Source organism: Vanellus vanellus (genome assembly GCF_965231255.1).
Source record: "Vanellus vanellus genome assembly, chromosome: 19".
In the NCBI taxonomy this organism is placed as follows: Eukaryota; Metazoa; Chordata; class Aves; order Charadriiformes; family Charadriidae; genus Vanellus; species Vanellus vanellus.
In genome coordinates, this window is record NC_138924.1 from 6,173,282 (window position 1) to 6,243,530 (window position 70,249).

General features: G+C 57.8%; 1 protein-coding gene across 1 annotated transcript; it reads right to left on the reverse strand.

The window, feature by feature from the left end:
- Positions 1-21,943: 21,943 nt before the first annotated feature.
- TMEM132E (transmembrane protein 132E) lies at positions 21,944-49,062 on the reverse strand (the record flags this gene model as incomplete). The annotated part of the gene is made up of 9 exons (XM_082493040.1): positions 21,944-22,972; positions 23,520-23,711; positions 23,793-24,072; positions 24,683-24,888; positions 28,708-28,851; positions 29,092-29,284; positions 32,971-33,111; positions 33,993-34,890; positions 48,990-49,062. 9 exons carry the CDS (start codon positions 49,060-49,062, stop codon positions 21,944-21,946), a joined length of 3,156 nt encoding a protein of 1,051 aa, XP_082349166.1.
- Positions 49,063-70,249: the final 21,187 nt, after the last annotated feature.

The window sequence follows — 70,249 nt, forward strand, 5'->3', positions numbered from 1 at the left end:
GGAGAGAACACAGGGATCCGGCGGTGGATGAGGGCTGAGAGCGGGGAGGCAGCGCAGGAGCCCGGGGGGCAGCTGAGCCCCCAGGACAGGGTGATCTTGGTCAGGCTGTGCCAGGGGATGAGAGCACGAGCATCCCACAAGGTACCGGGGCACCATCATGGGAAGGTGGAGGATGGGGAGCGATACGTGCTTACCAATCCAGGAGGGCACCTTGTACGGGCTGCTCGGCCCCTGCAGAGGGACTGACAAAGCAACAGCAAGGAAAATGCTCTCCCGGAGTGCTTGGAGGCTTCTCTTTTCTCAGCCCATCCTCGCTGTCCGGGTTGCAAGGCTGAAGTTGAGCGAATGGAGAAGGGAGATGGTGAGGGTGAAGGTGCTGAGCTCTCCTCTGCTGCCGCTGCCTGAGGATTGGACCCTGACCCCAGTGTACAGCCAACCTAAAGCCTAGAAACCATTTTGGGGGGGGGGGGGGGAAACAGAAGTCTCTCTTCCTTTTGGAGTGCTTCCCAGCTTGCAGAAGTTGTTTGTGCTGCTTCCCCCGGGCACGGAAAGGTGTGCATGCAAACAGGAGCCCTCCCGCACGCCCTCGGGTGTAAGGTACCCTCCCCCTCCCAGGGAGGGGAAGCAATGCCATGAAATCATCATCATCCTCCATAAAACACCAGAACACCAAACCCAGCCAAGATCCAGCTTGAAAATAGACCACTGGGGCGTTACGCGGTGTGATGCTGCAGTGTGCGTTGGTTGTGTGTTGGGGAAGGCACGGCGCAGTAGTTTTGTGCGCACGAGTATTTGGATGCGCTCTTGGTAACTGTGGGTGAGTGTTGGGCTCACCATAAACCCACAGTAAGAGACCAAACGTGCCAAGAGGTTGAAAATCCAGAAATGCTGGAAATTGGGCTGCCGAGGTCCTGCTCGTGCAGCTGCTCTGTGTGGAAGCCTGGCAGACCGAGCTCAGTGCCTCTGAGCAGATGTTGCTCATCCCACTACACCAGCACTGCCCTGCTTCACAGCTGTCCCTGCTTAATGAGCGGCTACTTCGTATTCCCCCCTCCCCCCCCGCATGTGCTGTGGGTCATCCCAGGTCTGAGTGATTGAAAAATATTCCTGGACCGTATAGCCCGGCACAAGTGAAAGATTTTTGCTGTGGCATTGGGAAGCTCTGGTCCAGTGATTGACCGGGAGGTGGATTTTGGGAGGCTTTTCAAGTTCCTTTGAAACCTGGGATGAAGCAATGGGATCAGTGCATGGTATATCCCTTCCTTTTCCTCCAGCAAACTCTGTCTCATGGCTCCGGATGCTGCAGCCATGAGGTTTGCCCACCATGGCAGAGGATCTGCACAGGAGGTGGCCTGAGAGCCCCCAAACTCGTTGCACGCAGGATGCTTCGGTGCCAACAGCTGGCCTTTTTCAGATGAGGGACTTTGGAATCAAACGAGCATCCTACCTCTGACATCTCCACTGAGCCGTATTATTAGTTTTGGCGATTAAATAGAAACCCGTTTGCAGGTGACAAAGCTGTAAAAATAAGTAGGTACCAGAGCCGACATCGTGAAAATAAGGCAGGAGAACAGAGCTCAGGCAGCATACATAATCCGTGGGGAAATAAGTGTGTGAATAATGAATGTGCACTGGAAAAATAAAATACATTATTGTGGTAAAGATAAGTCTATTAAAGTCTTGCTGCAGAGCCTGCGCTGGGATGTCTGATAGATTAACGAGTTCTCTGCCTCCGGGTGCAGCGCTCTCCTCCGCTTGGCCGTGTGCCCCCACCGGAGCATCCCCCGACTCACCTGGGATGGACACCTTGGACCTTCTCAGCCCCTTTTCCTGCTCCCTGTAAGTGTCCCGCAGTGGCTTTTGGTTGAGTTAAGGGAATTGCCTGCTGGGGAGGGAGTTGGGTACAACTGGGGGTGCTGGAGCTCATGGCTGCGGGAGGATTGTCACTGCAGGGCTCAGTCCCTGAGCGTCAGTGGGATTTCTATGTAACCCCCCCACAGGCTCTACCCGCGCTCCGCCTCTCGGTGTGGGGACGGTGTCGCACCAGGTTCACTTTCAAAGGGGAAAAGCTTTCTGCTTGCCAAATCCAGAGTTACGGTGCTCGGCTGCCAGAGGCCACGGGACTGCCAAAGCTCAAACATCACCCCAGCATCTCCCTGAGCTAACACCCGCTCTTTTTTTTTTTTTTTTTTTTTTTTTCCCCTCTCCTTACACCACCCATTGCACCTTCATCCAGGGCTGAACCTGCCCCAAGTTCTTGCTGGGCTCGGGGTCCCTCGGGCTCCATCCCTCCGTCACCCTCCTCTGTGTGTGCAGAGTCCCCGGGGCTGGCGCCCATGTCCCCTGGGACGCCCACAGCCATCTCGCATGCTGCCCCGCGCTGAGTCCTTGCCGAGAGAGACCCTGGTGTTGCAAATTCTTTTCCTGCCCCAGCAGCACCGTAGGCGCCGGCAAGGGGGAGGACACGTCTGTCCATCCGCCCCTGTCTGAACACGAGTGTCGAACACGAGCGTCGCCCCTGTCCGAACACAAGTGTCGCTGCTGCTCTGCAGGATGAAGGCAACCCCTCGCTCTCTGGGCTCTCCTCGAGCTCCAAAACCACCCCCGCTGAGCAGGTGGGGTGACCGGGGTAGAAAATGCCATTTCTTTGCTCCGTCAACCCCAAAGCAGCGGCAGCTGAGGGCACGGTGTGCCCGGACCTCGCTGAGGGCACGTGCAGGCCGGGGGGGGATTCACACCTCCGGGCAGGCGGCCGGCGCGGCCCAGGCCCCACGCTCGGCCCCACGGCGAGCTGAGCCCGGCTTTGCGGCCCAGACGGGCTGCCCTAATTCAAACCACCCAAATTAATTGACGCGGTGCTTTTCCAGAAGAGCCTGTGTTGTTCTGCACTGACCTGAAACGATTTGTCGGCGGTCGGTTCAGCCGTGGTGGGGGACGGTGTCTGCTCCCATTACAGCTTTCCCTTCTGATCTGAGCTTGGTTTCCCTGTTGGTTTTTTTTTTTTTTTCCCGAAGAAAAGGGGTTTTGTTCGTGCTTCTCCTTCAGCGGGAGGAAATTTCCAAAGGAGCAGTCACTTTGAATCAAAATCTTCCCCTTCCGAACAAGTCAGTGTGGTTTGGGGAGATTTTTCCCGTTTCTTTTCGAACTTCTCCCAGATGCAACTTGGGCAAAGCGGGGTGAAACAGGGTGTGGGGCCACCCCGGGTGCCCTCCCACTGCGGCCGGTGGGACTGCGGGGCAGCCAGTGGCTCTGGGCTTTGAGGAAGATGTATTTCTCAGTTTGATATTCCAAGAGCAAGAATTGTGGTGGTTTGCTTGTGTGTTTATTTTTTTTTTTTAATGCAGACTCCTCCTCCAGCCAGTGGAGACCTGAGGTACCATCATCTCACCTTCTCCAAACCCGGGCAAGATGCCAGTGCTGAAACCAGTACAAGCGACACCCAGACCTGGAGCTTCGTGGTCACTTCAGTCTTGGAAAACCATTTCAGATGTTGGTTCTTGCTGGTGAGCTCAGTCCCCACGTTACCCCCCAGCTCCATCGCCCGCCAGGAGGAGGGTGGTCGCGGCTTCAGGAGGGATGAGGCGGCTGCACTGACCACTAAAGCTCCCCAGGTTAATTTTTTGCCGCGTGCATGAACTGGTGATGAGCGTGTGCTGGCTGGCAATGGAAGCTCTGCTTTTACAGGCATTGCCTGAAAATGAGGAAAAAAAAATACAACCCAGGGTGGTGGAGGAATAAGTATGAATTATACTCGGAGAACTTCACAGGAAAGACACAAAGTGTAAGGATTTACTGGGGGGAGTGGAAAGGTGCCCTTGATGCCTTCAGCTTTGAAGGTGAGATTGGAGACTTGAAGGTCTGTAGATGGGTTCAGTTTGCTCTGGCTTGGTTTCTCTTATCGATAGGTGGTTTCAGTAGGATGTTTTTTGCCTGCTTCTGCTTTTTCCAAGAAGGTGGCAGCTGGGAGCATTTTATTTTTTCTTTAAACCCTTTTGAAGGAAAAGGACGGGAAGGCGGTGCCTGGGGCTGGGGCAGCTCTGGCACGACGGGTGCCAGCTTGGAAGGGCGAGCGTTTCTGAACTTCCGAAAGAGCCTGTTGGTGAAAATCTGGGTAACTTCAAAGCCAGCTGCAGGAAGGGGCGAGGAGGATTTCCAAGCAGAAAAACCCACCCAGCCGCCCCCTCCTGTAGAGCCACGAATCGCCACTTTCATTTCCTCCTCCCCAGGCTCTGCGTTAAGCAAATGTCTATAAATCTGAATGCTTAAAACCCGGAGGCTTTTTGGAAAAAAAAAAAAAAAAAATCCCAGTTAGCTCTCCCTCCGGAGCCAGCCAGCTCGCTGCGGCCGGTGCAAATCAGCGTCATGCCGGGAGAGCCCAGCTGGGGGTCAGGGTTGTCCCCGTGCGTTTGTCCCCTCCAGCCTTTCTCCCCAGCGCTGAACTTGCTCCCTACAAGAAATGTGGAGAGTTTTACCCCAGTACGTCTCGCTCCTGCCGGGAATAGGTGTGAGCCCTCCTGGCGTCACCCCCCCTTCAGCTCTGCTCTGCGGGAGAGCAGGGGCAGATGTGGGAGGGCAAACTGCTGCTTGGAGGCGATAGCCCGTTAGCTAAACTCCTGCCCTGGGACAGATCAAGGGAAGTGGCTTTGGGGTCTTTGTCCCCACGCTTTAGTCTGGAGCCAGGAGAGCTTGGGCTACGGCTGAGCGTTTATCAGCGCAAAGATGGCAGTTGGGAGGCTCTTCGTGTTCTCAGCTGAGGCTCAGACCTGGGCTTCGATGGGGAGACCGGGAGGACCACGGCACCGATTCTCCAGCGGGGCCGCAGCTAAGCGGGGTTGCCGCAATCCGTATCTGCATGCAGGTGTGCGTCGAGGAGCAGCTGAAAGCAGCTCAGGGAGATCCTGCCCCCGTTCGCCGCCTCAGCCGCACGCTGCTGCGCAGGGGGGCGCTCAGCTGGGAGACGCGTCTGCTTTGATGATGAAAGGTAGGAGCGGAGAAGTCTGTGCCATCACAGGAAAGGGAGATCTTTCAAGTTGGGCTGTTTAACTAGCTGCCCTGCCCCAGAAAAGCGCCGGGTACCCCTTCCCAGATATGCCTCCTGGCCCTCCTCCAGGGAAACGTCCGTCCCTCTGTCCATCAGCCCCTCTCACTGGGAACACAGGGCTGGTGAAGAGGGCACAGACTGACACCGAGCAGGGGTGGGATGTCCCCCTCAACGGCCTCGGCCCCATCCTGGGACTGTCACTGTCCTGCAGCACTGCTCAGTGGGAAACTACACCAACATGATTATTACGCTGTTAAAAGACAGAAAAAGAGAGACATCTGCTTTGGGGTGGTCCCGTAACCTTCAGCAAAGGGCAAGATAGCCCCTACTGGGCACGTGAGCACTGCTGAGCCGCGTTTCCTTGCTCAGAGCTGCACCAAAGGAGCTCAGGGATGTTGTTCTGAAGCAGTCCGGGGCATCGCACCCGTTCACAGCACTGGAGCTGGTGCTGTGCCCAGAGGGAAGCCCAGGTTTGCTCCATCCCAGGGTGATGCTCATGGTGTCCATGGCAGAGCCGCAGCTTGCCCTTCTCCTCCAAGAGCTGCCGTCCTCTGGGGAAGGAGCCGGGCAGGTTCCCGCAGCAGAGAAGCAGCGTCAGCCCCAGGCTGGCGGTTGAAGAACGAGTCTGATGCACATTGGGTGATCTGGGGAATTGCAGGGGGGAGAGGGTGGCGGAGGAAATGGCAGCTAGGAATATCGGGGGTAAAATAACATCAATAACGAAAAGGGAGCGAGAAGGAAATCAGCCAGGGCTGCTCGTCCGCTTGCTGATTTAAGATTCACTTTGAAAACCTACTCCCCTTCAGGGGAAACACGTGCCTGCCCTGCCGGCAGCCGACCCCGGCACGCTGCTCGGCGAGAGGCAGCGGCGCGCTCCCCGGAGGAGGCGTTTGGGCAGAGAAGTAAGTGATTTCAAGAGCTGTTGGTGTGTTTACAGCAAAGCGGAGTTTTGCAGTGCCAAATCACTCCGGGAGAAGAGCGGCGCCGGCAATTCCCACTCCCGCAGCCCCATCGCACCTTGACAAACGGAGTGCGGGGCTGCGGGTCCCTCGGGGCTTCGTGCTGGGAGCGTGGCCAGGGCTTTGGCTCGGAGTGGTCACGGGGAAGGTGCCGCAGTGAGTCCCGGGGTGAGGACCAGCCTCGGTGTGGGAATCCAGGCACATCTCCCCGGGAAGAGCTTCAAAGGCTCTCCCTCCTTAAATACCTTTGCTCCTTATAGCCTCTGCTTTGCATTTCCATTTTTCAAGCACCTCATAATCACACTAATTAATACATTCTGGGGTAATTCTTCCTGGCTTACATCAAATTTAAATCAGCATTTATTAGCATATTGCCATGTCCGTGTTGTGTGTTAAAGTCCGGCATAACCTTGTGCTCCAGTCTGAACCCAGGAACTATTTCAGACATGAGCTGCAGCAATGGAGAGCGGTGAGCTGCCGTCGGGACGTCTGTCTTTATTTTCCTCCTGGATCATTAGAGCCCTTCTGGGTACCGTGGTAGTATCTTGCTAGCACCGCGCCTGTGGTGAAATTCAGCTGCAGCCAGCCAATTTGTAGTCCATATTTGCCCCTCAGGCATTTCAGCGGAGCCGAAATCACGGCGGTGAGGCCGGCAAGGTCCCCTGTATCTGGTTGACCCCACCAGCTCTCCCTGGGGATGCTTCGCATCGTCTCCCTAGCAGGAGTGGGTCACGGCTTTATCCTGCTCCAGTGCTGGGTCCAGGCTCCTCTTCCCCAGCCGCTTCCTTCTCCCTGGAGGGTGACACTGTGAGATAAGGAAAGACTGGCTAGTGCTGCTTCAAAACCGCCTTTGCTGCCAAAAGAGGTAATTTTGCCCTTTGCCTCTGCTCTCTTCTTTACCTTCCCTTCCCTCGTGCCGGCGGCAGTGATGGAGCGAGCTGGGGATGGGACAGAACGGGATGGGATGCACACTTGGGTGGCTTTTATTCTCCAAGCTCGTCTATCGAAGCGGGGCACAAAGCAGCTCCGACACCCTCTGTCCTTGTGAAGGTCTGGGGAGAAGGAGGGTCTCAGGAGGGGGTTCGGCATGGGAGTCCACCGAACATGGGATGCGAGGCTGCGTCCCGCTCCCTCCCGCCTGCCGCGTCGCAGCGGGTGTCTAATCCCTTTGACAGCCAGGTTTCTGTGGCCGAGGGAGCAAAAAGGGTTGGAAGCTTTACAACACAAATCACTCAAGATTTTGGCCTTTCGGTTGGGGGTCAAAAGCCCCCCGCACCCCCTCCCCTTCCCCCCCCCCTTCCTCAGCAAGCGCAGAGGAGGTGCAACGGGGGTAATTGAAGAGGCTTAAGGATCTTTTTTGGCACACTTACTCGTGCCCCCCAGGGAAATTCCCACTGCAGAGCAAAACCAGCCCTCCCTCCCCTCCCCGCGCTCTCTCTTTCCTGCTCCCGGCAATAGCAATAGCCGCGGCCGCCGTGATCGATTCTCGGTGTCAGCGCCGGCCCCCGCGCGCCGGGGCAGGTCAGGCGTCCGCGCCCCCGGCGCTGGCCCGGGCGCAGAGTGAAAGTCAGCCAGATAACTGTCACAGCCATTAATCATAATTAGAGGTGCCAGGGCGGGTCGGAGCAAATACACCCCATCTCCTCTCGGCTGTCGAATCGAGGTCCCGCGGGGCTGAGCCCCTCCGTGCCCCGGGTCAGGCTGCTGCGCTGGGGCTGGGGGGACATGATGTAGGACCCTGGGAAGGGGCAGAGGGGAGACAGGGAGGCTGGAATTTAATGGGGAGGAGGTGTGCAGGAGCCTTTTTTTTTTTTTTTTTTAAAAAAAAAAAAAAAAAAGCGTATTTGAGTCGTGGCCTTGCTGGGGCAGCCACCGTCTTCTTCTCCCTTTCTGTCCCAACAACAGCATCTCCAGGACCACCATCACCTTTCACAACCTGCTGCAGAAGTCCCCAAACGGGCCAGAAAACAGCACGGGGCACAGCATCGCCCCGAGATTAATGCTCTCCCTATTATTTTCCAAGTAATAGTTGTTTGCACGGAAAAATCTCAGAGACTTTTGCCTCTGGCTAACCCATTCCCCCCATCGCTGCATTTCTCCTCCTGAAAATGTTCCCAAAATATTTGCGGGGCTTTTTTCTAACTGGCCAGGTAGAAGGGCAAAAAAATGATCAAACTCCGCCGGCTGCGTGGTGCCCGAGCGCTCTGCTGCTGCTTTAGCTGTATCAGCTTGGAAAATGTATCCTTCGATGGGTTTAAGCCCCTAGGCTTGATGTAATTTTACCGCTGCCTTCTCCCTAAGGTATTTTTACGGCTGCTATCTCTAAGTGTTTATACACGGGGAGAGCAGCAAAGTGAGAAGAGACATTGCTCAGTTTGTCCCCGACGTGGGCAGCAGCTCGAGGGTTGGCAGACGGGGCTTTTCCCCTCGTGATTCGGAGGGACCCGCAGTGGGACAGGAGCCCGTTTCGACACCAGGAGAACCTCCAGCCTCGCCGGGAACCATTTGCTGGAGGCATTTGCTGGTCCTTAAATCTTCCCACCCCAGATCTTCCCTTGGGTGGGAATTGAATTTGCTGTGGGTGCATCCTCACAAAGATGCTCTCTGATCTCCCCTACCCCTTCTTGTCCCTCCAGTCCCCTCTTTAAGGTCAGCATCAGGTTTCGGGGGGGGGGGGGGGGACCCCACCCTGGAGATTAGGGAAATGGTGAGGTGCTGCAAGAAGAGGCACGTGCATGTCCGCGCTGAGATCCCCGCGTGCTGCTGCCCCGTGAAAACCGCAGAGCTGATGGCTTTCTAATGTCAGTTCATAACTGAGTTAGATTTTTGCCTCTGTCTCTGTTCATAAAAATTATTCTTGGACAGGTCTCTGAAGCTTAAACTGTCAGCAGTGCTATGTTACATTTTTAAATAAATCAGTCAATAAATCAAGCGCAGAATAAGGAACAGAGTTAGGCATATGCTTAATCTGGAGCCAGTGAGACAAAAGGACCTGCTTAAAGTTAAGCACGCGCTTAACTGCTCTTCGGGGCGGGCCAAGTTTGCTAAATCCAGCCCTGCAGAGAGCTTTTTAAATATAGCTAATTGCACATTGTGTGTAATGGGCAAGTCCTCGCCTCCTAAATAACCAACAATTAATTATTAGGAACGTTCTTCCGCAGGCGCATAATAGACGCGGCTGGGGTGCCGCGGCGGTGCCCGTTCCAGCTGTATTTGCAAGGTCGATGGCATTTTGCTCGCTGTATATAATAAGTGCTCTATTAAACCAGAATGGGGGCTGTGTGTCAGATACCTCGTTTCGAGCGGGGCTGAGCCATCTCCCACTGGGGTGTGTCAGAGCGGGACCCCTCCGGCAGCCAGAAACCCCCAGGGGACAGGAGCGGGGAGGGTAGAAGTGACGGAGCCCCTCGCCACGAGCATCGCTGGCCTGCAGCTCTCCCCCTTTATCCTGCACACTGCAAACGAGGTGATTCCTGCACCGTTTCTGCTCACCTGCTCCGTCTCCCTAAGTGCAGGGGGGGGTCCCTGCTGTCCCCACTCTGCACGCGCCCCGACAGAAGCACCGTGATCCCGCTCCTCCATCGCTTCTCATGCGCTCCTGAGCTACTCGGGTTGGTCACTCCCACAGCGTCCCGTGTCTGAGGGCAGCGTTGTAGCCTTGTCCGGAGATGTTCAGGCAGGAGGGATGTAGCAGAGCCAAAGTGTCCCACCTGGGGGCTGCAACGTCAGCCTCAGCCTTGACCCTTAGGGACGTTCATCCCCACTCGCTTTTAATCTGAACCCCACGATCCAGCTCATCCCAGAGCTGAGGGCCTTGGACTCCACCCAGCTCCTCTTTCCTCGGGTGAAACCCGTCCCAAACCCACGCTGCGCCCGTGCAAGACTCTCTGACTCTCTAAATGCTTTTTTATAACCTAATTTTAGTCTCCCCCTGCAGCTAATTGAAGTTAGTTTACCCACGCAGCCCCAGAACTGCCATGACCTTCTCCAGAGCTTGCTCTTAGGTTTTTGACACGTCACACCCAACTCTTCCTCTTCCAGTCATTTTACAACACTCTGGATTTGGGTGGCAGAGATGGGCAATGAATGGCAGAGGGCAACAGAAAACTTGTCCTGTCGTTTTGTAGGTCTCTTTTCATCCCATCCCTGAAAGGCACGAGGGATTCCCACCAAACTGATGTGCTTTCCTCCAGGTGGGAAATTATTAGAAGTACTGTGCATACAAAAAGCCTATCCGTCCATCCCCCCGTCCATCCCTCCATCCATCCCTCCGTCCATCCCTCCATCCATTGCATCGCTGTCTATTTGGCCTGCCCTGAGGCACAGCCACTTCTTGCCTTGACCATGCAGATGAAGGTACAGTTGTTAATGCAGTAAATGAAATTCATTCATCAAGTAGGGGAGAAGAACCTGAAGGGAAGAGCGTTCATTCATCCGCTTACCGGCATGTCTAATGGTGCTTTTGTCTGCCTGCATCTTCATTTTTATCTTGCCTCGCAGACACGCTCGCAGAAATTGCAGGACCGAGCCGAGTTGGAAATTCCAGCAGTAGAAAGACAAAAATTCCCCATCACCATTTCCCTTCGCACCTTCCAAACTGGGGAGGTTGCTAAGTGACGGCATTTCTGCTCCACTAACACACGACGAGAACCCCAGCGCTTAAAAGCAAGAAAATGGCTATTTAAGGACACAATAACTCATGTTCTTTGGTAGCGACCAACAAGCTGTTTGTTCTGAGAGGACCGGGGATATTTTCACTCGGAAATTAAATTTGGAGGGGATGAGTAACGGCTTCGGTGGGAACTCGGCCGTGTCTACGCCTTGTCTGCAAACGTGTGCTGGGATGTGGACTGTGCGCAGGGACTCACACGCACACGTCGGGGGATTTTAGCCCAATTTGTGGCCACGGAGCCTGATGGACAGAGCTCATGGGGGGGGGGGGGGGGGGGGGGGGGTGTCCATGCACTCCTGCCTCAGTTTCCCTGCCCTGTGCAAGGAAGGTCGGGACCTTGCTGTAGGGACAGTTGCGTGCTGAGTCTGGGAGCCCAGCGCCGTGGATCCTGTCCCAGGCATGATGCTGAAGAGCTGATCCCAATTTTACTTGCAAGGCCCCAGACAGAGGAGCAAGGGGGGTCCGCTTGGCCCTTTGATAGCTCACCCCTCGCTTGGCTTTACCCAGGGAGGTTTCCAAGCGGGTCGGCCGGACCCTGTCTCCTGTATCCCACACTGGCGGCTCCCGTGCCCATCACCGGCAGCAGAGCCTGAATGCAATCAGCCCGCTCGCTTCGCCTCTCCTCACTGCCGACCAGCTCCATTTATTTTTTTTTTATTTCACTGTTGTTGGGATTGCTGTTCTGTGATCCCATTTAAAATCATTGATTTACCACCGAGTCCTCAATAAGCAATTTGGAGCAATTGAAGCTGTTATCTTGCTATAGATCACATGGTGCTGGGAGTTGGGGAGGGGGGAGGAAAGGGGGAAGGAGAGGAAAAATAAGAAAGAAAAATGGCTGGAGCTCCCCACAGCCAGCCTGGATCCATCCCGCATTGCGTTACACGCCTCTGAGCCCTGTGGAGGTCGGGCGGTTGTTTGTGTGTTATCGTCCAGGAGGGGGAAGAGGGTCTTTGTTCCTTTTATTAGGATTTAACCCAGATTTACTGGCGCAGAGAGCATGAGCTCGGGCTGGCGCCCGGGGGCTTTGCAGGGTGGGCATCACGGCATCCGCAGAGCCTGCGGGACGGGGGACGCCCGAGGAGGGTCCCCAGGGTCAGCAAAGGGGGAAGGAGCTGGATTTTCTCCACCATCGATCAGCAACAACCACGCTCGCGGACACGGGCACCTGTGGAAAGCACAGCACAGCCCCATGCCCCCGCAGCGCCATTTCTTTTTCAACTTGGGTTCAGAGGTTTCTCCTCTCCCCGCTGGGGAGGAAGGTTTGTAGCCCAGGGTGCCACCTCCTGCCTTCGCCTCCTGTGTCTTCTGCTGCACGCTTCGGAAAAACATCGCTTTCTTTTTTTGAAGCACTGAGTTATGGGGGGGAAGGGGGGGAAGAAATCACAACCGTCGAGGAGGAGGAGGATTGCGCATCCCAGCACCGCAGGCTGGGGGCTGCTGTTTTTAACAGTAGGTGTCTGGTAACTTCATAATTCCCCCCAGAAGGGAGCTCAGGTCTTCAAAGTTAGAGATGCCCCAGTCCCAACAGCACAAGGAGGGCAGGATTTAAGACACCTTCATCTTCTCGACCGCAGCCGTTAGCTGGGAATCAAATCGTAAGAGCCCCGGGAAGCTGCCCCAGAGAGACTTTGCTTCCAATGCTAATGGATGGAGAGCTCTCTCCTGCTCATAACCCGCAATGCAAAGCCCAAATACGAAATCAGGTAATAAAGAGAGGACCTGGCAAATGTGTGCACTGCAGTGATTTGAAACATATTGTGAACGTTTTGAGTGCGGAGAGAAAATAAACAGGTTATAAAACAGCTACCTGAGAGCCACCGTAAAGATGCCTTTAAAAACACACTAATGAAATGATTCAACTGCTTTCCAGAGGGTTTGGGAGCTGCTGGATGGTGGCAGACACATGCAGGAGGGTGCTTGTGCCCTGATTGCATTCGCAGCGTGCAGACCCTTCATCTAGGCAAGGCAATGCCGTCAGCTGTGGTGGGACCAGAAATGATGTTTCTTGCTGAAATAGCACTGAACTTGTTGCTGTCGCTCCTGGAGAAGCCCTGGCTTGTCTCTCTCACACCTCCAAAGCTTTCCAAGCCCATAACTTCTGCTTAGCCTAGCTGAAATGGAGATGACCTACGATGCTTCTCGCGTGGGCTCATGCTCACCCAAGGAAACGCTGCCCGGTCAGCGTGGTTACCCCCCGCAGGGTCCCATGCCATCCCACAGAGCTGGGGGCCGGGCAAAACCCAGCAAAGTACCCAAAGGAAATATCTTAGGAAAAAAAAATAAGTTTGCAAGTTATAGATATCCCAAAGGCCCCGTTTTTCTTGGGCGGCGGGGGGAGGAAGAACTCAATGACAATGTTATTACGGGATGAGCCGGGGCAGACGGTTTTCCCCATGCTGCAGGACCTGCTGCCTCTCCATCCCTCCAAACCAGGCTGAGAGACCGAATCCTTGGAATCTCCCCCAGACGGGATCATTTCCATGCTGGAGGGCTTCATACAGGCTTCAGGGGTGTTCCTCTATCCTCTCTCTGCCGAGCACGCTGGGGCCCTGCTCCTGCACCCCCCCAGCTCCCCTCCACCTTTCATCGGAGGCATTTTGGCATCTCTAGCTCTTGGTAGAGCTGATCCAAGGCCAACTTCCCCCCAGAGACCTCCACACACTCAATATCTCCTTCTCAGCTGTGCCAACAACAGATTTATTTGGGGTTTTTCTTCTTCCCAGTTCTGGAGCGGTTCAGAAAAAGAAATCACTTTCCAGAGACATCATCTGTGCTCCTGTTCTGTTCCAGTCAAAATCAAAAGGCTCGGGTTGATTTCCAGCTTTTTAAGGCAAAAAAATAAATAAATGCAACCAAAGAATGTGTCAGGGGGAAAGAAACTTCAGATCAAAAGATCGAAGCAGCTTATTGCAAGCCAAGAAAACATGTCAAAAGGAAATATTTTTATTTTTGAATGTGTTTTTTCTGTCCTTTTTCTCCTGGAGTGTCTCGGTGTTGCAGCCACGAGCGATGAGGTGAAGCAGGGACAAATCCGAGGGACTCGAAGCAAATTCCTGGGATGCAACACGCCTGTCGCTCCCGAAACAGCGAAGGCGATGCTTTCGCCAGCCCCCAGCAGCATCGCTGCCACCGCCTGGTCCTACCCGCTCCTCTGACGCTACGTGTCCTGCGAAGCTCAAATCACACAGCAGACCGGGAGCACTATGGAAAAGCCTCACTGGAGCAGGTGATTTGGCCAGGGCAGGCTCAGCCTCAAGCTCCTGTGCTCCGCTTGGGACACCCGGGGTGACACCACCGTGGTCCCTGATGGACCCTGGCCCCTCTCCCGCTCCAGAGAGCTTTCACTTGGGCACCTTTTGGCTCCTCACCCCTCCAGACCTGTTTTGCGCATCACTGTTCGGAAGCAGTCACCCTTTGGGGTTTGAACGTCACCAAGGCGAGCAGTATCCAGCGATCAATCCGGAGTGGCGAGGAGCCCTTCCCAAGCAGCCGGGACCAAGGACTCTGCTGGGGCAGGCGTCTCTCCCACCATCACCTCTGCCTGCACTTGCATTTTGGGGGAGTTTATTGTTGTGGGGTTTTTTCCCCCTCCTGCTTATTTTTCTGGCAGCGTTGGCTGAGCCTAATCCTGAGACGCAGCAGTGTTCAGCAGGTCCCTGTAGGCATCTGGGGTGGGGAGAGGTAGTTGAGGTAAATGCACCGATTCCCCATGGAGCTGCCTCTGCTTTTAGATGTTTCTGACCCTCCTGGTCAGTGCCCAGAGCCGCTGGGAGGAATTAGTATCAGCAACGGGGGGAGGGAATGCGTGGGCAAATGGAGAAGAGGCGCAACCCTTAGTAGCCACTAGAGAATCTACAGTGGGACTCAAACCAGCTCATGGACCTTGCGGAGGTGACGATGGGTGCGGGTGAGCTGGGGCCAGCTCTTGCTGGGTGCTTCTCCGTGTCTCCCAGCTCATGTCCCCTCTCTTGAACTCCCCAGAGGACTCCAGCTCCGTGAACCGGTGGTTGGATTATTCCCATCTACAAAGAGCATTTTTTTCCCCTCCGCTACAGATACAACACAGAGAACCCTCCTCGTTCGCGAAGTAATCCCAAGACCGTTTGAGAGCAGCCGCCAGCACGACGTGAGCGGCAATTATTCCTCATTTTGTTTAACTGTCTGCGCGGGAGAGCCAGGAAAGGCAGCACCTCTACGTACGCCCACCAGACCTAAACCGGGACGATGTTTATTAATCTGCTCAGCGGGGTCCTGCCAGGCGAAATGTATTTCGCTGTTGAAACGGGAAGAAATGGGCTCCCAAGAACAAGCAATATTATTTACATGGCATTGATCGGTGCAGAGCTTTTGCTGGCTCAGCAGTTTGAACCCCTGGTTTTCATCAGCAGAGTGCTTAACCCTTGGCTAATTGGATTTGCCATCGTTAGTGTGATCTATGCTGCCTCCAATTACTCTTTGCACAGCTCCAGCTGGGCACCCATCGCTTTCAACGGGGACGGGGAGCCAAAAGACCTGAACCCCTGCAAGGTCAGGGCGGGCAAAAGCATCCTGTCACATTGGGCCATCAGCTCCCTGGTAAACAACGCTGACAAAGCTGGAGCTGGAGCCAGGTGGAAGTTTGGGTGGAGGAAGGGTTTTCTTTGCTCTAAGGTGGGCTGTATTTTTAACTGGCCCGAGTGGCATCTTGCAAAGGACAGAATTAGACCCTGTAAGTCCAGGGAGGGGGACAGGGAGGGTGTGAAAACCAGCTGTGATTAATTACTTAGCAGTGAATTATTATTTCATTAATTAGGCTGCATCTGAGATGCAGCCCTGAGCCTACATAGTCACAGGCTTCCCAGCAGGGTAAGGACTTATTAGTCTCAAGGTAAACTGAGGCACAGATGAAGGAAGCCATTGCCCAGGGGCGCTTTGAGGGATCCCTGTCCTGTGGGATCGTGACAGAGATGCTGTTTCCATCCCCAGTCTGGTCTTCCCAGTTGCATCCCAGTTTAAGCCCTTTTTCCCTCAAGGCTGAGCTGGTTTCTCCCACCATGGAGGTCACCATCCTGCAGAGCAGTTCCTTCTTTGGATTCCCAATGAAGAAACAGAGTTCCAAACACACAAAAAAAACCCGCCATAAACCAGCTAATTTGCAAGGAACTAGGATCCGTGATTTTTTCCTACGTGGGCAAAAGGCTTCGCTTTCCCTGGACTGGCATCAAAAACCACTCGCTGTTTTGGCCCCAGAAGCGCGGGGGCCCCAGGTGCTCGGCTGTCCCTCAAAAGGCGAATATCTGGGAGGTGCTTTCTCCCACGGCGGCAGCGGCCCCGGGGAAACCGAAGGGACTCAGCCACGCGCGGGCCCTCGCGACTGCGTTTTCAGCCGTGGCCGAGAGAAACCCTTTAATCGGCCATAATGCAGAGCCTCAGCAGACGGGTAATTGGGTGCCATTCGCTGAGCCGTGTCACGGGAGGAGGGGGGGTCAGACGAGATGCTCTTTCGTGACCTTTAAATCCATGAACTAATAAAATCAGAGCCTTTCTTTGGCCACGCTGTCGGGACCACCAGCAGCATCTGCTGCCTGCCCTGCCTGGCTCTGTCGTTAGCCAACCCTTCCATGGGCACCAAGCCCCCTCCGTGGGCACCCAGACCCTTCCATCGCTCTTCATCTGCCCCAGCACAATATCAGCCCCGCTCCGCCGGGCTGGAGGGGGGGGACGCTCACCCACCCCATCAACGCTGCCTGTGCCGGGCACGATCCCACCACTGGGGTGGGAGTGAATGGTGGGAAATTATTCACACACACACACATACACACACCGGTGCTGAGTTGGTGAAATGAAAATGAGCGTTTTCCCTTACGGGAAGCAGCAGCTTATTTAAAATGCAACGGTGGTTAAAAGGGATCTGCCTCTCCTAATGCCGTCTTGGTAATATCTTTACGGAGGCACTTGAATGAAAGCCCAGAGCGGGTTTGGGGGGAGCTATCGCCACCACTTTCTGTGCCGACTATGGGGCCCGGCGGTGTAGGACCCGGCTGTGAGGGAGCACCCCACCATTGCCCGTGCGGCTCCATCCGTGCGCTCCATCCTCCCGTCACCCAAGGGTGCTTCGATTTTATGTATGGGGAATTTCTGGACGTGCAGCGATGGCGTGATGTCAGCCGAGGCAGAGCATCCCCCGGCGGCTCACCGACAGCCTCCGAGAGGCGGCCGGTGCTTTGGGGCCGCGGACCGCTGGGGAAACTGAGGCACTCCTGGAAAAATCGAACCCTCTTTCCTTCTTTCTTGTGGCCCAGGTGCTGCGGTGTTTTGAAGCTCTACGGACCCAGCTATTAACTCGCTGAAGCTTTTACCCGAGGTGTGCAGCCAAGGGTTTGGAAACCAGCTCTGGATCTGAGAATTTATGAGAAGCTACAGGAAATTCCTGGAAAGGGCAGGAAAACCCCAGAAAGGCCCTGGAGTTCTCCGCAAGCCTCTTTTTCCCCAGGGAGATGTCTTTGCTGAGCCAGGAAAAAAAAAAAAAAAGTCACCGAGAACCCCCAGAAATAACGGTGCAATTGCCAAAGTAATGATCCCGGCTGCCGTGCAAATCCTGCCCAGTTAATGCCAACAGCGGGGGGGGCGCAGCACACAGGTCCTACCTTAATTATACTCCCCCTGGCTGGTGGCTGCAGAAAAAGGTCTTGTTATCGGCTGTATTCCTGGAAAATAAATCTCTCCCAGTGTCAGGAATATCCCTCCATCCCCTGTGATGGGGGGCAGCTCCGTGCGCAGGACCGCAGAGGATGGCATCACGGGGTGAGAGCGAGGATGGAAAAGCTGTCGAGTCCTCCACAGCCCCTCAGGTTTGTGGTCCCTCTCCCTTTCCGAAACGTCCCGCCACGGGGACAGAGCTGTGTGTGGCAGGGACGCGGCTGGAGGCATCTCAAGGGGAGCGCAACAGGGATGTGCTGGGGTGGGACTGGGGTAAAAGGGCCGGGGAACTTGTTGCCAGTCAAGAGGAAACCCAAGGCACAAGAAAACGATGGGGGAGATGATGGGGAGGGGGGAAGGAGGGAGAGGAGAAAGCGGGTGGGGAAAGAGTGGGGCTGACCTCAGTGGAGGAAAATTCCTGGTTTTCACCCTTACTCCCTGCTCTGTGGCATGAAAGGGTTGGATGCTTTACGAAGTTTGATTTATTTTGTTTTTTTTTAAGCGCATATCAATTTTTAAGGGGAGTATTAGGTTCTTAGGAAGGTGACAGGATCGGGGCGACGGGGGGGGGGGGGGGGGAGGGGGGAGAGGGTGCAAGCATCCGTCAGGGTGCAGGGGTGCCGGTCCCCAGCTCTGCCTCCTCCTCACAGGTGGTTTGTGCAGCCTCACAACTCTGCATTAAAATGCAAATTTGTCCCTGCCTGCTGGGAGCAGATAGTAAAACGCTAAACAGGAAAGAGGCGGCGGAGAATAAACAGAGGGCAGCGCGAGAGGAGAGCTGGAATAGAGGCTTCTTTTTAATTATTTTTCCTCTTTCTTTTTCCTTCAGTGAGATTTGGCTGTTTGATGAGGGGCTATTTAATGGGATCCGAAGCAATAAGGGAGGAAGGCGGTGGCTGCAGACGAGCTGGGTGCTGGGCCGCGGGTGGCCAGTGGCCCGTCCCAGAGGGTGCCACCAGCCCCCAGCACAAGGGTGGGCTGCAGCCTAAACCGCACCAGCTCCAACTGCTCTCTTGGGTCTTTTTGGTTTTGTTTTTGTTTTTTTTTTTTAAATTCCATGTCCCAACTGGTCATTCCTGATGGGAAAAAATAAAATCGCAGTAGTAGGCGTGAAGAGGACCAGCTCGGGGAGGGAGCGGGCACCATCAGGCTCCACTGGAGGCTTCACAGTGTTCCCATTTTCCCGGGGTTTGTCCCCAGCGTTTTGCCCGCTGCGCCCTGGTGCATTTGCTGACGGGCTTTCAAGGGCATCAGGAGCCCGAATAAATTGTTGCTGAGCTGCTTTCCTCCTGCTCCTAACACCTGGGGGGGGGCTTCTGAGGGCTGGGATGGTGGGTGATGCTCAGAGGCAACTGTGTGTGTGTGTGTGTGTGTGTGTGTGTATTTATAGGGGTCTGTATGTGCACACACGCACCCTTCCACCTGAGCAAAGCCCTTTGCATCAACCCATACAGGGCCTACACACGTACATCCTTTATATATATATATTTATTTATTTTATATATATATTTATTTATATATATATAAAAAATATAAATATATATATGCACACACATATTCTATATGCATATATATACATATGTATAAAGTATAAATATATACATATGTATGAACTATAAATATATGCATATTTATATCTCAATAAATAGATAGCTATACAGCTATATGGAAGTTTTGGCTCTCTTCACTCAAAAGCGAAGCAGGTCTCTCGCCCTCCCCGCTGCTCCTCACCACCGTCCCCAGCAGCTGCGGGGAGGCAGCGATGCCGGCAGGGGTGACGTGCCCGGATGCAGGTCCCTGGGTGGGGAGAGCCACCCTTCGGACACGGGCGGGGGACGCGTGGGCATGAGAGCATCACCAGCCCCTGCCACCAGCTCGGGCTCCCCTGGTCCGCGGGCACTGCCTTCCCAAAGGCTCTTCGGAGACCCAAGCCAGGTCCGTCAGCTGAAATGGGAAGCGATGGGCTGGAAAACCGCCACTGATGTTTGGTGTCAGAGTTTGGGCCCGGCTGTAGCTGCCGAGCGCCGGGAGGAGGCGGTGGGCGAGCAGCCAGCGCTGCTGGGGGGCGGGAGGGGGGGCTGGGGGAAAGCAGGCAGAAGAAGGGGGGCAAAACCTGGGGGATGCTCAGCCGCGGGGACACCCCACGCTGAGCCCGGCCAAGCTACCTCATCCCTGACCCCTGCGGGTCTTTGTCCCCCAACCCCGCATCCTTCCACCTTGGCAGCCCCTGAGATGCGCTCACGGACCAGGAGTCGGGCACTGCCGCGTCTTATTACAATTATAAAATTTTATTATACGCTTTTCTTACCTTTTCCCTCTCCTTTTCTTTTCTTTCTCTCTTTCTTTTTTTTTTTAACAAATATTCATATATGTTAATTTAACAAGGAGGTTTGGCAGTTCCAAGCAGGGAAATCGGCTGTATTAATTTTACTGCTCGGAGCCGCTATCAGCTCAGCGGCTCATTCAGCCAGACCTGGGTCCTTCAGATAACGGGGCACAGTAAAACCTAACTGCATCAGCTGCCTGCCCTTTGAGCACATCTCAATTCCCCCATATATATATGTATACGTATATGTATATATATAAAAAATCAGCATCGAGCTATCAGGTAAGTTTTAAGGCTGCTCGGGGAGAAATTTTCATAGCCCAAAGTTGATAAACTCTTTAAAGAGGCTTTCAAAACACCGCACACCACCACGGGCTGCCGCTTGCCTGCCGGGGACACTGAGGCACAGGGGCCACCGAGGATGGGGTGGAAGCATCACCTCATCCCTGACCACCAGTCGTTGATCCGGCTGCCGGGGAGGGGAGGGTTTCAAAGAGAGGAGTCCCAAATCCACAGCTTTGACCCCAAAGTGCTCAGGGCTTAGGTGAGGAACAAAGCCAAGCCGTGTCCCCCCCACAACAAGACCCCGCACCCACCAGACCTGACCCCCCCAAACGACTGGGAGCACCCACCCCGGGCACCACCGCAGAGGTACGGCGCGGCACAGCGCTGCAACGCCTTTTGGTTTCGGCTTTTTGTTTCATTGTTTTTTTCTTTTCTGATCTTTTATTTAAGAAAAAAAAAAAAAAAAAAAAAAGAAAAAGAGACACAGTGGTGGGTAACTTCTGATCCAGAAATAATCTGCTGCCAGCCTCCGCCTCCCCCCTCCATCGGGTGATGCCGGGGGGGTCCCCATCCATCGGGTGATGCTGGGGGGGTCCCCATCCCCACATGCTCGGTGCCAACGGGTACCAGTGCACAGCCCGGGACCCCCAGCCCTCGTACCCGGGTGTCCCCACAAGGTTAACCTGGCCGAGGATGCGCTGCTGGGCTGGGCAATGGGGTGGTCCTGGGCTGGGGGGGCCTCTCGGGGTGAGCCAGAGGGGCTGGGAGCTGCCGCCAGCGTGGGGCAACTGGGGAGGCATTATGTTATGGCAGTCAGAAGGCACCACGGAGGCTGAGCCTGGCTCCGGGCATCCCTGCTGGGCTGGCACTGGGGGAACTGGGCTGGCAGTGGGAGACAGCCCGGGTTCAGTTGTGGGTGTCCTTATTCAGGCATGGCTCCCCCACCCACGGTGGTGGGAAGCCCCCTCACCACCTCCCAAGTCCTAGAGCCACATCCCAGCACCGGTGGGGGGCAACCAGGGGTTGGCCCTGGAGGTCCCAGCAGGGCTGGTGGGTGGGAACAGGGGGAAGGGGGCCAGGGCGGGCAAGCTCACAGGCAGCAAACTTGCTGGCCACCCCCAAATTGCCCCTGCCTGGGGCCACAGCCCTTCGCAGGCAGCGGGAGGGGGCAGAAGCAGCCGCCAACTGTCCCCAAGGGATGTGGCAAACATTACCGTTACCATCCCGCAGGAGCCACGTCAAAGGGAGCGGGGGCAAACCCGGCACTTGGGGAGGGGGACGCAGCAGGCGATGGGGAGAGTGGTTCCCCAGACCTGTGGCCATGGGTTTCCAGCCCCCTTGGCAGCCGCCCTCCCCTCCCCTCTCACCCAGCATCACCCACAGCGTGGGGCAGCAGGGTCTAGGTGGGACGACCCCCCCCCCCCCCAACACCCCAACAGCTATGGGGCAGCAAACCCCTGAACCAGCACTCACCTCCAAAATTGTGCAACGGAGGGCAGCAAAGGCAGGGGGAAACGCCTTCGGGAAGCCCCCACTCACCACCTCCTAGCGGGGGGGAGGGGCAGGACATCTCCCTTCTTCCACCCCCTGACAGCAGGACCTGCAGCATCGTCCTGCCCCGTTTGCCGTCGGACACGCACACCGAGGGTTTGACCCCATCCATCTCCTGTCCCCCCCAGCTCACCTCCCTCGCTGCCCCCTTGCCGCGGGCCGGCGCGCTGGGGGGGCCACACGTGTGCTGACACCTCCCCTGGGAAAACCAGACCGTAAAGGGCAAGAAAAGAAAAAGGCGCCCGGGGGTGCCTTCCAAGGGGGTGAGGAGGACGTGAGATGTGCAGAAGAAGGAACGCGCAAGAGAGCCAAATTTGGGTCTCCAGCCCCGGGGAAGCAGCCGGTGTGGTGTGGCGTGGCGTGGCGTGGCGCGGTGTGGCACGGCGTGGCAGGTCCCTCCCTCCCACCCCATCCCCTCTGCCCCTGCGTTAAGCGATCTCTTTGATTCTGCGGATGTAGTTGTGAAGCTCTTCGGGGTCTTGCAGTCCCATGTCCTGGCAGACCCACTCCAAGTCCTCCTCATCAGCGATGGGGATGGAGTTGTACGCCAGCTCGTCGGAGGGCAGCGTGGCAAAGGTGGTGAACTTCACCCGCTTCCGTTTGGAGGTGGGTGAGTTGAGTGGGTCCTCGCTCTGGTCTCGCGTGGAACCCCCCGAGGAACCGTCCCCGCGACCGTGGACCTGGCTCTGCACGCTGGTCTGTGAGCTCCCGCTGCTGTGGTGGTCCCCGTGGCAGCAGGTCTGGACATTTTCCAGGGGGTTCCCAGGACTCTCGGGCTGGGGGGAGAGGTCATTGTGAGCCCGCAAGGGCTGCCCGTTGCCCAAGAAGACCCAGTGGTGGGAATGGTCCATGTTGGTCTGGCCTTCAGGTGGGATGCGTTTGTGCCGATATTTCAGCACAAAGACAATGCAGTTGATGAGGAAGACCAAGATGGCCAGACAGAAGACACCCAGGAGGGCATACATGCCTATCTCCAGGTCCGTCAGACCCCTGGTCACCTGGACGAAGCCAGTGGGGATAGTGGGGAAGTCCTCAGTGGGGTGAGACGCGCTGGACATCCTACTGTCCTCGCTCGGCTCCGCTTTTCTCTCCACCTCTGCCCGCAGGGTGGTGCTCGCCCCCGTCTCGGCCAGCCCTGGCTTGCTAGACACATGGTCATAGTCATAGGTTGGGTCCTCCTCGGACCCAAAGTGGACCCTCACGCTGGCCAGGGCTGTGAAGAGCACACTCTTGCGCTTGGTCTTCTGGCAGCTCTCACAGATGACCAGCTCAGCCCGCAGCAGCTCCCCTGCGCCCTCACTCTCCGCCACCACCAAGGGGAACGCCCGGTCCTGGGTCACCGAGACCACCTTCTCATCCAGGCTGCTCACCACCAGGTTGTAATCCTTGGGGTCGTAGAGGGAGAGGGGGGCCGTGGTGCCATCACTGTAGGAAATCCACAGGCTCAGGAGCGCTTCCTGTGGGACCAACACAGGCACCAGTCGCCCAGCACGATACCAGTCCCACCTGCACCCATCTGTCCATCCCTCCATTCATCCCTCCTCCTTTGCATCCTTCTCTCCATCCAATTCACCCTTTATCCCTCCATCATCCATCTTGTTCCTTCCAACCATCACCTAGTTTTTCCCTTTTGCCTATTCTTCCCTCAATTTTCCCCATGCTTGCCCAGCTCACCCCAAAGCTCACCCCAGCCCCAGAGGTGCCAGATGTGGCTACCAGAGCTGGACGAGGAGCTGTACAGGATTTCATCCAGACCCCATTGTCCTCATGCTTGTATCCTGTCCCCAGGCTGGGCAGGGTTGGTTCATAAGTCTGCATGAAGGTTTCTGGGGTACTTTGGGGGTCACCAGGGTGTTTGAAGGACAGCAGGTGCTGTGGGGTCCTGGGATAACTGTGGGCCAGATTTGCAGGATTTGCGAGGGAGGGGGTGGCAGATGGGGCCCTCATCCCCACCCCAAGACCCTCACCAGGCCCTCCAAGCCCGAGTACACCCCCTGGCCTCACCTGCTTGATGAAGCTGAGGGTCTGCTGCACGGATGTCCGGGCAATGATGGTATGGCTATTGCCGGGGCTGGGGTGGAGGGACAGCGAGAGGCTGGAGACCACCTGGGCCTTCAGGTCCGTGATGCTGACCTTCTCCTCTGCCACCGTCACCAGCGTCTCGCCTAGCACCGCCTCCATGAGCGGGGACACGACCTGCAGGGGATGAGGGTGCCCGTCACTGCCTGCCACCCCCAGCCAAACCAGCCAAGGGGGCAAAGGCAGCCGGGGGGGTACCTTGAAGAGCGTGGTGCCCGGCTCCCTCCCAGCCAGCGTGAAGCTGTCCACCATGTGGGCCACCCGCGGGTCGTCCACGCGCATGAAGTCGCTGACCAGGTCGGTGACCTCCACCAGCCAGTCGGGTCCCAGCATGGTGACCACCTGCCCCGTGCCCTCCGCTGCCGTGGTGTGGAACTGGGTGAAGACCTGCAGCGTGGCGTGCTGGTACTGCAGGGCACAGCCCCGGCTTTGCTTCCGCTCCTCTTCATCCTCCTCGTGCTCGCTGTCCCGCACCGACCTGCGGGATGGGGCAGTGGGTAGGCAGCGCTGCCAAGCTCCCTCCTGCTGCAGCTCTGCAGCCCCTCCAGGAAAGAAGAGGGGTGGCCAGGCAGGGAGAAACACCGGTTTCTCCCCAAGCACGGGAGAAACCTGATGGCTCCTGGTCAAAAAGATGCCTGTTGCCCATGAAGTCTATGAGGGCTTTAGCAGCACACGGCAAGACGGTCAGTTGGTGTCTCTGCCCCCTAACCAGCTGAGAGGACAAGGTATGTCAGGTTGTGATGGACATCTGGAGGTCTCTAGACCTCAAAGCAGGGCTAACTTTGGACCTTGGCTGCTCCTGGACTCATCCAGGGGAGTTTTGACCATTGCCAAGGATGGGTGTTCCCCACCAGTTCCAGCGTTCCACCAACCTCATAGTGAAATTTTCCTCCTTCCATACAAACCTGCAACCTGTGTCCACGATCTCTCGCCTTGTCACTGGGGACGCCTGAGATGACTCTGGCTCCACCAACTTTAAAACCCCCTCTTTAAGTAGCTGAACAAAGCATTTAGACCACTAGCACCACCTCCATCATGCCTTCTCCAGGCTGGACAGACCCCAAGCACGGTGGCTCCGCAGCACCCACCTCCTGTCCGGCAGGATGGGAACCCTCCAGCCCTTCACTTGGCTCAGCCGGGCGTCCGAGAGCTCGATGTGCAGCGGCAGTTTGGGCACCCACACCGTCATCTCCAGTGGGGCAGAGAGGTGCTCGTAGGTGAAGGTGACCCGGGCACTCATGGAGCCCCGCGACTCCTTCCCGCTAACGAAGACATAGTCACAGCTGCTGGAGACCTGGGGGAAAAGAGAGGATGGGGAGGTTGCAATGGTCCTGCAGACACACCAGAGATCCTGGCAGGAGGCTGCCTGGAGGATGGGAAGTATTGGAGGAGCAGAATATCACCCAGTTAAAGGTGGCCCAGGAGCAGGAATGCTCTCTCCTCCCTGAGGTCCCTGCTCAGAGGTGTGGACCCACACACACCGTGGCCATAACGTGTATTTCCCCCCCGACCCAGCTCCTCCGCCAGCCCTTACAGGCACCTCCATTTGGTGCTTCAGCTTCTTTGGCCCCCGCACCGAATTGTACCCCATTACTGCGCTCGAGCTAAAGGCACCCATGGGTGCTTCACAGAGGTTGAAAATTTCTCTTTCTGGACATTTGGCCCAAAAATCTCCTCCACCCACAACCAGAGAGCACTGGCAGTGAGCACGGACCAGCCGTGTGCCCATGTGCAGGTACCCATGGGCGCCTCTTCCCCATCCCTTCTGCTAACATCAGGAAGACCTTCCCAGAGTCCGTTTGAATCCTCACGTTCATCTTCTTTCTCTTTTAATTCCTATTTATGCAAATGCCGTTAGTTAAATTTGCTATAAAACAAATACATCCTGTGGGGGCCACTTATTACCAACCGATCTGAACCAATTAAGGAGCTAAGAGGATGCCAGTGCAGCATCGCCTGTGCTTCAGCTTAGGCTGTCAGAGTCAGCAGCGCCTTCTCTTCCCCAGGAAGGGTGGGAGGAGACAACCAGGCTGGGGAGGCCCCAAGCTCTCATCTGCGGTGGCCACCACCGGCCCAACCCTGACCCCTTCTTCCCCCCACTACCCCATCGAGAATTGCACCCAAGTTGGTTGCTGCTGGGGAAAAATAAAACCCATTTGCTCAGGCAGCAGCACAGGCGCTCTTTCAGATGCGCCAAACGCCTCAACAGCACAGAAGGGCGTATTTCCAACAAGCTGCTCTCCCACGTGGATTCTCTGATGGCTGATAAAGAGTTGAGTCCATGCTGCACAGCTGTTTACAGCAGAGGTGATAGCGGCACTGCCTCTCCCCCTGTCTTATCTTTGGGCATTTGTGGTCACTCCGCTGCAGGAACTTTGTATTTCTGAGCCCGCGAGCAGGGTCTGACTTCTACAGGAGCTCCATGTTTCAGCTGCGGGAGCCCACCACGAGGTGCCCATGGTCCCCAGGACCAGTGGAGGAAGCACCGCGTGAGACCTGGGCTCCTCGGGAAGTCCCTGCTCCCCGGGCACAGGAGGGAAGTGCAGCGCAGGAGGGTTTGTCCCTTGTCTTCCTATCAGAGACACCAGCTCAGCACGTCTGAAAAGACAATCTCATCTCCGGCGGGGCGGCATCTGAATAAAGATGAGCTCCTGGGCAAATCCTCCAGCAACAAAGTGCTCTGGATATTGTGCCATTTATCACAATAAATATGATGGGCTGCTGCTTGCATTACCTTAGGTAATAAATCCCCCCGGCATCTTCTTCTGGGGACCACTTGCTTAGCAATTGGGGGGGGGGGGGGGTTGAAGCTATGACAACAAAAAAATCCCAGCACATCGGGCCTGTCCTGATGATGGAGTGACTGCAGATTAGCTTTTAAATGAAGTGCACGCTTGTTCGGAGAAACTTCCCGGATTCTCAGCGAGGCGTCGGGAAGAGAGAGGCTGAGGTCTGCCCGGGCTCTGAGCCAAGGCACCACCGGCTCCACTTCAGCAGCCGGGAGCTTCCCCCTGGGCACAGCCTCAAGTGTGGGATCAAGGGGACACACCTTCTCCAAGGCCCTTGGGAGTGGGAAGAAACACCACGGCTGGCGGGACCCCGTGTTGGCCGGCCAGGGGTCCTGGAGGTGGCTGTGGGTCCACCAACATCCCCGAGGCTCAGCCCCACTGAGCCGACTTGCTCCCGGTGGGTCCTCAAGCAGATTTGGATGGTGGGCTCCTGAGAAAGGTTCACACAGCAGGTCAGGCTGAGCATCTCCCATTGAGCGTGGTTGGTAGCCTTTCCACTCCCTGCATGTCCCTCAACACATACGCAGTCCCCGAGGCCACAACACAGGCAGGAAAGGGGGGTGACTTGTCAGCTGCCTTGAGTGACGAGGTCCTCCTCTCTGGGCTGAGCACGGGCAGTCGCCCTGTGTCCCCACAGAAGGGGACGAGGGTGACAACTCCCACCCGTGCTCTCTCACCATCCTTCATGGGCGCCCTCACAGCCATGTTCCACCGAGCGCAGAACATTTCCCCTCCACGTTACACACGAGAGCAACCACCACCGAGCCCCAGGCAGCGTGGGGAGAAGCAGCTCCCCAGCCCTCCTTCACGTTAAATTATTTACAGTAACAGATAGCGCATCCCACTATGTAAGCTTTGATTTATGTAACAGGTTTATAGCCCTGACACCGTAATCATACTCCCCAATCTCAGCAGGTAACCGAGAGCTCCCTCAGAAACGCAGCTCCGGCACAAACACAAAATAACTCAGCGAGAAATTGCACGGGGCTCCGAGCGGCGAGCGGGATGCGAGCAGGAGGCGAGCCGGGGCCGGAGGGCTGCTCCATGCATTATTCATCCCGGCTCGCGTGCATGCGTCTGCTCCCCCCCTCCCAGGTCTGGGGACAGCGTGTAAATAGATTTATGAGTAGAAAGGCAGCACATTAAACAGTTTAAGTGTCTTGGAGTCCATCCTGAAGTGTATTATTGCTCTAGTGTTTTATCACGCTGCAGAGGACCGGTCTCCATAAATTAGTCCCGGTGCTGTAAATCGCACAGATCAGAGTTTTAGTCAAGAACTTGGGTAAACAGTTTTGTGACACTGACCGTCACCCACCCGTGGACCCACCAGGGAGAGCAAGTCCCAGCAGGGCTGGGGCTCTGCCCGTCACCCCGGCTCGGCTGGGAGGGCAGCCGGTGGCTGCCGGCAAAGAGAAAAGGGCTTATGTCCCCCAGCCTGGGGACACGGGAGAGCCCAGCCCCCAGCACGGCTCCCTGCCTCTGCCTGACGCCACGGGGAGGACCCGGAGAGGGTGAGCTGGGTGGGTGGGTGCAGGGAGAGGGGCGGGGGGTGTTTGGGTGAACGATGTTTAGGGGTGGACGGATGGAAACGGTGATAGAATAATACGGACAGGCGGATAGAGGGATACATAGAGTGACAGAAAAACATATATGGATCTGGTGATGGAAAAATCAGGGCTGGATTTGAGGGTCGACTGCTGCCTCGGCGGCTGGGGCGGATGCGCGGGCAATCACTGCTGCTGCAACAGCGAGCCTCGTGCATTCGCCTTATCAGCATCTCTCCTGGGCAGCCCACCTTGCTCCTCTCCCTCGGCTCCCCTTTTCCCTCCATCACCCCCAACGGCCCGGCTCGCCCCCTCCCCCCCCACCTCGCTGGGGCCAGCCCCCAGCCCGAGCACAGCCCAGCGTCCCATTCGAACGGGAAATAAATGTCACCAGGAGGCACAAGTGAAGCCGCTGATGGAAACGTGCGGCTTACACCGCGAGGTGACAATTTTTCACCTTATCAGCACTAAGTGCTGTGATAACCCGTAGTTATTGCTGCTGCCCGGTGCCAGCCTGCGCAGCGCCGGAACATCCCGCGGCCTCTCCGGGGACAGTGACAAAGTGCCTTGTCCTTCTCCCGACAGATCGCAGGGAGAGGCGCACGTGGACTGAAGCCACTGAGGGGATGACGCATGGCATGCGGTGGGCTTGTGCAGCACATCGGCTCAGCCACTAGCCCCAGCTCGTCCAGCTCCAGCCCACGCCACTGCTGGGGACAGCATCCCTGGGGGAAGCTCAGCCCCTCACTGGGGCCATGAGAGCCTCCTCCCTGCACCCACCTTGATGATGTCTTCGTTGTTGGACTTGCACTCAACCATAGCCGAGACATCCACGATGACGCCGCTCAGCTCAATGGCGATGACCTTCACAGGAATGGCTACCGTCCGCCCCGTCAGGATGGCCGTGTTGATGATTTCTGTGTCCTGGGGATGGGGCGTAAAGGGGATCATCACGTTTAGAGGGCAGTCAGTCCCTGATTCCAGCCTGCCCTTCTCCTGCTCCAGCCCTGGGGCCGAGAAGGACCCATGCGTGAGTGTGTGGGTGGGACGTATGGATGTATGGGTTCTACGGGGCGGATGGGCTAGTGGGAGATCCCTCAGGGGACCCAACCCATCCTCAACATCAAAGCAGATAAGCTAAGAAGAGGGTAGGAATCGGCTCACCATGGCCAGGGGCACGATGGCCCGGATGTCCCTCTGGATGACCGTCAGCTCCGTCACCACTTTCTCCAGGTCGGGCGGGGGGTTGCGGCCCCGGTAGTCGATGTGCCACATGATGCGGCGTGTCACCGACTGGCTGGTGAAGTTCTCCATCTCGAAATCCAGCTGCATGATCTCAGAGGAGGAGTCCCCGTCCCTGGGCAGGGGGGACAGGAGGGGGACGTGGTGAGCTGGGTGCCCTGGGTCCCACAGACACCCCGGGATCAGCATCAGACAGTCCCCTCTAGTGACGCAGAGCATCCCCGGCAGGTCCCTTCTCAGGCCCCCCGCCGCCTGCCAGGGGCACCGTGCTGTGGGTGCCACCACGATGCTTGTTCCCAAACACAGCAGTCCTGATCTCCCCCTCCACCGGGGGCTGTTTTGATGGGAACCTGCAGTACCCCATGGGCATCTTCCCAGTGGGAGAGAGAAATGCATTTCACTGAGGGAGAAAAACCTCGGTGGCTCAAGCGGGCGCTCTCCCGAGGCTGTGGGTGATATATTATCACAGGGCGACTGTGTGGCCACGGCCCCAGGGGACGGCGGGTGGCTGCAGGCGCTGCCCTCATCTCCCCGGCTCCATCTTCCCGCCAGTGCGGCTGGATTTACTGCCCCAGGCTGCTCCTGCCTGCACACTCGTGTCCCACGGGTCAGACCCCAAGTGCCCCCTACCCAGGAGGGCAGCGTGCTCGAGGACGGCAAATAAGTCCCTATACAAGAGCCCAGCCCAAGCTGTTGATTTTACAGCCCCTTCCAAGGGGATCACATGGGGAAACTGAGGCACAGGAGAACCACAGACAGCAGATGGAACACCACCGAGTTAGGACTTGGGGCAGGGCTGCCCCCGAGCCTGCACGGAGTGCACGGGGCAGACGGGCAGGGGATGTGGGATGGTAGACAGGACTGACAGGGGATAACGGCCCCAAGACCGTCTGCTCATCAAACCCCCCACCCATTCAGTGCCGCTGCTGAGGACAGTGGGACCCAGAGCTAACGGACAGGGAGTGAACGCCGGGGCATCCCCGAGGCGGGATGGGATGGAGAGGCTGTGCGCTGCCAAACCCAGCACATAGTGCCAGCCTAAGGGGATGGGGGGACTCAGCAGCCGGTGTCCCTTGTGCTCTGTGTCATGGCTCGGACACAGTCTGATGGCAGCAGCGTAAATCGCTCTTACACCCCATCCCTACCCGCAAACTTCCCCAGATGCGATCCTGCCCTCCCATCTCCGTGTCCAACTTGCCAATCCCTTGGGAAGACTCAGGGTTCAGCCCTCCCCCTAGGTCAAACTTCTCCGATGCTCCCCCAAAACAGAGCATCCCCAGGGGACACCCCAGAGCCCCCACGAATGCCACAGCCAGCAAAAGTCGTCCCCCCTCCCCCCACCCTCCCGGGAGCAGGAGGAGGAGGGAGAGGGGTGAGGAAAGGCGAAATCCCTGTGGAAGGAGAAGCCGGGACCAGCCCCGCTCTCATCACACCGTGTAGCAGCATTCGAGAAGGTCCCATCGATCCGGGGATGCAGGATGCAGTCGGGTTTCTCTCTAATAAATATCTAATGGGTGAAAGGCAGGGGAGAAAAGGGAAAAGCAAGAAGCGGGAGCTGCTCCCGACCACGGCAAGCCCTGCTCCCGCTGCAGGGACGACGGGCTGAGCAGCAGAGCTGCCACGCGAGGGCTGGCGGGGTCCCGCTGGGATTTCGTGCCCCCAAGGCAGCTATGGGGGTGCAAGGGGAATCGCCAAAGGCCAGCCGGTCTGAAGGAGGGGATTTGGCTGCTTGCTGCCTCCTCCAATGCAGAAGTATTAAATACAGCTGGGAAGAGCCAGGTTCGCAGGGAAACCGGAGCCGCGGCTCCACGCCAGAGGTGGTCTGGTGCTGGGACTCCTCACCGTGGGGTGCCCCTGGGCGTCCCAGGAGCCCCGTCAGGGGCCAACCACCATCTTCCGCCCTCCCCAAGCGCCATCTGCACTCAGCCACAGCAGAGACGAGAGCTGGGCAGCCCAGACTGGGGGAATAACTCAGGATGCAGCTGCTGGGGTGAAAAACACCCCAAAACAGCCATTATCACCCCAAAGCTGAGGGCCCTCTCCCCCTCCTTGTGCAGCCAGCACTGCCAAAAACCTCCAGAGCCCCGGCAAAGCAAACTTCTCCGGCTGCACCGCCTGGAGGGCAACACGGCTTTAAGTCATTCATACTTTCCATTCCGTTAATATTTGATGGTGTTGTTTGTCTAAAAGGTGATTGTAATCACTTTAAATTCATCCTCCGTCTCTAACCTTTCCAGGCTGATTTGAAGCGGCGGCAGACGGGGAGAGGAGGAAGGGAGAGAGGAGAGGATGGCGCTGCCGGCAGGTCTGGCAGCCACGTGCAGGGGCACTGGGGTGGCCACGCAGAGGATGGGGGGCTCGTGGCCCCGGGGCCACTGCCACGTCAGCCACGGGGCTGTGGGCTCAGATGCTGCCGTTGCATTGTGTAGGAACGGTGTGTGGGGTAAAGGAAAATCCACCCCCCGGGTGAGCCGGAGGGGTTTTCTGCAGATGGCTTCTGAGCTCACGTTGGAAGCAGTCAGAGCTGAGGATCTCCTTCCTGCAGGAGCTCGTCCCCAGCTACGCTCAGTTTTGGGGGGGGAGGGGGGGGGCAGAGATACGGGGAGATTTCAAACACAGAGGGCAGCTACAGCTCGAGCGCATCAACTGGCTTTAACCTGGCTCCTGGAGACACTTGTCTCCCCTTTCCCAAAGACACAGGGATGGAGATACCACAGCTTGGGAACAATTGCTTTCCAGCACTTCAGAGTCTTTCCTGTTGATGGGTTTGACCCCGTGCCCACCCCGTGCCCTGCCCACGTGGATGCAAGGAGCAAAGCTGCCCTTCACCCTTGCAGCCTCCACGCACTCACAAACCAGTCCCACATCTCTCCTTCTCCGGGCTGAGCAGCCTCTGGGCTTTGTAGGTCCTTTTGCTCCTTCAGATCATTCTCATTTCTATCCCCTGGACTCTCCTCAACCGACCTGAGCCTTTCCTGGAGCTCCAGGAATGGGCATGGTCCTTGTGTCAAGCAGGGCAGAACTGGCTCTGCCCATCTCAGGTGCTGCCTTGGGTCGTGCTCCCCATCTGACACTCATCCGTCACCTCAGGGTCCAGACGGGACCTTGGCTGGAGACTGCTCCCTTTCCTTCCCGGAGGAAACACCAGCGTAGTCAGCAAAGAGCTACGACCTCTCATGGCACTAAAACTTTTTTAAAAACTAAAATACTTCCACCCCAAACTGGAGGATCCTCCATGGCTTCACAATTCAGCCCCAAAATCCACTACGTGTCCCCCCCAGCACCCCGACACGGCCAGGCCATCCCAGCCCAGAGCTGGGGATGCAGCCGCCAATCGGTACCCGTGACTTATGAGCGCGTTGCTTGAGCTTCAGCTTGGTCACCAGTGTTGACCCGGAGCAGATCCCACCTGAACGCACCACCGTACAAACCTGCCCACCTTGGGCCCCGAAACCCACCTTCACCCGCCGTCTACCCAGCTGCACGGTGCCAGCCAAGGCCAAAAGCCACACACAAAATTAAGCCCCTTCCCCTGTTGGCGAGGGACCTACCCCAACCTCAGCTGGGCTGAGGGTTTGACCCCAAAATTGTTCATCCCCCTTCAGTGCCTCCAAGTCTCACGGTCTGGGCCACGCACTGCTGTGCCTCAGTTTCCCCCGCCAGCACCCACGCGGCACCGCTGCCAACCAGACACCCGGGGGGGGGGGGGGGGGCGGCGAAGGGAGAACGGCTCTGGGCCAAACCCCAGCAATTTCCCCTAACCCCGCTGGTGCTGGGGGGGCAGAGGGGGGGCTCTCTTACCTGGGCCCGGCCCCGTCCGCCCTGGCCACGTCGACGGTGGCGGTGGAGTGCTTGCCGCCCGTCAGCAGCTCCGAGCTCACCAGCCACTGCCCGCTCCTCGACCTGGTGCTCAGCAGGTTGACACCTTTCTTGGCCTTCACCCTGCGGAGAGCGATGGTCAGGGCTGGACCCTCACCCCTGGGGGCACCCCAGGACACCTCCCTCCCCTGGGCACCCTGCTGTAGGTGCAGGGGGATTTTTTGGCCCCGATCCCTCCTGGATGTTGGAAACCTCACCCAGGCTGGCAGCAACCGCCATGGGGCTGAGCCCACCTCAGCCTCTCTTTTTCATAGGGTTTTGTCCCCCCCCCCATCACCCCTCCAGCAGGACTTTGGTCCCCCAGTGCTGCCCCCCTCCCCCCCCCCCCGGACAGTAACACATGCCTGTGGGGCTCGCTGCTGGCCCGGTGGCCACAGGGACATTTGTAAATGCCCTTAGAAGAGATGTGATCGGGGCTCGTCACCCCATCCTTAGGGACACGTAGCACCTCCCCGTACAGGGGTGCTCAACACTAGGAGGTGGGCGCAGGGGCAGGACTGGGGGGACGTGGGGAGCTCCCGCTCGCTCCCCAGTAGCCCCAGGGCCATACCACCCCTTGTCCCCAAAGCAGCTGTGAACAAACCCACATCTGCTGGCGGGGTCCTAATCCCGGTGCAAGTGGGAGGGAGAAGGCAGCGGACCCCAGCGGTGACGCAGAGGTGGAAACCCTGGATGGACAACCTTTCCCTTCCCTCCAAGGAGCTCCCACCGCAAAGCCCCAGAACGCTGCAAAACCACGTGCCAGCAGCTCCTCTAGCCTCCCCCACCCTCCCGAAGCCCTGCCAGACCCAGTCCAGCACCCAGCAGGTCCCATAAACACAACACACCCTCCCAATCCACTCCTCCCTTCCAGCCCACGGCTGCCTTCGCACAACCCAGCCAAAACCAACCACCCCCTCAAAAGGCGGCTGCTCCCGGGGTGGGGGTAGCCCCGGGGACCTCACCTGAGCGTGAAGTGCTCCACCGTGGAGTTGGACATCAGGTAGAGGAGGATGCTCAGCACCTCGCCCGGCTTGAGGGGCTTGTCGGGTAGGCGGATGAAGACGTTGCCGTCCAGCCGATGCTCCTGCATGGGCTGCCCGGGGGAAGGCTGCAGGAGGCTGACGCTGCCGATGCGCAGCAGCGGGTGCTGCGTGGGACCCTCGGTCCTGGCCCCCCCGGCCCCGCGGCGGGGGACCGTCTCCCCAAGGCACTGGCCAGCCCCGTCGGGGGCATGCAGGGTGTAGTAGAGCTCGGCTTGTTGGCTCTCGCCCGGCACCTCCAGGCTCTCGGGGCTCTTGCGCCTGCCCAGCGGCACGGCCGGGGGGCCGAACCAGGCGTGGGGCAGCTCTGCCTGCACCAGGCACGTGGCCAAGTTGCCCCGCAAGCGACACGAGCTCTTGATCTCCCGGGCATCGCGGAAAGCGTGGAGCCTCACGCAGGGCAGGCGGTCAGTGACGTCAAAGTCATCCCAATCCCGACCAGCTACATAGAAGAGCACTTGGACCACGGGCTGGTTGGCCACCAGCCGGGGCTGGATGATGAAGGCGCGCACCTTCCAGTTGACGGTGAGGCGGTCGGGGACCTCCAGGGTGCTGGAGGGCTGCAGCTGCTCCTTGGGCAGCACCAACCCCGTGCTGAAGGGCCCCAGGGTGACGTTGAGGACGGGCAGCTCCTTGGTCTGGAAGACGACGAAGGGCTCGGCACGTTGCAGCGGGGTGCTGCCGTTGCCCACCGGGTTGGCTCCCACCTCCTTGAGGAAGAAGGCCAAGCGGGTGTTGGACAGGCGGTAGCTTACGGGCAGCGTGATGGCACCGGGGGGCTCAGCGGGCTCAGGGCTGGGGGCTGGTCCCTTGCCATGGGCTGTGAAGGAGATGGAGAGTGTGGGTTAGTGCAGGGCTTCCCCCCCTGAGCCCCAGCGCGGGGAGAGCAGACCCAGGCAGGAGCGGTCCAGTCCCATGGCAGGGAGGAACTGGTGCTTCAGCCCCCAGAACCCTCGCAAGGGCAGCGAAAGCCTGGCTGGGTTTCTGTCCTGCAAACAAAAAATTGCAAAAGACTCGCCGGGACCTCAGGCATTGCTGTGCTTCCCAGCGGGTGGCTCCAGCCTCACCAAACCCACCTTTGGCATGGGATGCAGTGTCCGGCCAAGGAATGGTGCTCAGGGGCTGCCCAAGGCTGGGCAAGGGTGTGTTGAAGACGTATCTGCCCTGGTTTCAGCTCGGATAGGGGTAATTTTCTTCCTAGTAGCTGCTCTGCTTTGGATTTAGTGCGAGAATAATGTTGATAACACACACTGTCTTAGTTGTTGCTAAGTAATGCTTATATGAAGTCAAGGACTCTTGCAGCTTCCCATAGACAGGACAAGCTGTCCAAAGGAATACTCCATACCGCAGACATCATGCTCAGTTTATAAATGGGGGTTGGCCGGGGGGCAGGAATGCGTGATCGCCGCTTGGGATGGGCTGGGCAATCAATCATCAGGTGGCGAGCAATCATATTGCATCACTTATTTCGCATATTCCTTTACCATTACTATTATTTTCTCTTCCGTTACTGTTCTATTAAGCTGTCTTTATCTCAACCTATGAGGTTGGTTCTTTTCCCTTGTTTTCCCTCATCTCCCTGCCCTACCGGGGTTGGCGGGGAGTGAGTGAATGGCTCTAGTTGCTGGCTGGGGTTAAACCACGACAGCGTCGAGCTTTGGTATTGCCCCTGGGGAGGCCGAAGCGCTGGTCACCCGCCCCGGCACCCATGCCAAGGCACCGGCCGAAAGCGCATGGACCCACTTGTAGAAACAGGGCATAACTGGCTGCATCCCTGCTTCCAAACGCACGGAGAAAAGGATGCTCCGTTTCTCCAGAGGGCCGTTACCAAAAATTAGGCAGGACCAGGTTAATTTTTGGCTGGCAGGTCCTGCCAAGTATCTAAGACCCAGGCTTTCCTCCCACTTTTAGCTCCCAGATCACACGGGGAAGGTGACTAAATCGGCTCCTTTGCCCCACACCTGCTCCATCCCTGCAGGCTGCCTGTAAGGGTGGTGTCACAGCCGGTCTGTCACCCGTCACCCACCCAGGGGTGCCACCCACGGTCCCTGTGCGCCAAAGCTGGTCCAGCCCCAACTTTTCCAGGCATGGACGTGACCCGGTGGAAAAGCAATGAAGATGACGTTGGTGCCACCTTGTGCGAACCCCAGCAGTGCCCAGGTCTGACGGCCCTTTAGGAAATCCCTTTTGTCTTTCATTTTGACCGTTTTGCCAAAAAAAAAAAAAAAAAAAAAAAAAAAAAGAAAGGAATAAACACCATACAGGCAGAACAGGCAGAGCCCCTGCGCGGGCAGCACGCAGTGCCTCTCGGCCACAGGCTCACGGGGGGACGGAGCTGCCCGGGCCCCTCGGAGGGAGCCGGCTATCCCGCTGCCGCAGGCGGCAAGCAGAGAGAAACCCCACCAAAATCATTCTACCAAAGCAGATGCTGCGAATAGGCGGTCGGTGCGGAGCCGGGCTGACGGCACGCGCTGCGGGAGCCTGGAAGACATCTCAAGGTCTTTGCATCCGCCAGCGGCTGCCAACGACTCCCAGGAGGCCTGGGTCCCCCCCGTATCCACCTCCCCCCCCCGTTCCCGGCGCTGATTGCAACCGCTCCCAAGCGGCTCCCGAGCAGGAGAGCCCAAATTACCCGCGTCAAGCGGCAGCGAAAGGTGCGGATGTGATGGCTCAGCTCCCGGGAACAGCTCGGTCCCCTCACTGGCGGGGGCTTCGGAGCACTCCAGGACGCGGGGCTTTTCCCAGCCGGGAGCATGGCCACGGTCGGGCTCCCCGGGGGGCTGAGGGGGAAGCAGCACCCTGTAGCCCACCCGGGGATGGCTCTGCTGCGGGGCACAGGGGAGTTAAGCAGCTTAGAGGGCTCATAAAAGGATTAACGCTCGATACGGGGACGGGCAGCATCCGCAGCTACGCTGCCTGGGATGAAACTTGTCCCAGAGCCAGGCGGCAAATTCCCCAGGGCTGGGCAGACACCGGGGACGGGCTGCCGGCATCACCGGGGAGGCCACCGTGCCAGCACCGCCGCGGGCACGGCTCCAGCGCCTGCCACGCTGACACTGCTCACCGCCGGCCGCCCAGCCCGTCCCACTGTTTTCCCACCTCCCGGAGAGCCAGGAGCTGCAGGAGAGGTGCTGAGCCCCAGAACGCACCCATGGGTGCCACTCTGCCCAGAATTACCCACCAGTAAGGGACTTGCTGCTCCTCCGGCTCAGGGAGGTTACTTTCTGCCACGAAACGTGAAGGTTTGCGTCCTCCCTGCACCCGGGTTGACACAGCCACAGCTGCTCCTGCCATCCCCAGCAACTAGAAAAGGGGATTTTTTTTTTATTTTTTTTTTTTTTTCCCCAAGGCTGGAGATTATTTGAAGAAAAGGATCCACCAACTGGAGCAACACGAGCCTGACCGCCCGGGTGAGGTACCGGCAGGGCCGAAGGAGGGACGGGCAGCCAGGGAAAGAGGCTATGTTTGACTCATGGAATCACAGAATCACGGAGTTTCAGAGTTGGAAGGGACCTCTAGAGATCATCCAGCCCCACTCCCCTGCCAAAGCAGGATTGCCCGGAGCACATCACTCAGGACTGCATCCAGGCGGGTCTTGAAAATCTCAAGGGAAGGGGACTCCCTCCCCCCCCCTGGGCAGCCTGGGCCAGTGCTCTGTCACCCTCACCGTGAAGAAGTTTTTCTGCGTATTTGAACAGAACTTCCTATGTTCCAACTTGTGCCCATTATCCCTCGTCCTGTCACTGGGAACCATTGAAAAGAGCCTGGCTCCATCCTCCTTCAGCCCACCCTTTAGGTACTTGTACGCCATAATAAGGTCTCCCCTCAGCCTTCTCTTCTCCAGGCTACAGAGTCCCAGCTCTCTCAGCCTTTCCTCATACGGGAGATGCTCCAAGCCCTTCATCATCTTAGTTGCTCTTCGCTGGACTCGCTCCAGTAGTTCCCTGTCCCTCTTGAACTGGGGAGCCCAAAACTGGACACAGTATTCCAGTTGCGGGCTCACCAGTGCAGAGTAGAGGGGGAGAATGACCTCCCTCGACCTACTGGCCACACTCTTCCCTATGCAGCCCAGGATTCCATTGGCCTTTTTGGCAACAAGGGCACATTGCTGGGCCATGGATAATTTACTGTCTACTAATGATGAAACATCATCAGTGTGTATCCCTTAAAAATCTCTGGGGTTCGGGGAGGGATGGGGTCATTTCACAAAGCAAACCCACCCAAAAAACCACCCGACTCGATGCCCAGCACGGCCCTGAGCGAAACCCACCCTTGGGATGGTGCAAAACGCCTGGTGTCACCGCCTGTCCCTTGGGTGGGGGGACAGGAGAGCCCCTGTGCCACCCCAGCGAGCACCCACCCTCCTGCCAGCGAGGGGCACCCGCTGCCACCCATGACACTGGGAGGGCAAAAGCAGCCAGTTTTCGGTCTGCAATTTGCCCCCCAACCCCGGCTCACGGCACAGAACCCCAGCAACCAGCTCCTTCCTCCTTGCCATGGAGATTCTCTGATGGCAAATAAGGGTTGTGCGCCTGCTGGGGGGCGGTGGGGGGGCAAGGAAAGCCCCTCTCCTCAATGCAGCCAGGCAGAGAAGATGTGCGCCGGGGACCCCGGTCGGCTCAGATAAGCCACCACGGCAATCAGCAGCTCGGTGTGGCCAAGCCCTGCTGCGGTGGGGACACCCGGGGTGGCCCCAGCACTGAGCACAGACCCGCACCCTTGCCGTGCCGGCCGGGGGAAGGGAGCGGGGACGAGCCGGGATGAAGATTAATGCGACAGTCACGATTAGTTCAGCGCAGGCGGACTGCCGGCACCCAGAGAAGCTATTTCCTTCCACAGACAAAATGCATTTAAATGATGCTATAATCTGTCGCCGGGAGGGGAAGAGGACCGGCGCCTCCGTTCTTGGGCCATAAACTAATCCTGCCGGGAGAGAGTCTAACCCAGCCGCATCCAGCCCGGGGTGGGTGCCAGGAGGGTGGATCACAGCCCAGGCCAAGTCTCTGCACCGCGGAGGGACAGAGGGTGGGAGGAAAGGAGAAGGGTGGCTGTAGGGATGCATGGCTGTCGGCTCAGGCAGCAAAAAGGAAAGGGCGGATAAGGGTGGGTGAACCAACAGAGAGGATGGAAGGATGGAAGGATGGAAGGATGGAAGGATGGAAGGATGGAAGGATGGAAGGATGGAAGGATGGAAGGATGGAAGGAGATAGGCTGATCAGAAGTGGCAGGACAGCAAGAGAATAGCTCTAGGGAGAAGAGGCAATGGATGGAAGGACGGCACAACAGCTTAAGAGATAGAAGGAAGATGGATGGAAGGAGAAAGGATGGATGGATGGAAGGATGGACAGGCAAGCAAAACTGCTCAGGAGGCTCCAGTCCCTACCACCACTGTCCCCAGGAGGGAAGGTGGCTCTCATGCCCCCCACCTCTGGCTGGGTTTGGGGGGACAGAAGGGTTAAGCCCTGGTCGCTGGCTCTGCTCTGTGGCCCGCTGCGGTTAACGGGATTTGCAGTGCCTGACCTGCATTCCCGCGTTTATTAGGCTGGCGCAGAGGGGACCATATGGTCCTTCCACCCTCGCAGCTCGGCATCGCAAGCAAAAAAGCAGATCTCCGTGCCTGGCCGGGGCTCTGACCAGCCCAGGGGCCGCCTGGACCCTGCCCGGGCTGATGAGCCACCCCAGTCCCACAGCAGGAGGGGACGGGACTCCCGCGTGTCCCCTACTTCCCACTCCACAGCAGCCCGCGGGGACCCGGGGTGACCTGCGGCCCACGGCGGGGAGAGGAGGGGAAGAGAGGGAGATGGAAACACACAACTGCTGGCGATCCCCTCGCGGAGCCCCCACATCTGCCCGGCCAGATGTGCCCCATGCCAGCCGCAGCCGCGGGGCCAGATGGGCTGAGTTGTTCCCCCCCGTTGCCTGCGAGGACACGGGGGGACGGGCACAGCACCCTCCAGCCCTGCCTTAAAATCAAGACCGCCCTCCCAGGCCAAGGGGTCTCCGCTGCTGCAAAAAGCGGCACCTAAAGCCCCTGTCCATCACCCCCCCCCCATCATTGCGGGGTTTCCATCCCCACCAGGCACCCCGCTTGGCGACGCCAGGGTCGGACAGACTGATGGACACATGGGAAAAGAGGCTGAGGGACAGCTGGCGGGGGATGCTGGCTCGTTCACCTTCCTTTCTTGCCCCAAATCCCCAGCAAACAGGACATGGGGGGGGGGGGGGAGGGGGGGAGGGAGTGCGGCTCAGCCCCTCCATCCTGCCCCCGCCGCAGCCTCGCCAGCCCCGTCCCCGCTCCCACCCGCCATCCTGAGGCCGAAGACCCCCCTCCTCCTCCTCTTCCCCTTATCCAGCACCGATAGCCAGCGCTGAGCCCCAGCTTAGCCTCAGCCCCAGCTGTCTGCCATAGGGATCGCTTTAGCCATGCTCGGTGGGGGGGGTCTTTATCCCAGCTTATCCTGTGGGATGCGGCCGGGGGCTCCCGGCACATATATCCCCACTTAGTAAGGGAAGAGTGTATAGGAAAAGCACTGGAGAAGAGGAAGGGGAGGTTTGTGGTCATGCCAGGAGGGTTAAAACCTCTCGTGATGTTTACCGGCGGCACTGGGGGCTTGGTACATCAACGGACCAAACGCGTCGCTGAGGGAGATGCTGAAATACCGGTGATGTGAGACACCAGCCCCAGCTGCCTGGTGTCCCGCCAGGCCACCGCCACGCGCCATGGACATAGCCCGCGCCAACCCACCACAGCTGGGCTTCCATGGTGGTCCCGCATCGGAGCCTGCTGGGAAAGTCATCCACAAAGCAATGACTCGAGCTGACACGATGAGAAAACCCTCCCTAAATACTCGGGAAGGGATGGTGAGGGAGCGGCAGGGACCCGTGTTATCATCCCGAGCAGAGGACTTCTCGCTGGCTTCAAGCCGTCTCAGGACTCCTTCGGAGGGGTTTCCGTGGTCACCGGTCACTGGGATTCAGCCACCAGCCTGGCCGCAGGATGAAAAGGCCCACGGGATTTCATCAGCGGTCCAAGACCCCAGACAGGGGCCCTGGGACCCTGCAAACCTCAGCAGCCCCAGGCACAGCTGCCACCCCATGTTCTCTGCAAACGCAAGCAAGGGATGATGCTTCTCCCAGCCACAGGGCTGCCGGCGCCACCAGCGATGCCGGGACTGCTAGTGCTCCCATTCTCCCCAGATCCAGCCCCGTATCAGGGTGACAAGGTGATGATTCTACCCCTGAGTCAGGGGGATGAGGGCAGGACACGCCTCTGCCTCAGTTTCCCCACATGGGTCAGCACCTGGATGAGACAACGGAGTGACGGGTCCGTCCAAACCGCCGAGAGCCAGAGGACTACAGCAAAACTCCGCAGCCCCTGAGGAGGAAGCCCAGCCTGGATGCTCCTAACCAGGCCACCAGCACACATGTCCCAACTGCCGTTTCGTTTCAAGCCGGCATAGGGCCACCCCGCTCCCCTGAGCATCCCGCACATCCCCAGCTGAGGCTTCAGAGCCCCAAAACCTGGCGGTCCGGGTTTTGCCTCCGCAGCCATCAGGGGAAAGGGGAAACACAGGTGGCAATGGCCCCAAATGCCAGGGATGTCCCACACCCAGAGCTCTGACATCTGGACGTCCCAACAGCTGGATGCTCCAGCTAGAGGCAGCCCTGGCTCCCAGGGAAGGGTCAGGCTCCCACCCCATCTCCGCACCCATCCCAGGAACGGGCATCGCACCCATCCCTTTCCCTCCCCACCCCGCAGCACTGATCCCTGCCGTGCTACGCTCCCACCCAAGAGGGGTCAGCACCTCCAAACACCCTAAAAGACAACAAAAAGGAGAAGTGGAGGCCTCCACACCTTCACCTCCACCCAAAACTCAGTCAGCCCCAACACAAGCTCCCCCACAGCTCCGTGCTTAAACACAGCTGGAAAAAAAAAAAACACCCAGTAATAAAACCGAAGCAGAAATTAGAAAACATAAGCAGGCCCCTCGTGGAAACCTCCGAAATGTTTCCCAGCAGCCAGAGCCTTGAAAATTGTTTTCGGTGACATAAAAGACAACAAGCTCTCCCTTCCCTCCGACGCGCCGAGAGCCTCCATCTCCAGTCCCAGCTAATTGGAACTCAATTAAGTGAATAATTGTTACAAATGTAAAATTACCTTCCCCCGGCATGCCGCGGTGAGATGTCCCAGCTGTGGCTGCAGGGAAGGGAGGGACGCAGGGACATGGGGACACTGCTGGCCCCCAGCTCTGCCCATGGTGGCAGTGGTGATGGGGCTGGGGAGCCCCATGGTACCCAGGACCACAATACTCAGCCTGGGAGGTTAAACTGGTCCAGGCTTCCCAAAACCAGCCCAGGGTAGGAATTGAGCACGTGCTGGACAACAAAAGTGAATCAAACCTTCCTGTGAGCAGCAGCGTTGGCTCCGAGTGGATTCTCTAGTGTCTAATACAGGGCTGTGCTTACGCCTGGTGGTACTGCTATATCCTCCTTTTTTTTAGGTCTTTGAGACTTCTCCCCTTCCAAAAGGTCCAGCCCGGCTTCATCGACAGAAGCAATAAAATAAGAAATGCTGGTGGGACTCAGCCCCCAGGCCAGCACACAGCCTGTATTTCGGGGCTGGCAGCGCTAAGGGCACCATCCCAGCACCACACCAGGCTGTGTTGCTGAGCTCTGCGTTTCCCCCAGGATATTATTAAAAGGGAGGGGGGAAAAATAAGCAAGGAACCTAAAGGAATAAATAAATACGGCCTAAATGGGATGTGCCGTGCAGAGGCGCAGCCCGCCATAAATTCCTGGAGCCGGCAAGGCTTTTACGCGGCAGCTACTTTAGAGCAATTTCCACAAATCACAGCAAGGGACAGGCCAGGGTACAGGAGGAGAGGGCCTTTACGGAGGAGGAAGAAAAATGAAGAAATGAATTAAAAGAGGGGGAAGGGGGAAAGGATGGGGAAGCGCCTGACCATGAACGTCCACAGGGATGCACGGGGGCTGCAGAAGGCAGCAGAGGGGAGCAGCCCCGGCAGCCCCTGACCCTCCAGCACATGCTGTGGTGGGTCCTGGCCTGGGTCCTCCCCCCCATGCTGGGTTCCCCGCACACTGGGAGCAGCCCCCCAGCAGCGGGTGGGCGCAGATGTTTTCCCCAAATAATCCCCTTGGGGAGCCAGAAGTGGGAGGACAGGCAGTAGAAAGAGCCCTGAAGGGTGGCCGGGGGAAGCGGGGACAGACAGCTGTTCCCAAGGAAGAAGCCCCCAACATCACAGCGTCGGGGTGGAGGCGACGCAGTGACACCCCCCACCCCCCCAAAGCCACGTGTCCTGCTTGGTTTCCCCCTGTCCCCTCTCCATCCCTTCCCACCATGGCCGGGAGCAGGAACATCCTCCCAGAACCCTCCAAATCTGAACATCAAATACATCCCCCGGGCTGTGTGCTCACACATCCCCCCCCCCGCTGCCACCGCGAGCCCGGGCTGCGCCAAGTGACACGTTTCAGACTGATTAGACACCGATTAATTTTCCCCCTTGGTGACGTGTGTCAGGCTGCATTCGGAGCCGGAGCGGGATGCAATTTCAGAGGCACCCAGGGAGTGCAAGGAGACGCAGATAAACCCAGTCCACCTCAGGGGCCCCAAAAGCAGGGACAGGGACAGGCACTGGGCTGGCGACCTCAACAGCTCAGGACTTTGCCACCCAGCAAAGCGGCCACAGCGTCAAACACGCAGGGCTCAAATATATCCCCTTCCTTTTTTAATTTAGCTGGTACCCGGAGAGGAGAGCATCCAGCAGCTGCACCGAGCTGGCAGCGGCAGGTATTACATCTTCAATCTTATTTATCTTCAAGAGGAAAAACATAGCTTTTCCTTAAAAAAAAAATAAAAAAAAATAAAAAAAAAAATTAATTTTCAACTTTTGCCAGTCCTGGAGAGGAGCCCAGCCCAGTCGAGCCCATTTAACCGCGGCAAAACCTGCCCCGGTAACTCCTGCAGGGGCCGGGAGGTGACAGCACCTGCGAGCGGGGGCAAAGCCACCCTGGCAGCCCCCACTCAGGCTGTCAGCAGAGCTAGTGACAAATCAAGGACGGCAAATATGTCCAAGTGATGCGAAAAATGCTTGCCAGCAGGAGATGGAGACGGCGGCTCCATCAGAAGATTGCAAATTGCCTTGATTACGGTATCCTCCTGGGAGGCAAGGGGAGGCAAGACCAGCGAGTGAGGGGCTCCGGGCCCCGCCGGCAGTGGGGGACCTGTGCCCAGAGGGTGACGGCAACAGGTCGGGCAACAGCTTTAGGGGAAAAAAAAAAAAAAAAAAAAGAAAATAGAAAACAGTCCCCAGGAGAGCCGCATCCCAAGGAGCAGCCTCTGCATCCCAAACCTGGGACATCTGGGACACAGGTGACAGCCCATAAGTCCCCCAGCCCAGCTGGGGAACACTGGGCCACCATCAAATGTAGCCGGGGGACACCATGTCTCCCAGTTTTCAGGGAAACGGGGAGATCCAACCTCCTCTCCCCTTGGCGAGGAGCACCAGGACCTGCCTCACTTCACACCAGTGAACCATTTTTCATTCTGGCATCACACCTGGACAAACTGCCCGGAAGCGACCCCGTCCCCAAGGGCACCGCTGGGGTCCCCGGCCCTGTCGCTGCGCATCCCACCCCAGGAGCAGCTGCCTCCCTCGCTCCCCGGGGGGGGGGTGCTCATTAGCAGAGCCGTGTATTTAATAATAAAAGACTCTGATTAGATTAGCGAGAGTGACCTTTTCCAGATGGATGGGATGCTCGTACGGCGGCAGCGACAGGCGCCACGCGGGAGGGGAACGCACCGGCAGCTTGCCGATTCCTCCGCACACCCATCACGGGCTATTTCAGCCAGGGAATTGCAGGAGCCAGGAAAAAGAAAAAGAAAAAAAAAAAAAAAATCAGGTTATGCCATGTAAGCACTCCTTCCCTCACCCATCATCTCCCAGGATGAGGCCATGTCCTGCTCTCCACCTCCCTGTTAGAGCCTGGGCTATGGGAGGGGATGGAGCTGGTGCAACATCAGGGATGCTCTGTGGGGACCTGGCTGGTTTGGTTTTTCCTTTCCTCCTCTTTTTTAGGATGCAGAGAGGCCGGGCGCGGAGGGACCTCAGCAGGTGGTCATGGTGGGGTGAATAAATAGCACTTAAAAAAAAAAAAAAAAAAAATAGACCCGTTTCTATAAATCACTGAGCAAACCCCAGCCAGGGGGGTGCTGCCACCCGAGACGCTGCCTCAGTTTCCCCCAGCGATGCAGCAGGGCTGAGCCCAGGCTGCAACATCACCCGCACACCCAAAAGGATGTCTCCGGATGAGGGTACCTCATGAGATACAACTCGAAATCCCCAGAGCCAATCCCCGCCACCGATGCTGGCCAAAATTACCACTCAAAGGATTTCCGTCACGCTGCTGACAGCATCCCCCATCCTTTTCTCTTTCCTCAACACCACCACCGAGAGGACAAAAGGGGTAGAAAGAAAAGGCAATATCCTGGTGAGGCGCCCAACTTTGCACCCCCATGTCCCAGCAAAAGCATCCTGCTGGGATTTAAAGTATCAGGAATGGGGAGAGATGGAATGGGACCTGGGGTCACACAAGGGCACCCCGGAGCCGAAAGCCGAATGGCTTTCGGCTCCGGGGTGCCCTTGCGTGACCCCCTTTTCTGCGGCACCAAAGGTAAAACTCGTGCCAGGTTTAACCCAGCTCAGAGGCCGGATCCTGTCCTCTCACCTGCCTGCCAGGCTGAGGAAAGATCCTACCATCTCTTCTCTGCTCCCGGCTTCAGGATGCTCAGCCGCTCCGACCCCCATTGGCCTGGCGGGGATGGGGGCTGATAAACGAGCAGCACGTTCCTGGTTCGAGTTATTGCACATCTCCATCTGCTGGTCTGAAAATCCTCGAGCCGGGAGATGCTCGGAGCTGAAATGGGCACGGGGGGTGGTCCGTATCCCCCCACCGCCGGGGTTGGGGTGTGCTGGCTCGAGCCCCCCACCAGAGATGGGAGTCATGGGCCACAGCATCGTCCCTCAACCCCAACCCCGCGCCTGCAACTTGCCCGTGGTGGGAATACCCAGTGGGAGATATCGGGGGAGCGGCATGGCCCCATCCCCACCGGCAGTGGGATGGAGGTGCCGGGGGCTGTAGGATGCAGCGCGGGACCCCAAGCCTGCCCCACGCACCAGGACAGATGCTGAATAACCCCAGCACCCCTGGACCACTGCTGCTGGGTGGGTGCTGCCCCTGGCAGAGGGGAAACCGAGGCACACTGCGGAGACCAGGCTCAGCAGGCAACAGAGGGAAAGACAGAAGAGTCCAAGCTCAGCCCCACGGACAAAACAAGTTATTTCGCAAACCAGTGGGTAAATCCTGCCCCCCCCGTTCCATGCCGCATCCCAACAGGTCCCTTACAGCTTCGCAGCACAACCCTGCTGAGCGCACACCGCCGGCACCCCTCATCGCGCTGCGGCACACCAGGGTCCCTCCGTCCCTCCCGCAAACCCTGGGGCCACCCCGGGGCCATCCCAGCCCGGAGGTGCCAAAAAACAAACAAACAAAAAAACAAACAAAAAAAAAACCCAACCCTTTTCTGGAAGCAGCTGATCCAGGGCCAGCGGCCAAGCGGCTCCCGGGGCTCCCGGTGCCGGCAGTGGAGCGCAGCAGGGGCAAGACTGGCGCTGAGGGTTGCTTTTAAATATAAAAAAAGAAGGGAAAAGGGCATAAAAAAAAAATTAAAAAAATAAAAAAAAAAACAACACAACACAAACCCAGGGCAGGAGAGCAGGGCGCTGTTTCGCCGCTGGCTGACCCCTGCCGCCAGCCCGAGGGATTTGTAAGGAAGGCTGAGAGAATTAGGAACTCTCAGCTTCTTTTTCCGGCTCCCTCCGAGACCTTTATTTGTCCAGGGAAGGCCGAAGCAGCGGCGAGGGCAGCTGTGCATGGTGAAACGAGCCTAAAAACTCCTGGCAGAGGCATCTCTCCCTGCCGGCACAGGCATCCCCCCGCGGTGAGCCCCGGCCCCGCATCTGGCACAGGCCCCCCCCGCCCGCTCCACGCTGGCATCGCCGCCACGGGGACCCCCCATCCATCGCATCCCCCAGCCCAGGGGCCAGATCCCGCCCCGGGAAAAACCAGAGGCCTGACCCACGGGGCTGTCGGTGTCCCAGTAGCAAGAGGGGGGGGCTTAGAAACCCCAAGGGAGGGATGGGGATCAGGGACCCGCGTCCAGCCCCTGCACCGGAGGCGATTCCCGATGGATTGATTCCACAGGGATATTTCCCATCACCTGCCAGGAAAGCCGCCAGCCGCCTTCAGCAGCGCACCCGCCCTGGGGAAGCGCCGAGCCAGACGGCTGAATCTCATCCAGGCGAATTGAGGAGCGGAAGGAGATCGCGCTTCCCTGCCGGCTGCCAGACCCCTGCCCGAACACCGCCCCCCCCCCCCCTCACTTGGTAGTCCCAAAAAGAGAGCAAACCCTGCCCCAGCGGCACCCCAGGGAACACCCAGTCTCGGGGGACAAGGGGGAGGGGGGAGGGCAGCATCTGCCACCCCAAAGGATGCTACGTAAAGTTGTGGTGCTCACCAGCCTGGAGCATCTCTGCTCCCACATTGGGGTCAGAGTTTTTTTAAGGGGGGAAACCCCCCACCAGGTCCCCACATCCCCCTTTCCTCCTTATTTCACCACCTTATTTCTTATTTTCAAAAAGCCTCGGGGGGCTGCAGATGCCCAAGAAAGCGCTGCCTGAGCCCCCAAAATGCCTTGGCCATGGGCTGCCGGTGCAAAATGGAGCTGCGCATGGTCCAGAGACCCCTCTGGCTCCTGGGGGGGGGTTTCATTTGAGCAGGGCAGCACAGCCCCTGCGACATGCTGAGCCTACGGCCAGAGCCGGGCTGGCAGGAGGTGTCCAGGTAGCCACCCCCCCAACTGCAAGCAGTCCCCCACCTTCTGCCTGGCCAAGGCAGCTGCCAGGGAAAGCCGCTTTGGCTGGGGCTTGGTTTTACACGGAAACCACCCGAGAAAACCGCCCATGGAAAACAGCCTTGTGTCCCCCAGGTTGTGTGACCCCGCTTCGGCCTGGCTCACCAAAACCCACCCCCCCAGCAGCAGGTGCCAGCATCCCCAGGGCTGTCACCGGGGCCGGCCGGGATGTCACCGCAGCTCAGCCATGGCACAGCAGTGATTTGGATGCAACTCAGGGCAAGTGAGCACAGGCAGCAGGAGCCCCCCCCTCCCCCCCCCCCCCCCCCCCCCCGCCCAGGCCACAGGCAGGAGCAGCACTGCCAGCCCCAAAACCTCTGCCCCAAAAGCCATGGGGGGAGAAGAGCAGAAAGAAACAGAGGGATGACAGGGGCTGCACCCCCATCCCCGCACCCCAAAACGATGCCACCTCAGCAGCGCTCGCCCAGTAACAACACAGGCTGGGAAAGTGCCTGGGTACGGGTCTGGGGGATAAGCGAGTGGATAATAGCAGATAAAGCCCCTGATCCTCCTGCTAAAGCAGCTCTGCATTAAGGAGACAAGGAGCTGGGGGGAGGGGGGGCTGAGGGGGGGACACCAAAGCCCCCTCGCCCCATCTCCCCCCCTGCCACCCCGCTCCCTGGTCGGGGAAACAGCCCACCGCAAGCGCTCGCAAACACAAGCTGTCATTTTATTAAGCCAGGAATAAACTCTAATCTTTACCCATTTCGCTGGGGGGGGGACAGGACACAGAGGACCAGGGGAGGTGGCGGCTGGGGGGGGGGGGGGGGGGGGGGGCGGTTCCCAGCTGGGCACAGGGGGGCAGGGCTGCCCCTGGGAAGGGGGGGGGAAAGGGGAGATGGGTGCAAACCCCCTCTATGATGCAGACACACATATAACATGTATATTCCAACCCCCACACCCCCCCCCCCGGTGCCGGCAGCACTTACCGGGGAGCAGCAGGGAGCAGAGGCAGCAGAGCAGGGCAGCCGGCCCGGGGAGCATCTTCTCCGGAGAGGCCATTGCAAGGTGTGGGGGGGACACACAGCCAAAAAGCCGGGGGGGAGGGGGGCCCCGAGGCACCCCCGTGGCAAAAAAAAAAAAAAAAAAAAAAAAAAAAAAGAAATCCAAACCAAGCACCAAAAAACCGCAGAAATCTCCTAAATCCAACCACGTGCGAGCCGGGAGCAGCAGCCAACGGTGGAATTGGGAGGGGGGGGCACGGGACGGGACGACACCCGGCTCAGGTTAGGGGGGGCTCGGCTTTGGCCCCCCCCAGCTCAGCGAGCAGAGCATCCCATCTCCGGCCCCCCCCACCCCTCCCCACCCCGCACCCCAAACCTGCCGCAACACCCCCCCTACCCCCCCAGTGCCTGCAGGGCGACCGGGGGAGCGCCCAGCCGGCGGGGGCGGGTCCCCCTCCTCCTCCTCCTCCTCTTCCTCCTCGGGAGCGGGGGGGGGGGGGGAGGTGTGTGTGGAGGGAAGAAGAGCACGTGTAACCCCCTCCCGGGGAATAAAAATAAATAAATAAAATAAAAGCAAAGCTGTAGTGATGAAGGATGATGCTGCAGGGCTAGCAGGTTGTCAGCCTCCCCCCCCCCCCCCCCCAAGAATAAAAATAAGATCTCCAAACGCGGTTCTTCCAATAAAAAAAAAATAAAAAAAAAAAAAAAAAAAAAAAGCCGAATTAAAGCGCTTCACCCCCCCGGGGGAGAAAAAAAACAACGGTAACAAAAACCACAACCCAAAGCAGGCGGGTGAATAATTAATCCCAGGCAGATGCGATTAATCAGCGGCGGGAGCAGCTCGGCGGCGGAGTCCCCCCCATCCGAAGGCAAAGTTTAGGGGGGGGTGAGCGGCCGCCCCCCAACCGGGGGGGGGCGGGGCTCACTGGCTGCCCCCCTGCGGGGGCTGGAAGCGGGGGGACCCGGCCATGAGCATGCAAAGGAGGGGGGGTCCCCGCCTCCTCTGCCCCCCCTGCCCCCCCCGGATTAAAGAGGGAGGGTGCACCCCCTCCTGCTCGCAAATAAAATTAAAGAGGGGGTGCAGGAGCCTTGGGGAAAGCGGCCAGTTTGGGGGGTTCTGCTCCTTGCCTCCCCTCCGGGGTGCCCCCCCCCCCCCCCGCCGCGCCGTGCCCACCGCCGGGGGGGCTCTGCCGCTGGGCGCTCCCGTGGCCGCTCGCCCGGTCGGAGCCGCATCGGGCTCCGGTGGGTGCCAGCGCGGGGAGGGCGGCAGGGGGAGGCGCCTTCCTCCTCCTCCTCCTCCTCCTCCTCCTCCTCTTCTCCCTCCTCCTCCTCTTCGGGCGAGGGGGTGGGAGCCGAGCGGAGCCCCGCTCCCCGCCGGCGCAGCGCGATGCGGTTCCGTGCCAGGCGATGCAATGCAACGCAGCCCCCACCACCCCCCCCTCTTCCAGGCCTCCCCCCCCAGCAGTAGGTTCTCAGCCGAACACCCCCCCCCGCACCCCCCGGGGGGCTGCACGGCCGGCCCTGCCCTCCCCTGCGTGCCATGCACCGCCACTGCTGCAATGCAAGGGGATAATAATAAAAATTGGGGTTTGGGGAACCCCCAGGGTGGGAGTTGGGGGGGGGGGGGGAGGAGGGGGCACATGCCTCATTGTCCCCGGGATGGAGAAGGCCGGTTGGGTTTGGTCGCTTCTCTCCACCCTGGGGGGGATCTGAACCCCTTCCCCATCCTGCTGCGGCCGCGGTGTCCCCTGCCTCTCTGGTCCCTTCTGCCAGTGCCACCCAGGGGGAATCAGCCTTGTCACCCCGCTCCCTGCAGCGCTGTGTCCGAAGGCAGGGCCCGGCTGCAGCCCCCGCACACGGCCGCGGGTGGCTGGGGACCCCTTGTGCCCCCGTGGGGATGGGGGACCAACCACCGCCTCACCCCAGTCCCTTGAGGGCTCCTCGGTCCCCTCCGGCATCGCTCACCCGGGACCTTCACCCGCAGGGCCCGGAGGTGCTCACTGCATGGCTGGGGAGGGATTCCCCGCGTCCTGGCTTGCCGCTGCCAGTACGGAGCCACAGGAGAGATGGGTTTTGGGGGAACATCACTGCAATCGCACCCTGGGAATGCCACGCTCCCTTCAACCGCCCAGCATCCAGCGGGGATGCTGGTGTTTGGGGACCAAGTCCCCATCGCAGCCATTCCCTACATGGTTCACGTGTCCCGTCCCCGCATGCACACACCACATGCCATGCAGGGTGGGTTTTCCCACCTCCGCCGGCGCAGTGAGCACCCCAGGTGCCTTTGCCCTCCCTCCTTGCTGCCATATATTTCCCCATCTCCCTTCACCAGGAAATATTGGCCGGCGCGTTCCTCCTGGCAGCCTCATTTACAGTGGAAGTGCATAAGACATCTCCATTAATGCCAAAATAATTCACGGCAATTAATGATATTGACCTTGAGCAGTGACAGAAGCTGAAGATGCCCCCAAGAAGCGGCAGCCCGGCAGCGCCAAGGGGGGAGGACACCCCTTGGGCTGAACCCCCCCGTGCTGCCCCGGTGCTTTTGGGTGCTGCTGGGAGTTCTTTGCAAACCGGGGGATGGCAGAGGGACCGTGGCAAAGAGGAGGAGGGAGACGGGATCTGCCCTGAATCCCACCGCCCAGAGCGCTGCGGGAAGGGCAGGGCGTTGGTTTTGGCGACTAAAAAAGGCCCGGCTGCTGCGTCGAGTGGCCCCATGCCACTGCCCAGGCGACCGCCGCTTGTTTTCATAAAAAACCCCATGATTTATAAGCCAATCTCCCGATTGCTTTGGGGAGGGGAGGGCTGACTCACGGGCCTGAATCCCCAGGGATGGCAGCAGGCAGAGCGAAGCAGTGGCCGGGCCATGATTCATCCCTCCCCAGCCTGCCTGGAGGGCCATGGGGCTGGTCCTCAGTTTCCCCTCTCCAAAATGAGCCCCAAAGTCAGGAAACTGGGGATGATGATGGGACCGCGCCGCATCCTGCCCCATCGCAGAAGCCTTTTCCCGCTGACGGATGAGGGCTTTTAAAGCGGGGTGTTTGGGTGCCATCCCTCCCACCTTCCCGCGGCGCCTCTGGCAGGTTCTTGGCACCGCTGCTGGGATATTTTTCAACTGTTACAGAAATAAGTATTTTTACCCCAGTTGGATTTTATTTATGGCTCTGCCTTTGGCAGGCGGAGGGGCCGGGGTGGGCAAGAGCAGGCTGCTGTGATGTCTCTTTCCTGAGCGAGGACCGAAGCCGGGGTTGCCGCTTACGCTGGGGAGATGCCGGAGATAAATCCCGTTATTTTAGCAGGAGCCAAGACAGGGAAGGTCAGAACGTGACTCCAGTGCAGGGTCATGTTAGTTTTTGTGGGGATGCACCTGCGTATCTCCTGCTCTTTCAGACATACGATGCACCGGAAAGCCCAAGGATGGATTTCCCAAGGAGTTACCCCAAAAAACATTGAGGGGTGTCCACGCAGGGCTGGGTCTGGCTTCCCACATCACCCCCAGGCAGCTCGGGGACACTGACCCACACACATCCTGCTCACCCTGGTGGCATCGGCTTCACTCCCGATGGCATCGTCTCCACCCCGACCACAACAGCCCCTTGAGCCCCTACATGGGGAAGGACTTTGGGGTGCAAACCCTACAGGAGGCACTTTGGAGCCACTCACCTCCGTGCGGATAAATCCCGTCTGTGGGAGCAAACCCCAAGAAAGAATGCCAGTGCCGGGTCGGGCAGAAAGCACCCGCAGCGCCGGGACAGCCCAGCCTCTCCCCCGTAATCCCTGACCTGCGTTTCACCTGCCTGTAATCCCGGGGCAGAACTAATTCCTGGGATAACAGTGCCCGGTAGGCGCTAATCACCGAATCCGACCCCTAATCCCTGTGAGAGCTGCTGCAGTAGAGCCGTGCCGCAGAGGCGGGTGGGCAGCAGGTGCAGGGGCTGCTGCGAAGGGCCCCCCCCCCGGTGATGGGTGCAGGGTCCGGGGGGGACCCCCACCTTTCCCTTCGCATGGGGAAACTGAGGCACCCACAGGGACAGTGCCCCCCAGGTCACATCCGAGACTTCCTGGCTCCGCTGGTAATGCAAGGATGGGGCTATGGAAGGTATGAACCAGCGGTGGGGGGGGCCCATGGGATGCAAATTTCCCCCAGACACAGCTGCGTGGGCAAACGCAGCACCAGACCCCACTTTTTTTTGGGGGGGAACTTTAAACAAAAAGCCAAGAGCCAGGGCAGGGGGTTGCACCCGGGGCTCACCCTAAGCTGTTATTTTTCACGCCGTGACCCCAAGGACCCTCCAACGAAGATAAATCACCTATAAAGCAGACAGAACTAAAATAAATAAATAAATAAATAAATAAATAAATAAATAAATAAATAAATAAAGCAAGCCCTGGGAATGCCTCAGGACAGTGAAACCCTCAGCCCAAGCCTCCAGTTTTCCCATTATTTTCCAATAAAGGTTAATGCAGGCGGGGAAATTCCTCGCCCACGAGCAGCTCTCGCCGACGGTGGCTGCCTTGTTAGTGGCGGGAGCGCTCCCACCCCGGCCCGACGGCTAATTCTGCACGGGAGTTGAATGGCTGATTCTGGAACGTGATTAAAAATATACATCTATTCCCTCCCCTTCAAAGCAGTGCCCGAAATACATTTATATCGTTCGCCTTTCCTTATATAGTTCTGATAATGGCATAAATATAGAAATCCCGTAATTGCCATAAATTAATTTTATATTATTATTTCTATGGCAAGGAAAAAAAAAAAAAAAAGCCTTTTATTGTAATTAATTGTCCAGCTGGTTTCCTTGCAGGGTTCACGGCTCGTTACGCGGGTCCACGGCTCTGCCCTGCTCTTCTCCCCCGTCTCTGCCCACTTGGGGACTGTCCCCATCGCTGGTCCCCAGCGCCACCCCATGGGTCTCCTTCCTCCCAGGGTGATGCTGGCAGTGGAAAACGTGTGGGAGAAGCAAGAAATGGGCTGAGATATTTCACCACCGAGATGCTGCAGGTCCTGAGCCCGCCCCGTGGTAGCCACGGCCTGCAAATTGTTTGGACTTCCGAGTGCCCCAAACAGCGTAACGACGCATTAGATATCGAATGCAATATTTATAATATTAAAATGAATATTTTAGTAGCGTATAAAAGTAACGGAAGGGCGAACCAAAGCAGCAGCGCCAAGCCCTTTCCTTCTTGCGAGATAAAAATGTTTCATTTCAATTTTACTGTTTGGATTCGTCTTTGCCTCGACTTTTACGTTCTATTAAAATATTAATTTCAGGCTATATCATAGGCCTTTAATATTTTATCTGATATAACAAGTCAACATTATCAAAGTTGTTGGGTCTCAGCGCGGGGGAATGGGGGGAATGAAATGGCCCCGCGAGTAGGAAACCCCACGGACTCAGCGGTTCAGAGGGGAACATCTCAATAGACCGGCAGTGATATTCTTCCCTTTTCCTTCCAAAAATGTTTACCCTATGGGGAAATTTCTCCATTTCCTTTTTTTTTCTTTTTTTATTTCTGCATTTCCCAGGAAAAAAAAAAAAAAAAAGAACCCAAAGTTTGGGTTTCCCTCACGGGGCAGGACCGATGGTGTAAATCGCCGCGGGGCTGGGTGCCGGGCTGTGCTCCCCGTGCACGTGAGAACGACCACCACGTGCCAAAACACCCCGTATTAAAACGGAGAATCCCGGCATCCTCGCGGAAAATTGATGAACACCATGTTTCTCCAGCGCCGGGGATTCAAGGTACCTAATTACAGCAGCTCGGTAGGAGGGGGCGGTTATCTTGGCAGCCAGGGAGGCCAGCAATAGCGTTTCTTTTCTTGCCTTGCTGTTTGCTTTATGGGTGTTTTTTTTTTTTCCCCTCAAAAAAAAAAAAAAAAGATGTGGAAATTCGGGGGAGGATTTAGTCACTTGGATGAGTTCGAAAGCAGCTCCTCCGAAATCAGCAGTGGCCACGAGGCCGCAGTGCTGGCTGCTGTTTGGTGCGGGGAACAGCACGGTGGGGACCGGCCCGTGTCATTTCGTCGTCGCTTCGGAGGGGTCGAGGGGCTTTGCAGCACCTAAATCAAATATGGGGATTCCCATATTCTTCCATCTCTCCTTCGATGGAAGAGAAGCAACTGAGGCGTTGGCAGTCGACGGGAAATCAAAGGCAGCAGGTTCTGCCTTAAGCAAAAGTACGTTTTGTATCCCGAGCTGAGGATACAGCGACAGCCAGGTCCTGCCCTGTCTATCTATCCTAGATATTGGGAAGAAATTTTTCCCTCTGAGGGTGGTGAGACACTGGAACCGATTGCCCAGAGAAGCTGTGGCTGCCCCATCCCTGGAGGTGCTCAAGGCCCGGTTGGACGGGACTTGGAGTGACCTGGGCTGGGGGGAGGTGTCCCTGCCCGGGGCAGGGGGTTGGAACGAGATGATCTTCATGGTCCCTTCCAACCTAAACTATTCTATGATCCTGCCCTGTGGATCACCAAAGGCCCCGCAGTGCCTGGAGGTGCAGGAGGGCTGATGGGAAAACTCAGGGCACCGATGGATTCAAGGCCTGGGACACAGACCCTATAGCCCCTATGGACATACACCCCCCGGAGCAGAGCGGGCAGCGGGCTGGCAGGCAGGAGTGGGCAGGGACAGCCTTGCCCCTGGCCCCGCTCCCCTCCCCAAGGCTGATGAGGTTGCAGTTGGTTTCTCCTACGAGCCCGAAGAGACGGCCGGGGTCTCGCGGGGGCGAGGAGGGACATTCATCATCTCCAAACGGCTCCGGAGCTGCAACCATTTCTTTCTAGACCTTGAGTAGGCTGGAAGGCAGCAAGGAGGCAGGGAGGAGGCAGGGAGGAGGCAGGGAGGAGGCAGGGCGGGTGGCTGCAAGCCCCTGCCTGCAGAGAGACCCCACTCTTGGAGGAGTTACTCCCACCCTCCACCCAGACCTATTTATATACGTACACATACATATATATACACACACACACATATGTATAAACACCTATACATATATATAAAACTTTAAAAAATGCAGAATCCCTTCTTTTCCAGCCTCGCTCCCCATACTGTGCTGTTTGGGACCTGGCAGGGGTGCAGGAGAGCACATGGTGGCCGTGTCCCCAGGACGGGTCCCCATCAGCATCCCCACGCTCTCGCCGGGGGAGACCCGACCAGCCCGACTCGCCCTTCCATCCCCGTCTCCCTCCCCCTTCCCCGCCTCTCTGGCCAAGACAGAAAGACAGACAGGGAAAAGCACTTAAGAGGAGGAGAAAAGCCCATTTGCTTTGGTTTCCCAGTCGCCCCCTCGCTTGGCTCGGCTCAGGCAGTTTGATTTTCCGGAGGCTTTTAGGCCTCCCCCAGTCCCTAATCAGATAAGGGGCCGCAGTGGGGGGAGGGGGGAGGATTCGGGGCTGCGCAGCCCTTAATGGTGCTGCGGGGATGAGCTCACCACGGGGCGCAGCCTTCCCACAGCCCCGGCGTGCCCATGGTGTCCCATCCATGGTGTCCCATCCATGGTGCCAAATAGCTCCTGGCCAAGCCCTCTCCGGTGCATGCGTGCCCGGTGGGGCAGGATCCGAGCTGCTTTCTCCCCCAGCTGGGATGCTCTGGGCTTGAGCCGATCCTGGGCAATCTGTGGGCAACGGAGAGGTTGGATTGGTGTTGGGACTGATTTGCAGGGTGAGGTGTTGGGTACGGGAATACCCTGGGTGGCCCCATATCAGGTAAGATGTGCTCATTGAGGTGTACTGACCCGCGGGTCCTCAGCATCCTGCCACTCCGCAGCTCCCTCCCGGCGTGTATTGCCATCCTCAGGGTGGGTTTAGCCGGGAATTGCATGGGAAAGGTTTGTCCAGTCTTGTGCCCATCGCATCCCCCTGCTCACCCCTCGCTGGGTCCATCCGCCCCCAGCGATCCCTCCCAGGAAAGCGCATCAGCCCACGGTTGGCTGATGAACACACCGACCCCCGCGAAATGGGTCCCGCTGGGATGCGGCGAAGACTGGCACCGAGCGATTATCCCGGTAATGGGTTTTCACTGTAAGCTGGGGAGAAGAAGGCAGAAAACTGACAAAGACACACACACGTCTCAGCCTCAAAAGGTCCCTCTTCAACAAGAGGAGAGCCCCGGCGAGACGTGGGGTGGGAGAAATGTGGAGAAAACATCTTCTCCCCCAGTCCAGCCCCAGCATCGGAGCTGTGGGTGCCCCAGGGAGGTGCTACTGCAGGAATGGAAAGCAAAACTGGCCCTAGAGAGAGGGCAGAGGGCAGGGGACCTGCCTGCGCCTGGTCATGGGTTATCCCCTGAGGGGGACATGCCTGTGTGGTGGGGGACTGTCCCCTGAGCACGGGCTCGGTAAGCACTGGGGCTTGCGGCTGGCCCAAGGTTGACAGCCTGGCAGTGGCTGAGCAAGATGAGACCCCACCAGCTCTTGGAGGCTGGGGTACTACCAGGGGAGCATGAAAACGGCCAGTTCAGATGAGAGCAAATCTCTAACTCTGGATCAAAATCTATCTCTGGATCTGGTCAGTGGGACGGTCAGTTGCTATGTGTCCATCCAGCAGCCATCCCTCCCTGTATACCCTCTCTCTGTCCCTCCATTTAGCTACCCATCCATCCATGCATCCATCCCTATGTACCCTCTCTTCGTCTGCCCATCCATCCATCCATCCATCCATCCATCCACCCACCCATCCATCCCTTTATATCCTCTATCTGTCCATCCATCCCTGCATCCACCTGTCCATCGCTCCATACCCTCTCCCTGCCCATCCACCCCCATCCCTCCATCCCTCACCCATCCCTCTATCCCTCCCTCCCTCCATTCATCCCACACCCCCTGTCTCTGCCTCCCCTACCAGATGCTCCTCATCTCAGGTGTGTCCCCCCCATGGCCACCGTGACCTTTCTGGGTGAGGATGCCCATACTGGTGGCTCCATGTCCCCCACAGCGAGACCCCTCTGCCACCTGCCCTGGCACCGTGTGGCCGGGGCTGAGGACCGCTGCCAGCCGAGCAGCGAGAGGCCCCATCAGCGAGCAGGGCCTCCCTTTCCCCTTTGCTGGACCTGTCACAACAGCGCTTGTTGGGGACAGAGATGGTGGCAGGGGGATGTGCTGGGAGAAGGGCTGAAACCGGCCGAGCATCCCGCAGCCTGCCATGTTTTCGGAGGCACGGCAGTGCGTCGGGCTGAGTTTGCTCCTGGGTACGGCGTGGTGGCAGCTCCGGAGTCCCACCACCATGAGCATCTCCTACGGGACACCCATTGCAGAGTGGCCCCAAGCTGGGCACCTTGCTGCACCCCAAAAAGCACCCAATCATCTCCAAAATGCCAGGCCCCAGCAGCAGGAGGGGGGTTTCCCCCGTGCCCCTTTCGTGCCTCCTCCCATGGGACATGGCTCAACACCAGCAGACACCTGACCAGGGCAGGCAACCGAGTGCTGGACCAGCTAATTGCAAGCAATGAGTCATCACGCACAGCCCTAATTCCCCCTGGAGGATCCTGAGCCGCTGTCGGGGCTCCGCTGTGAGCAGCTGGGGCGCCTGCCCACCCCAGCAAGCGAAAACCTCCCCTGTCCACCGGCCTCGGGAGGTGAAACCAGAGACCGGCTTTTATCCCGGAGTTGGGAGCCCCATCCCCAGCGCCTGCCCAGCTGGTGTGTCCGGCCGGGATAACGATGGAGCAGCTGCTAATTCATCTGGGTCAGCCCCAGTGCTGCCTAATGGCCACCCCAGTAATGGCCGGGGTGTCCCGGGGGTGTGGGGTCCCATCTGGAGTGGGGCCCAGTGAAGCCCTTTCCTTCCTGCCATTAGTAGCTCCCCGCTGGGATTTCCCACGCCTTGCAGGGGTGGGGGGGGTGGAGGGGGGAAGAACCCCCTGGAAGACCATTTAGGACCATGAATTTTTCAGGAGCTCATTTAGCAGCGAACATTTTTCCCATCTGGTTTTGCACAAAGTGGATTAACCCCTTCGAGCAGCCCCGGGAGGGGGGATGAAGGAGGCAGACTCCAGTGGGAGTGGGCTGCTGTGATTTTGGAGGGGGTGGTGTACAGGGGGGAAGGCAGAGGTAAGAGCAGGGGCTGAGGTCGGCTCCTTGCTTTGCTCTCTGGGTCCAACAGCAACCTGCTGCCTGCACCCGAAGGACCGTCATCACAGCCGGTACAGGCTCGAGGCAGCAGGAATTGAGTCTCACGCCTGAAACCGGCAGAAAACCCCTCATTTTGCACCTGGGCATCGGCAGAATGCCAAATACCTGCCGGGAAACCCATGCAAAGGGCTTTGCCTGCATCCCCTATCACCTGCGCTGCGCCTCCGGGACTGCAGGTAATCCCGTATCCGACAGAACGGAGCTGCCAGCCGGGGCTGGGAGGCGTCGGGGAGAACAGCATTTGAACCACGCACGTTGCTGGAGTCTGGAATAATTATAGCACCAGGGTCAAAAGAGCCTCCTTCAACATCGTTTTTCTGCTCAATATGCAGCAGCGGTTTAAAATAAAATAAAGCCTCTGGAAAGTCGAGACGTGGAAGGGAAAGATGGGGAACGGTCAGGAGAGAGGGAGGATTTTCCAGCGGGATAGCTGCTGGGCTGTCTCGGGGGCAGGCAGGGAAAGGATTGCAATTTTGTGGCAAAAGCCGGTGTTTAAGGCTTCTGGCAACAACTTCTATCAGAGCTCAGCATTTTTTTGAGCAAAATGCTCTTGACCTTGACGGTATCTGGCCAAAGATGACTCAGTATTTGGCTACAGGTGGTCACATCTCAATTAAAGCCCCCGACGTCTTCAATGACGTGTCTGATGCATCCTTTACATCGAGCCTGCTAATGGGGCTGGGCACGGGGTTGGTTTTTCTGACATCTGCAGCCCTTTTTTGATCTCCTAGAGGGGTCTGATAGACAATCGCATCCCTCCCCGGTCTCACCTTCCTCTCCCAGAGCCAGCGTGGATGGCGAGGGTCCCCCATTCGCCCAGGGGGGGTGTCATTTCCCCAGCCTGGGATTATGCTTTGCAAAGTCAAAAGGCCTTTGAGGGCTCTGCAAGAGATGGGCAAAAGGGCTGACCCCCTGCCACCGACTTGTAGGGTGTCCTTTGTCACCTCCCTTCACCTCACCGATTTAATTTTACCATCCCAGCATCCTTTTAGGCCAATCTCAGGCCTCGGGAGAGCTGTGCTCATCCTCCGAAGGGTGCCCGTAGGCTGCAGTGCAGGGGGAGCCTGGGCGGGCCCATGGGATGCCCTGGCACCCCAGCTGGGCAAGTCCCTCCCCGTATCATCACATCGTCCTGGCACACACAAAACTCTCCCCAAAGAACCAGGCAGCGAGAAAATTAAGAATATGCAAAGGGAAGGCAAGGGAAGGCGGCGAGTTTCCGCTTGGCTGCGCAGGGAGGGGGCTGCGGTGCACAAACAGCGTCCACTCCCGTCTCTTCATACCAGTGACATTGAAGAGAGTTGGAAAAAAAAATCCATTTTCTTCACCCAGAATAGAAAAAAAAAAAGAAGACATTTGCAGCCTTGAAAGATTTATGTCCCCCCCTCCAGAAGCCGGCGAGACCAGGCGGGCTCCGGAGAGGTGCTCAGTGCCAGGGCTGGTCCCGAATGGCTGTCCCAGGGCGCGGAGAGGTGGGGATGCTCCTCAGCAGGGGGATTCCCATGGGAAAAGCAGGGCCGGTGGGGGCTGTGAGTGCCTGCCCAGCCCTGCTCCATCCATTACTGATCTTAATTAGTTACCACCCCTTTGCACTACCCCCTCTTGGTTATACACCTCTGAGACCCCTGGGCAGCAGCAAGGGCTGCAGCTGAGCAGAGGGACCCCAAAATGAGCATTGGGACCCAAAAATAACCAGAAGGACTCCAAAACGAGCTTTGGGACCCAAAAATAACCAGAGAGAACCCAAAATTGGCCTCTCCCCAGTTTGAAGCCGTGATTTGAGCACTGGGTCCATGCAGATGTGCCAGTTCTTGGTAAAGCCAGAAAAAAAAACACCCTTTCCACCCCAAAGTGGAACCCAGTGAGAGCTGAAAGGACCCGACCAGCCCTACCAGCCCCCAAATCCTTATGGGCTACAGCCTCCCTGGACTGGGACCAGCCCAGCCCAAACTGGGCGAGCAGCCCCCCGGAGGTCCTGCGTCTCTAATAGCAATTAACGGCGGCCCCTGATGGATGCTGGTCCTGGGCGGGAGGTTTCCCTCCCCACCGCAGTGAGCCCCGCATCCCCCAGGACCACGGGGCTCGCTGTCTCCCTGTCTGCCTCCCCAGGGCTCTCCAGAAAACACGCCGGCGCCGGCGTTATCAGCCCGGCCGCAAGCCAGATCTGCCAGAGCTTTAGTGGCGTCCCAGGAGCCCGCTGTCTATTTTTAATCCCACTAAAAAGCAGGCAATTTGCCACTTAAGTCTCCATCCCGGACTCCCACTTACCCAGGCTGGAAGCGAGTGGCGGCTCCGGCAGCATCCTCTGCGCGAGCAGCCCCAAAACCCGGCTACAAGGAGGATGCGTTCAGGGTCTGCGCAGCAGGGTGGTCCCCAGTCCATGAGGCTGGGATCCGAGCCCGGGGCCAGGAATGGACCCTGTCCTAGTCCTGATCCTGATTCCTGATTCCTGATTCCTAATTCCTAATGCCCTATGCCTTATTTCCTATTCCTTATTCCTGATTCCTAATGTCTTATGCCTTATTTCCTATTCCATATTTCCTATTCCTTATTCCTGAATCCTTATTCCTGAATCCTTATTCCTGATTCCTAATGTCTTATGCCTTATCTCCTATTCCTTATTCCTTATTTCCTTATTCCTTATTTCCTTATTCCTCCACATTTCCATCTGTCCATAATTATGGGAGGAGGGAGAAACCATCCCAAAGTAGATTCCTCTTCTCCCCTTTCTAAAATGGCCAGAAACTGGGAAAAAACTCCCTTTTCCCATTGCTCTGCCACCAGCCCATCTCAGGGGGGCAATGCGGTCCCCCAAAAAGCTGCTGCTCTTTGCAACTGCCCTCAAACGCTGGTGCACGCACCGGGGCTCCGCACTTTATCTGCTGGCAGATAATTTTGCTATTAATAAAATCTCCATATTTAATGTGGGATTTTTTTTTCGGGGGATGCGTGTCCCAATTCACACCTTTGGGCCCCACGGTGTCACTCGGGTCTCCCCGCCTGTCCCACCCCGTGTGGGTCCTCCGCATCCCGACAGGATCCAACAGCTCCGGCGTGCCGAAACCAAAATCCTGCGGAGTGGAAACCAAACTCCCCCCCCTCAAACGGCAAACCCAATCTGACCGCGGCGCAGCCCGCCCCGGTGGGTGATGGCAGATAAGGGCCCGCCGCCGCAGGAAAGGGAAAGCTCTCCAGGAGGAATATTAAACCTCATGGTGGATGGATTGGAGCTTTGTCAGCTTTTGATGGTAATAGATTTTTGTAATAACCCGACTTTATTACTGGAAACAATGTGAAGATGCAAAGTGGCTTTGAGGCTTGTTAAAAGCGTTTTCCAGCCACTTTAACTGCCTTCTCCCATCGCCGGTGCTTCACCCGGGGATGCCGAAGGGTATGGGCAGGGGATGGGGTGGTGAAGAAATCCTGGACCAGCCCAATAAAAGCATTTGATGCTTTCCTAGAACTGAGGGCACATTTTGGAGCACCCGCTGGTCAGCAGAGAGGGACGCGCTGGTGAAGACACGTGTCCCTGAGGAGCAGACGCATGTTTGGGTGGCACAGGGATGGGATGGGCACGTCCCACCGGGGCAGCTTTCGGACTCTGCCCTTGCCAGCCACTGCGAGCAGTGGGGAATATACCCTGACAAATAAATGGACTGCCTTTCCCCTCGACCAAATCCCAGGTTACGCACTTGGCAAGTGGTATTTGTACCTCTCTTAGCGAGTAAACTGCCGCGCTCGCATTAGATCAACATCTCGGATCAGCCCTCCAGCCTTACCCCGGGATGCTCCATCCCGCAGCATCCTCTGACCCGCCTCAACCTTGGGATGGAGAGGGGAAGAGGAGGGTCAGGGGCAGCACTGCAGAGCGGGGCAACAGCCAAAATGCTGGAAACTGGGGATGGGGCTAGAAAAAGGGGAAGAAAAGTCAGGCGAGGGGTGAGCCGGGGAGTGTGGGGCAGCAGGGTCCCCCCGCCACACACTTCTCCGTGACTGCGGCCGGCTTCTGGCTCTGGGTTTGGGCAAAGAGATGAAAGAAAATCCCCCTCTGGGACCGTGAAGTCGGATGCTTTGAATCACCCGCATAGGGTTATTTTTCTAGTTTTTTGGCCAAAGCCGCTGGAGCTTGACCTTGAACCGGTGTCTCGTTTCCCTCTGCCAACCCAAAACGGCCGTTTTTTTCAGCAAAATAGAAACAGTAGCCGGATGAGCGCTGTTCTTCTCCAGCTCTGGAACCAAAGGCAGCTTTACTGGCACCCCAAACACCCCGAAGCATCTCTACGGCCCCACCACCACCACAGGGAGACAGCCAGGCTGGGAGGAGCAGATATGCAGGTGCCATTTGGGGACACCCAGATCTGGCTGGGGACACCCAGGAGGGGTGGCAAGGCAGCCTGGGGAGGAAAGGGAAGCACCCGGACCCTTCCCGTCACCACTGCTCTCCCAAATCCATCCCTTTAATGCTTCCACACCTTGTTTGGGGTCTGACTTGGGGGGAAAGTGGAATCGAGGACCCCCTTTGGTGTGTCCTGGGTGACTCCTTGTGCTGCAGAAAGCCGTGATCCAATCACGGCTCTGACATAGCGGCATCACATAAATAATATTGAATTATTTCCCTACCGTTTCTGGGAATTGCCAGTTAAGGCTCTTAGACGGCGCACACTCACGGCTCCTAATCTTATTCACCTGCCATTTACTCTGGGAGCAGAGCACAGAGCCGCCAGTCTTTCCGGGGCGCACAGCTATGGGGGTCTCACATTGTTAAATAAAAGGGAATAATTAATATTAATCAGATATGCTACGTACCACACCCCAGGGCAATATGGAAAAATGGGCCTTTCCACCCCAAAATAGCTCATGGGAGGAAAAGGAAGGGAAAAAGCAGAAGCCGAGCTTTGTCATGCACAGGGGTTAATCTGCTGCCCGGCTTATAAACGTCACTCCCCAGATACCCATCTAAGCACTAAAATACCTGCCTGGCACCTGGGAGTTGCCGTGTCTCTGGGAGATAACACTGGGTTGAAATGTTCTCCCCTTCCCCAGGACTTCTGGGCCTGAAAGACAAATCTGGTGACATCAAAACCACTTCCAACCTTGATTGAACTTTGCCGAGTTGCTCGTAGAAGTAAATAAGAAGGGAGGAAATCTGAAGGTTTGGGGTTTGCACTGGCAGAGAGAGATGTTCCACTTTGCAATCACTTCTTTTCTTTGAAGTGGACTTCAGGAGTGCTGGAAATACCCTGAAATCCAAGCAGCCCCCACCAAAGGGTTTCCTTTCAGCCCCCCAAAAGTTATCATTTAATTAAATCCAACCCAAAAAGCTTTGATTAGAGCCAAAGACAAAGACAGAAGCATCTCTTTTTTGTAAAACTTCCTAGTAGCAAAAAACCCCAAAAGCCACGGGGGCAGGGGGACGTCCCGCCGGGTTTTGGGGAGAACAGGAATGAAGCAGCGTCAGGGATGGATGCTGTGGTACTCAGCTGGGCATCGACCCCCAGAGGGAGACCGAGGAAGGCTCTGTGAGTGAAATCCTCGTCACCAGATTATACATTTAGCTAAATTTCAATTATTTTTTGGATGGAAAGTTTAAAAAGATAGACCCAGGCTTTATCACACCCACCTCCCTCCCTCCAGCCAGGTCGGTGACCCTCTGTGGGTTTGCTCCCGGCAAACCAGGGCTGTGACTCCCTGCTGAAAATAGCAGGGAGGGTGCTGGCACCCGCTTCACAACTTCTCCTGACCTCAGCTCCATTTTTTTCCTATTGATATGATTTTTTTCCGATTTTTTTTCCTGGCTCATTTCAAGCCTGAGTTCCCCAGACAGTCCCTGACATCTGCTAATATCCCCAAAACTGCAGCCCAAAGGGGCTGGGAGGCTTTGAAACCACAAATGATGCTATTTTCAGGCCATGACGGGATCAGGAGGGGTTTTCCCCTCTCTGGGCTCGACGCCTTGCAGCGTGATGCTCGCAGCAGCCCCGGGGGATCCGGGACATCATCCAGGTGAGTTTTGCACCAGCTTTTTTGTACAGGGACAGCACAGCCCCATCACGGGCTGTGGCTTGGGGCTGGCAGGAGCCTCTCCAACCGTGACGCGTGTACTCAATGAACCTGGGCTCGCATTTGCAGGCAGGAAAGCAAGCTCCTGAAAGCGGGGTTGTGGGTGAAACCCAAATTTTCCCAAATGGCAGGGCTGGCCCATGCCAGGGGGACCAGCGGCTGGGGCACTCCGTGCCTCAGGAGCCAGGGATGCAGCTGCCGAGGGGAAGACGAGGCATCGGCAGCCGGCACATCTCGCCGTGCCCAGCCCACGGGCCCGCCACCTTCTCTGCTTGCCTTCCCATCCTGCTAATTTCAATCATGGAAAACTCCATCTGGGTAAAATAGAAAGCCAGCGTTGGTTTTTTTTTTTTTTTCCTTTTTATTTTTTTTTTTTTGTGCATATTGAGTGTGTACTGGATGTAAACTGCGTTATCTGGATGGCTTGCTGGCTTAGCACAGCCTCCGTTTTACCATACTAATGACTTTTTACACTCCAGGTAAAATCAGAACAAGACAAGAAGGTTTTAGAAAGCTCGTTCTGACAAATTCCTCACTGTAATTACTGGAGCAGAAAGAACTCATCAGCAGTACATGCCGTTGCTCCGGGCGCTAAAAGTCTCGAGTGGTGAATGGCCCAGATATGGAAACTGCAGCCGCTGCCGCCGCCGCATCGCTGCGTGGCACAGGGCCCGGCAGGTCTCCGTGCCGAGGCGGCAAGTGGAGCCCATCGCGGCTTCCCCTGCCGACGGGCTCCTCACCGGACAAGGAGCAATTTTATACACGAGTGATCCGGCATAATCCCCGTCCTCCCGGGGCCAGAGACCGCCGCGGGGTGACAGCACCGCTGCGGAGTGCGCGGGAGCGTCGGGTCCTGCGCCGGCTGGGCTCGGCTTTGTTGGTGATTAAAGACACCAGGCTGGGCGTCGGGAGGCTGGTTTTATTCTCCAGGTTGCCCTCGGGATCTGCCTCACTGGGGAGGATGGAGGGTGGGAATCCCCCGTGCCCGCTCCCAGCCCGGCTGGCTGCCACTGCTCTCCCGGGCTCCGGTTCTGCCCCGGCTGCTGCGACGGGGAGAAAAAGCATCAAGGGCTTTTGCTTCAAATACATCAAAACCAAGAAGGGAAAATAAACCCCCTCCCTGGGTGGCGGGCAAATGTATGGTGAAGCAGTTTGATGGCTGCACGCGGCCGGCAGCAGGTGTGGAATACCCTCCCTGTTTCACAGCATCCACGGCTCCAGAGATGCTCAAGGAACAGGTCGGACACAAAACCCCGGCTGGGAGAGTAAAGCCACCAGGATGTCCCCTGCTGCCAGAGGACGTGGCGCCACGGCTCACCGGGTGGTTGGCAGGGGTTGTAGGGACCAGTGTTGGGATGGAGAGAGGGGACAGGGCAGTGCAGGGGGTCCCTGGAAACATCCCAGCCCCCAGCCCCACATCCTCACCTCTGACACCTGGTCCCGGATCCAGACACCCTCACGGCTGCACCCACAAAGTGCTTCACTTGCACGAGCACCAGTTTGGCTAGGAAGGGGCTGGGGAAGAGCTCTTGAGGAGTTTTGGGGGCTGCAAACGTGCTGCCAATGGGCCTGTCCCGCATCCCCCAGGTCCTGCCTGCGCCTGGCCCAGCAGGCAAGGAAAACCCATCACCACTTGGCTGTTACTGCCCTCTCCAGTCCCCCTCCAGCCAAGGCAGCTCCCAGAGAGGGAACTAACCCCAAAGCACGGGAGAGGGGAGCCCAAAGCCTGGGGCTACGCTGTGGCGGGAGCCCCCCAGCTCTCCCCCCAGCCCCAGGGATGGCCAAGGCGAACCCTCCTCATCCTCAACCCATCTCCATGCTGAGGACAGCGGTGGCCCAGGATGAGCCTCCCGTGAAAGGTAGGAGCTGTGCGGTTGGGCTGGAGGCTGGGACCTGCTGAGATGTCCCCCGACACAGGGGACGTGGTCTAGGAGGGGACCACAGCGGTGGTACACAGAGTGCCCATCCCCTCCCCTCCTGCCACCTCCCAGCCATTGCCGTCACCTAAAAGGATTAGTCGTTTAGGGATTAATAGGGGATTAGACACTCAGGCACATATGGCTCAGACACGGAGGGCGAAGCATCAGCACGCAGCCGAGCGGCGTGGGCAGGGGAGGGCCAGCCTGGGGGAGCAGCTTGGAGGGGGACAGGCACCTTTCTGCCCCACCGGCTGCAGCCAAGAGGCAGAGGGCTTCACAGGCACCAGCGCAGGAGGGGGATTTCAAGCCCAGAGGAGAGCAAGCACGGACAGAAAGCTGGATGGACCCAGGGCAGGGGGAGAAGTCCCCTCTAGCGTCCCTCCCCATGACCAGCTCCTGCGCCCTGGCTCCACAGAGCACCCCGGGCTGAGCAGCCCCCAGCAGCACCGCGCTCCCTCAAAGCTCCCCTGGTTTGATTCTGAGCATCCCTTGGGAAAGCCTGGATCCTGACCAGAAGCTCCCTGCAGAAGCTCCCCAGCTCTGCCACCCTCAGTTGTGGCAAATTCATCAGATCGGGGGGAGCCATGCAGTGCTGGTGGGCAAAGATGCTCTTTTTGGAGCATCCTGAATTTCCAAAAATACTTTTTCACAGATTTTTGTTGGATGGCCATTTTGGGTATACAACATCTGGATCACACAGGAGTTCTCCTTCCCCTCTCCCACCCAGCCCTGCAGCAGGGGCTGGAAAAGCAGAGCCTTTCCTTTCAGGGGGGCTCCTTCCCTTCCTTCGGGGTCCTTGTGTCCCCAATCTTGTCACCGAGCCTGGCCGCAGGCAGCGCCGTGCCCCTCACCGCCGCTGCGAGCCCCCACATGCCCACCATGAGAAAACGCAGAGGATGGATCCCTTTGCTCTTAATCTCTCTCTATCTGCTAATTAAATATTGATGGTAGTTAAATATTCATAGAACATTTTGGCTCAGAGTTTTTATCTGTCTTCAGGCATACGTGAGGTCTTTGATGTGTTATTTTTCTGGTCATCCAAGGTCCCAGAAGCCTCCAGACTTGCCAACACTCTTTTGAGGTTCCTCCACCACCCCCCTTTTCACATGTGGCTGGTAGAGGGTTTCAGTTCTTTCATTCCTAGCTTCTTTTCCTTCTGTATCCCCTTTCCTACCTTTTTCCCCCCCCCCCCAGCATGGAGCATCTCATCTCCCCCTGAGGGATGCTGGCCGCAGGAGAGCTGCTTTCCATCCCCTGCACACCACGGGGAGGGCGATGCCGGCCAGCGGGAGCGATGGTGGTGCCATGGGATGTGGGAATGGGGCTGATCCTTCCCCTTCCAGACTCCTGGATTTCTCCCCAGGTGATTCCCGTGAGGCTGGGGGAGTCTGAGAGCTTCGTGCTGCCTCCGAAGGAGAAGGACCTGAGGCCACGGGACCGGCCGAAACCTGTTGCTCTCGGTGCATCTCCGTCGGTGGGCAGAAGCCCCGGTGGGACCCTGCCGGGGGACAGAGGGGACACAACGCCCGGGCCCCGGGAGCCCCCGGGCAGCACCCCAGGCTGGGGACCCCAGGGCGATGGAGAAGCCCCACCACGTCCCGGCCGGGCCGGGCGCTGGGACAGCACCGGCAGCCGTTCCTTGGGCAGCACTGACATCTTGTGCCAAACGGAGGAAAAACATCATCCAAAGCTTGGAGGGATGCAGAAACCCTCCCACCGCCGCTGTGCACCCTGTGCCAGGCCGGCACCCCAAACCCTGCTCTCCCCCCACCATGCCCAGCCCAGCAGAGCCAGGGACACCGTCCGGTGGGACCAAAGGGCTCCCATGGGCCAGCACCTCGCCCGGCTGGTGGTCCGGTCACAGCCGTGAGCCCCTAACAAGACCCCGGGGTCCCAAAAATGTCCCAAAAGCCGGCGGGACCCAGCCCTCACCCCAGCCCCGCACAGCCAGTGCTCACCCCCATCACCGCTGCCACATCCAACGGCATCTCAGCCATCCACTTTTAATTTTCCCTGCAGCAAGCGCGGGGGGACAGCGGTGAAGAAAGTGCTTTCCCACGGCCAACCCAGGAAATATTTGCAAAAGCATTTTAGGGATATTTGCAAAAGCGACTCACGCCAAGGGGGAGGGCGGCCGTGCTGGGGCTGCTGTACGGCCACGCAGGTCCCCACTGCCCGGCTCGGAGCGGTGCCGGGGGGAGGATGCACAAGGATAATACCCCAGGGTTCTCCCAAGGGAAAAGAATTCATCTTCCGCCGGGTGTCTTTTCCTCCCTGGGCAGGTGGTTTCAGAAAATACACGTGGAAACTAACAGTCACTAACGCCGCAAAAGCAGATTGTAGCTGCTGATAGGTGCAGCCTGGGGAAAAACACAACAGGGACCCAGGGCCGGGACACGAGGGGGTCCGGGGTGGTGCAGCACAGCACCCTACATCCCGGTGACGCTGATCCCCATTGCCCATCACCACCTCCCAGCATCCCACTGGCTCTGCCCAGCCTTGGTTCTTGTGCCTGGAGAAAATCCAGAGACCCCAGCAAATACCTAGTGTAATTTTTGACCCCAGCTCCCAGCTGCAGAGGACTTTCTGAGCATCTTACTTGTTCTTTGGGGGTTTCTTCTTTTTTTTTTTTTCCCCACCATTAAATGCTGCTTCTTGCCTTTCAGGTTGCTGGGAAATCATGAGGTACGTGCAACGTGCAGATAAGGAGGCAGATAGTGCTTTGGGTTTGTCTTGGTTTTAAACTCTGGGTTTTCAAAGGCCAAGGTTGGGGAGCGGGGGGAAGAGCTCACTCAACTCGAGCAGCCCAGCCCTGATGGTAATCTCAGGCAGAGGAGTTTGGTGTGAAATCAGCTTTTCAGCAAGGGCCAGTCCCCGTGCGGAGGCAGCCACAATGCCGGGGCCAAAGGACACGGGAAATGAGTCAGGCTGCACACGGCGCGGAACGTCGGGAAGGGGGAGAGTTCAGCCCGGGACAGCTGAGAGAGGATGAAACGCCGGGGAACGAGCTGCCTGAACAGCACAACATGGGTACCCCAAAACCCCTTCCCCCGGGTGATGACGAAAGGAATCATCCTCCTGGAGGAAAGCTTTTCGCCTTCGGGATCAGCTCTGAACCCACCACTTTGGGTTGACAGCCTTTCC